This window comes from Miniopterus natalensis, chromosome 4 (assembly GCF_054644295.1).
Source record: "Miniopterus natalensis isolate mMinNat1 chromosome 4, mMinNat1.hap1, whole genome shotgun sequence".
Lineage (NCBI taxonomy): Eukaryota > Metazoa > Chordata > Mammalia > Chiroptera > Miniopteridae > Miniopterus > Miniopterus natalensis.
In genome coordinates this window covers 65,835,372-65,902,936 of record NC_142084.1, presented here as the reverse complement: position 1 = coordinate 65,902,936, position 67,565 = coordinate 65,835,372, and the positions used below count along the sequence as shown (strand labels likewise).

The window sequence follows — 67,565 nt, the reverse complement described above, 5'->3', positions numbered from 1 at the left end:
CCTCAGTTTCCCCAGCCAAACTCTTCCTCGGGAAGGCTCCTCCCTCTCAGCCGACTAAATACCGCCGGGCGGTGGGGCCCTGTCCCCCCCACGGTGGTCTTCACCACCCCAGCCGCCTCTTCCCGCAGTGGCCCGAGGGGCTGGAGAGCTCTAATACCAGTCCGGTCTGTGCCCCCCGCGTCACACGCGCACCCCAAGTCGATAAATTTGACCGGCGTTCCCGGGATGGTGATCCGGTTGCCAGCGACTGTGGCTGGGGAAGCCGCGCGGGTCACTCGCGTCCCGTTCGCTGGCGCACTTTCACCGCCAGGATGTCCGTGGCTTTGGACACGTTATGTCTGCCGCTGGGTGAGCCCCCTCCCCCCCCAGCTTTGCACCCCACATCCCGAAGGCCGTGGAGGGGTCTGTCTGCATGTTTTTACCCAAGGGTGACTAGACTGGAAACTGGTGTGTCTTCACTTCTGCGTGTTCATGAGCGTATTTCTGAGATGTCTGAGTCAATGTGTGTTTGTGTGAATGGGAGAGAAAGGGATTCTACACAAAAGTGACTTTTGTGTGTTCACGTGTCTTCCTGGGGCTGGATGCTGGGGTCGGCAGCTGGCTGTGTGTGTTTCTCTTTCTTTCAGTCTTTTATGTTTTCATCTTCTCCCTTCGACCATTTTTTGTCCTTCATATAATTTTATTTGCTGTATGCCTTTTTTATTTTTGTTTAATCCTCACCCAAGGATATTTTTTCTCTTGCTTTTACGGAGAGAATGGAAGAGAGAGAGAGAAACATCGATGTGAGAGAGACTTGTAGATTGGTTGCCTCCTGCACACGCCCCAACTGGTTCCAGGGATCAAGCCTGCAACCGAGGTCTGTGCCTCTTGGCTGGAATCCAACCTGGAACCCTTCAGTCCATGGGTCAAAGCTCTAACCACCGAAGCAAACCCGCTAGGGCACTGTGTATCTTTTTTTATACTGAATTTATTAGGGTGACATTGGTTAATAAAATGATGGGTTTCAGGTGTACAATTCTCTAATACATCTGCTGTATGTCCTTGAGTCGTGTATCTGGGTCTATCTATGTGTGGGGGGGTGGTCTGTGTTGTAGTTATATCTGTACAAATGTACGATTCCATGTTTTCCATGTTGTGCTCTTAGGGTGGATGGGCCTAACAGAGAGCCTGGCACCTGCTGGAGACAGCCCCCCTGGCCTTCTTGATTTCAGAATGGTGGTTTCAGGGACCCTGGACCTTGCTCAAACACATTCACACCAATATCTCCTAGATCAACCAGCTACAGAGCCATAGATATCACACACACAGACCCCGGACATAACCACACACACCAGCACGACCACACATCCATGAGCACCTGCATAATCTCACACACACAGATCACAGAAAAGGGCACATACACCTACACATGCACCCATGTACACCACAAACACCTATTCACACCATACATACACATGAGGCATGATATATACACACACCAAGGCAAACGCATCTGCATGCACATCCCTAAGCATACAGGTGCACACGCCAGGACACACCACATACACATACTTCCAAAAACATAATCACATACATGCAAAGGCATGGAGACTCATACACACCAAGAAAGACACACAAGAAGATTCACACTGACTCACAGCTATGTAGAATTACACATACACCAGGAAACATACATCTACATACATTCATACAACCACACTAGGAAACATACATGCTCAGAGACATATTCATGTAGCCGGTGACATAGACATAGATATCCGTAAGCACCTCCACATACACATTCACAGATGCAAAGACATACACACACAGCCACAATCATCCACACATACACCCATACATCAGGACACACACATGCAGACAAAGTGAGCCCTTCCACCCTTGTCCCTCATTACCCTAACCCCTTACCTACCTCATTCACAGGATCCCACCCATGAAAGGGTCCCCGGGACTCTGTCCTCCTCTGGCCTTCTGGCCAGACCATTCTCCCTACCCAGCTTTCCCACCCTCCCACCATGTCCAGATTGTGGAGACACAGAGAAGACAAACTGCCCAGAATGCCTTAGGTTAGTAAACCTCGAGCGACAGGTCCATGAGTAGGGTCTTCTCCACCCCCTGCAGTCAGCATCCCCACCGGGCTGAGGGAGAGCAGTTTGCTAGTGCCCCACATCCGGGGCTTCTTGTGCAGTGACAGCACCGTCAGACACACCCTGGCGGCTCCTCACACGGTTGAGGGCTCTGCACTCATTACCGCGGCCTCTTCACCTCCGTCTTCACCGTAAGGGGCTGGCCGCTTCACCCCCACAGGCAAGCGTTAGCCCTTTTTCTGGCAAAGTGGAAAACCCCACCCATGGGAAATCTTGCTGCTCGATGGCATAGGAGAAATTCTTTCCTTGAGGAAAAGGTAGGGCTCACCCCTTGCTGACACAGAATAGAAGGCATGCCAGCCTCTCTGCCTCAAGCAGGGAGCAAGGAGTCCGCCCCCATCCCCAGTGAACACGGGAGCCCCGTCCCTCACATGCATAAAGCAGGAAGCAGCCCTGCCCCTTTCTGGAGAGTTGGGAAAGATCCCCCTTTTCAAACACAGGGAACATCCTGCCTCCTTCTTCTGGCGAGAAGGGAAGTCCCACCATCCTCAGGCATTCTGGAGGACGTCTAGCCTTTCCCCTTGTTAACAGGAAGTCCCGCCCCTTTCAGCTGGGTGACAGGAAATCCTGCCTATCCCACCGCTTTCCCTCTGTCAGGTCTGGAACTCCCGCCCCAAGTCTGACATAAAATAGGGGGATGCCCCACCCCTTTCCTTGGTAAAATGGGGAGCCATGTCCCTTGCCTTAGTAAAATAGGAAATCCTGCCCATTTCTGGCACAGGGGTGGGAGAAGGCCCGTGTGTGTGTGTGTGTGTGTGTGCGTGTGTGTGTGTGTGTGTGTGTGTGTGTGTGTCCAACCTTTTACCCGGTTTAGTGGGAAACCACACCCTCCTTTCCATATGAAGTGGGAAATGCAACCTATCTGAGAAAAAGAGTTGGAGATTTTCTACTCTTACTGCCCCCTGCCCCCACCTCTTCCTGCACCCTCAGCAGTGACCCCCCCCACCCCCGCCTTGTAGATCAGCCTGGGAGAGATGACTCCTGTCCAGGGCCTGCAGCTGAGCTCACCAGCCTTCATGAGCAGCACCTACATGGCCATGGTCTACAAGCAACTAGGTGCCGTCGTGTTTGGTGGCATGGCCAGCTACTCCCAGACCAACATTGACAAAATGACAACAGGTCACCTGAGACCCCTCTTCCTGGCTGTGTGCCTGCTGGACCGGGCCTCCTTCAACTGCGAGAATGGCTACATTACCGACTACATCTGCACCAGACACCCTGAAGACATCCTCGATGCCAAGTGAGTGGGTAGCTGGGGAGGAAAACCCAGGAAGGGTCCCCTCCTCACACCAGCTGCAGCTGATGTCAGCCCTCCCTCTGCCCATCCCCCAGGAAATCCTTCTATCTTGAGCATGCCTCTTTCGGGATGTATGCCATGGTGTATCTGATGGTGAGTACTGGCAGGAGGCAGGCTACACACCCGGCAAGGTCAGAGAATGCTTCTTTGTCCCCTGCCCTCCGCACCCATACTTGGTGCCAGAAGTGCCAGGCACGGCTTCCATAAAGCTTGTGTGTGTGTCCCTGGAGTTGGGAGGGCAAGAATGGGGAGGGCCTATCTCCTCTTAAGGCTTATTCAGTGTCCCTGTCCCAGAATGGTAACTTCCAGAGCCCTGTTTCCTCCCCCCGCAGCTGGAGACAGTTCGTGCTGGGCTAGGTCCACGCCTAGGGCTAGGTTTCGCCAGGAGCAGGGGGAAGAGTAATCAGATCCAGCTGAGGTGTGGGTCTAAAGTCTGGGTGGTGAGGTGGCAGGCGGAGCTGAGGAGAAGGGAACCCTCTGGGAAGGAGCCGATGACCCACAGGCCCAGTGGACAAAGAGAGCATAGATTCCGGTGGTGGAATTGGATCACACACATGGGAGCCAGCCCAGAGCACCTGGGCACCATGGTGGACAGACACAATGACACAGACAGAGGCCCAGGCCACAGAGCATGTGACAGTCACACGGATGTTTTCACACCAGCAACCCAGCAACACTTCTTGAAAGACAACCCATTTGACTGCCCTTCCCCCAGCCTTTAAAAAAAAAAAGACCAAGTAACAAAGTCACTACAGCTTCTGTTCGATAAAAGAGCTGGGTCTTTGAAGCTGTAATGTAAGGTCTCTATCCCAGCTTCAACTGTGCATGACACTGGGTGAGATACTCAGCCTCCTCCTTGGGCCTCCATTTTTGCATCTGTGAAACGGGCATGCAAATAACACCCGCCTCCTAGGGTTGTGGTTTCATGAATTAACACAAGCTGATACACTCAAAGTACTTAGAACAAGATCTGGCCTGAATATGACTATTATCTTTAATAACAGGCAAAGCAGACTCCCTCTGTCCCCCAGGGTGGATTAGGGGCTGGGGTGTATGTCAGCCATGCCTCGAGGTGCACAGGTGGGGTAGCAGTGTGGCCCCCAACATGGCAGACAGATCACTCACAAGTAGGAGTCAGGCATTTCCCTGGGTTTGCAAACCTCATGAAAAAAGGGCAATTTCATGAGCAGAGTGTTCTGGGTCTCCCTGAATTCCTTTGCCTCGAGTGTTCCCCAAGTCCCCATACTTTGCTTCCCCGAGAAACGCACAACAGCCACTTTCTCATTCTTCCTGCTAGTTTCAAGGAAGTAAATTTAACCTGTTATTTTTAAATGGGGTTTTTTGCAGATGATGTATTTATATATAGAATTGTACACTTGAAACCTATATAATTTTATTAACCAATGTAACCCTAATAAATTGAATAAAAAATAAAAAAAATTTTTTTTTCTGTTTTCCATTTCAAAATCAGGAGCCCAAACCCTGTTCTTTGAGGGGCCCGTGCTGAGTCCAACCTAGCTAGATTGGAGATCCGATGCTGGCAGGAGGTGTGAGTTCCGGGCCACAGCGGGAGCCTATCCATAGAGTCTCACCTGACTGCTTGGGAAATCATCCAACATCTAACAATTCTCCCAACAATAGTGTGTAATTAATAGCATAAAGCTCTCTTACAATGATGGTGTCAGGGGTCACAGCCAATACCCTCTCTAGATGCTGAAATCCATTTCCATACAAAATTGGCAAGATGAATGCCCTGTCTCACACCATAGCTGCCCAGGATTAGGCAAGCAGGTGAGCACAAAACACAGCCCAGGGGCTCAGGCTGCCTGCCCTCCCCCCACTTCTATGTGCAACCTGGCTCCTGGGGATGGAAAACCCAGCTCTTATGGCCCACCATCCAGCTCCTTTTCTTCCTGGTTCTGTTCACTGGCTACATCCAGATTTTGGACTATTGGCACCACCCCTATGATATAGTCTTCGGATTCCTGCAAGGAGCCTTGATGGCTTTCTGGGTGGTAGGTAATGCCATGGGACGCCTGGCTAGCAGGGAGGATCTGCCTGCTGGGGAGCGGTGGGTACACCTGGCACTCTTCACCTCCCAGGATGGGAGTCCAGGAGAGCCAGACTGGGGAGGTGTCAGCCATGGGGTGCAGATGACACCAGCCTATCCCAGACCCCTCCGCACATCATCCTTGCAAGTTTCTATATCTCTGATCTTTTTACATCTCCAGCAATGCCAGGTCCCAGCAGCTCCAGGTGCTAGAAGGCCCCCTGCCCCCTGCTTTCTATTCTCTTCCCCTTGCCCTCCCTCTGGATTCCCACCCTCAAGGCCCTCAGGGAGCCCAGGGAGTGCCTTGTTGCAGAGAAAGGTAGAGGGCACCCACTGCAGGGCCTTACTCTCAAGAGAGCTATCCCTTCCCAGGTGAGCTAATCCAGGAAGCTCTGTCTCATTGAAGATCAGGCCACACTCCAAATCCGCCCTGCCTTGGTGGGGTGACACAGGAAACCTGTTTTTCTAGGGCTGAGACCCAAGTCAGCCCTTTCCAGCAAGGCCCCCTCCATTTCTGTTTTTATGACTCTTAATATATTAAGAATTAAGACATGCCAACACAGCATTTATGAATTTTTTATGTATATTAACATGGATTGGTGGATCTCCTACGTCAGTCTGGGCATCATGTCTCAGGGATCAATACTAACAACATTTGCATTAGGTGAGAACCTCAAAAGTCTAAATCAGGGTTTCTCTACCTCATCACTATTGACATTGACGGTTCTTGACTGCAAGAGCCATCCTGTGTACTGTAAGATGTTCAGCAGCATCCTTGGCCTCCATCTACCAGATGCCAGTAGCAGCTCCAAGTTTAATGACCAAAAATGTCTTCAAACATCGCCAAGTGTCCCCTATGGAGCAAAACAACTCCAGCTGAGAATTCCTGGGCTAGGGGGTTCCATTGACCACCCTCCCCCTCCCCTGCCCCAGGAAACCCTGCATTCCATAACCATCTGACTACTGAGGTCCTAGTATCACCAGAAAGGGACCAGGCCCAGAGTGGGTCTGCCTCAGGCCAGTCATTAGGGTGTGGGTTTTTGACTTCATGCAGGAAAGTGTACACAACACAAGTCCAGGTGATTTTGAGGGTACATTTATTAAAGCTGGGGACAGTGAAACAAAGGGCTTAGGGTAGAAGAAGCACAGGAGAGAGCGTAGGCAGTGCTCTGCTTTGGCTTCCTAGAAATTTTATAGGAAAGAAGTGAGGCAAGGTGGGGCTGCTATTAGCTCACTGAAAAGTCAGAGAAAAGGGGGCCCTGGAGACAGGCTCAGGGGGTAAGCCCAGGATGAGTTGCCGTTGCCTGTTGCTCCCCTGGTTGCAAGTCTCAAGGAGACCCTTGGAGTTTGGGGGGGGTGGGGAGTAAAGATGCACACCTGAGAGAGAAGAAAGTTGTGGGCATGCTCCAGAGAGAGCCCACCCTGCGTCTTTGTCTTGAGGGTTCTTACCAGTTTTCTAAAGGTGGGAATTTTAGGGGAGGTCTTACAGGAGGATCTCAATAGAGTATCAGCTTTATGCTGGCTTGCCAAAATGAGACTTATTCCCCTGACCATCCGTCCTTGGGTGTGGTTGGCAAAATGGCACTAATTGGATTTCTGTTATCTTATTTCCCTGAGTAGGGTGATTTAAGCTGTTTACTCTCTGGCTGGGGAGAAGTGTAAACCATTTACTCTTTTTTTCCTTTTTTTTATTTAATTTATTGGGGTGACATTGGTTAATAAAATTGTATAGGTTTCAGGTCTGCAATTCTATAACACTTTGTCTGTATATTGTATTGTGTGTTCACCAGCCCAAGTCCAGTCTCCTTCCATCACCATTTATTACTCTCTATACCTACTTTTACCTCCTCCCACTGCCTTTCCCTCTGGTAATCACCATACTGTTATCTGCGTCTATGAGGTGTTTTGTTTTTTTTCCCCTCACCCGAGGATATGTTTTTATTGATTTGAGGGAGAGAGAGAGAAGTGTCGATCACTTGCCTCCCCCACAGGCCCTGACAGGGGATCTAACTTGCAATCTAGCTATGTGCCCTGACCAGGATTCGAACCTGCAACCTTTTGGCATATGGGACAGTGCTCCAACTAACTGAGCCACCTGGCCAGGGCCCATTTACTCTTAAGTGTCCTTGGTTAGGGAAGATAGGATTTTGTGATTTACTAGATGGCTATAAACTGCTTGGCTGTTTAACTACCTGTCTCAGTTTCCCTTTTCCACTTGTCCTAGCTTACTAACCTGTCTCACTAGGATGCTGCACACATTTAAAGGGGATGGACATGGAAGCATAGATGAGACTGATGAATGTCAGAGGGATGGAGGAGGGCGGGTGGGTGGAGGGGGAGAGAGTAACCAAAGAATTTATGTGCGTATATACACAACCCAAGGACATGGACAATGGTGGGGAGAGGAACTGGGGAAGGGGAAGGGGAAGGAACGGGGTGGAACGGGTCATTGGGGAGAAAAAGGGACATCTGTAATATTTTAAACAATAATAAAATTAAAATTAATAAAATAAATAAATAAATAAATAAGAAAGAAAGAAAGAAAGAAAGAAAGAAAGAAAGAAAGAAAGAAAGAAAGAAAGAAAGAAAGAAAGAAAGAAAGAAAGAGAAAGAAAGAAAGAAAGAAAGAAAGAAAGAAAGAAAGAAAGAAAGAAAGAAAGAAAGAAAGAAAGAAAGAAAGAAAGAAAGAAAGAAAGAGCCTGATGCATCGGCAGTAGAGGGGGTGAGACAGACAGGGTTACCCATAAAGGAGAGTAAATTGACACATCACAGAATGTGACCCAACTGTTTCATATTCTGAGCGATTGGATTAGCATCCCCTCTTCCCAGAAAGAGTTAGTGGGAAAGTGCTTGGGAGAGGAGAATTTGAATGGAGAGGGTCAGAAGTATCCATTTCTTCACTCAGTACATTAATTTAATACACTTCATGGTGGTTGGTACTGAAGGCGCAATGATAAATTCTATGAAGTCACTGTCCTTGAGGGGAACACATTTCAAAGGGGAATGAAAGGCTGCTGACAACAATGAATGTGGGTAGTGCTATGGCTACGCAAAAGGCCATGGGAACCTAAACAAATTAGAAGCCGTTTTTGAAGTGATGGGGAACAAGCTTGTTGGCAGAGGCTTTTCACGATGGACCTTGAGCTGAGGAAGCATTCTGGCTTCCATTTCTTATTTTGAGAAGTTGGCTGTCTATTGTTACTTTGTACCTAATCTCTGTTTCCTCTCTTGATTTGTCATTGGTTCTACAGTTTCACAAAATTACTAGGTATGGATTTTATGTTAAAAAAAAAATAAAGGGGATGGAGCCCAGCTGGGCGTGGCTCAGCGGTTGAGCGTAGACCTAGGATCCAGGCGATCGCGGTTCTATTCCCGGTCAGGGCACATGCCTGGGTTGCGGGCTCTATCCCCAGTCGGGGGCGTGCAGGAGGCAGCCGATCAATCACTCTCTCATCATTGATGTTTCTCTCTCTCTCCTTCTCCCTCTCCTTTCCTCTCTCTGAAATCAATAAAGATATATTTTTTAAAATAAAAAAATAAATGGGATGGAGAGAGGAGGTTACTACCAGATACCGGGGGTCAACCTGATTTATACAGTGGTACCTCGGTTTTCAAAGTCTCCGTTGACGAACATTTTGGTTTAAGAACGCCGTAAACCAGGAAGGAAACGCCTCCGTTTTCCAACGTGCCTCAGAAGTCGAACATGCCACACGGCTTCCACTGAGGGCAAGATCCTGAGGCCTAACTGTTGGCTGTTGATCCCTCGGTTTTCAAATGTTTCAGAACTTGAACAGTCTTGCGGAACGGTTACATTCGAAAACCAAGGTACCACTGTACTCTCTGATCCGTCAGATATTTATTCTGGAGTGAGGTGGGAGTCTAATTCAAATTTTCCCCCAGTTAATTACCACAGGGATTCACTATTGACATTTGGGGGCAGATAAGTCTTTGGTGAGGGGAGGAGAGAGACTGTCCTGTGTACTGTAGATGTTTAGCACCATCCACCCACTAGATGCCAGTAGCACACACACAACCGCCATCCAGGCATGACAATCAAAAATGTCCCCAGATATTGCCAAGTGTCCCCTGGAGGACAGAATCACCCCTGGTTGAGAACCACTGGTTAAAACTAGAGGCTTCTGGTGAATGTGAAGTACCAGTCACACAGCCGAAGTGGCCGATTCAGCAGCCACCCCACAGTAGCTGAAAGCCCTGGGAGGTGAGGAGGAGGCTCCTGGGTGGCAGAGCGGGAGGCTGCCATCAAAAAAGGGTCTGGCCTTCACTTCAGGGGCAGCACAGGAAGTTTTGTCCTGCCCCTGATAATAATTGTAACACTAATAGCTACAATTTATTGTTTACTCTGTGTGAGGGCAAACTGGGGCCATCTTACTCACTGGGCCATCTCATCTGACCTTCCCAACTGGACTGGGGGGCTGGCATTCCTGACTAGCCTGTCTTGCAGATGAGAAAATTCACCCACAGAGAGGCAAAGCTGCCCAGGCATGGTCATATGGCCAACAAGAAATATGAAAGGTAGGGTAATAGCTTATTCTGAATTATAACACTGGAGCAGAGAGGTGCCAATCTGGAGAAAGCAAGGCAGTCCCCCAAAGCTCACCATCTCCCCCTCACCATGTGAATTCCAGCTATAAGTCTTACTCCTTGACGTTCCACCTCAGGCAAGGCTGGGGTGACCCCCACCTGCTACAAACCCAAAGCCCAACAGAAGTGTCCAGGGGCAGTGCATGGACCCCTGAAGCCTCCATCAGCTTCCACAAGCAACCCCAGTAAAACATGGAAGGAACACAGTGGTTTTACTGACTACACACCTCAAGTCCTCCAGGAACCTAGCGCCCTCCCCCTCTCCAAAACCAATCGCAACTCCGGAGCCACCAGCTTGGCCCCACTAGGAGCCCTCCCAGTAATTAGAGGTTTCTGGTGAATGGTACATAAATGGAATGGGGAGGGAGGGTGCGGACAGAGAAACGGAGGCAGGGCCTCCAGGGCCGGGTGGGGTGTGGGGGTGGAGAGCAGACGTCCCCGCTGCTTGTTTACCAGGCCTTTCCCTTCCCCCGCCCAATCTCTGCAAAACCCGAGTCGCCAGACCAGGCTGGGGGCAGGGAGGGGTGGGAGTAGATGGTGCTGATCGTGCCTGACAGGTGCCCCCACCAAGGCCGGGGCTGGGGACGCACGGGGCCCCGGCGAGCCGCGGCGTGTGTCCCGGGAGGTCTCCAGGTCGCAGGAGCAGCTCCCTCCACCCCCGCCCACTCCGTCCCTGCGCGGGAGCTGGGGGCGGAGCGGGCCCGTGACAGGCCGTGACGCGGGCCCCGCCCTTTCTTATAGAGGCCCCCGGGGGACTCAGGGACCGTGCTTCGGAGTCGCCGCCGCCGCCACCGCGTCCACCTCCCGCCCCTCCGCCGCAGCTCCCAGCATCAGCGCCACCGCGGCCGCGTCCACCAGCAGCGCCACAGCCATGCGGGAGATCGTGCACCTGCAGGCCGGCCAGTGCGGCAACCAGATTGGGGCCAAGGTGCGCGGGGGACGGGGCCCCGGGAGGCGGCCGGGAAGAGCGGGTCCCGGTCCTTGAACACCGCAGACCTCCCCGACCTTGGGCCTGTTGGCCGACAGGGTCTCCAGGAGCCGTGCTGGTGGACCCCAGGGCCCGTGGGGAAGGGGGCTAGGGGGGACAGGGCCAGGCTGGGAACAAAGAAACCAATGGGGGTGAGGCCCAGCCTTCTGTCTGCTGGCCACAGCTGGCTTCACAGCTGGGCCACTGTCCCCTGCACACACACAAAGAGTCCCATCCTCTCCCGGTGGCTGCAGCCAGGGTGCACTGACACCAGCAGTCTTGGCTGGAGTGGTGACTCTGCTTCACCCTGCCCCCACCTCTCCCTTCTTGCTGTTTCATCCCTGCCTCCCCACCATGCCTCTAGGTCCCCCATTCACCTTGCTGGGGGACAGGTGTCAGTGGGGGGAGGGGAGGGCCTGAGCCCAGAAGATGGAGGCCAGGGCAGACCTGGATCCCCTCTCCTTCTCTATTGGTTCTTACCACCACTACCACCTCCCCTCTAGTTCTGGGAGGTGATCAGTGATGAGCATGGCATCGACCCCACGGGCACATATCACGGGGACAGTGACCTGCAGCTGGAGAGAATCAACGTATACTACAATGAGGCCACAGGTAGGGTGCAGGGACACCTTCGGGAGTGGGGGTGAGGAGGGGCTGGGAGGGGACTGCATGCTGGTTCCTGGCGCTCACCCCAGCTAACTTCCATCTGCTTCCCTGCAGGAGGAAATTATGTACCCAGAGCCGTGCTGGTGGACCTGGAGCCAGGCACCATGGACTCCGTCCGCTCTGGCCCCTTCGGCCAGATCTTTCGGCCTGACAACTTTGTGTTTGGTGAGTCCCAGGCATGGATCACAGGCCTGGAAGCCCCCTTGTTCCTTTCACTTCCAAATGTTTAGTGAAAATTCTCCACCACAGGCTCCACAGCCCAGCGGGGGAGGTGGACAGGGCAGTCAGGGCTGTGTTGGCGACATGCAGGCCACTGTGGGAGCCCAGGGGAGGCATCTGATACAGTGGCAGGAGGTGGGGGTGGGTAAGGAAGGCTTCCTGCATGAAAATTCCAGCTCTGCCACTTCATGCATTTTACGAATACTTATTGAGCACCTACTGCATGCCACATCCTACTGTATTCCCTGGGGATACCCATGAGAGCAAAACAGACAAAGCTCTCTTCTCCCCTGGTGTTGACATCCTGGTGGAGGGAGGTGGGATGACAATATAAACAAGTAAAGCTCAGGCACTGATCCAGTCAGCTGGGTGACTTTGGACTGGCTCCTCAGTCTCTCTGTGCCTGACACCTTGTCTTTAAAATAGGGATTATAAAAAATCTACTTCACAGGGTTTGTGAGACCTAAAGCCATTAATATGTGTAAAGAATTTAGAACAATGCCTAGCACAGAGAAAAAGGTAAATAAGCATTTGTTGTTTTCATTATTGTTATTGTTATTAATGTCTACAGTCTAAAATATGATTAGGGCATTGAAAGCAGGAAAGATGTACCAGACAGAGGGAACAGCTGAAGGGGGGGGGGGGCAAGGATGGAAGCAGAGAGAAAACTAATAATAATAAAAATTGTAATAATTCCTGTTGTATATAATACTTTTTTATTATTATTCAACTACCTGGATGGCTGGGGTGGGCTCTTCCCATAACTGCCTGTGTGTCCCCTTCCCTTCCCTCTTCAGGCCAGTCTGGAGCTGGCAACAACTGGGCCAAGGGCCACTACACAGAGGGTGCAGAGCTGGTAGATGCCGTCCTGGACGTGGTCCGCAAGGAGGCGGAGAGCTGTGACTGCCTGCAGGGCTTCCAGCTGACCCACTCGCTGGGCGGGGGCACAGGATCGGGGATGGGCACCCTGCTCATCAGCAAGATCCGGGAGGAGTTTCCCGACCGCATCATGAACACCTTCAGCGTGGTGCCCTCGCCCAAGGTGTCCGACACGGTGGTGGAGCCCTACAACGCCACGCTGTCGGTGCACCAGCTGGTGGAGAACACGGACGAGACCTACTGCATCGACAACGAGGCGCTCTACGACATCTGCTTCCGCACGCTCAAGCTGACCACGCCCACCTACGGCGACCTCAACCACCTGGTGTCGGCCACCATGAGCGGCGTCACCACCTGCCTGCGCTTCCCGGGCCAGCTCAACGCCGACCTGCGCAAGCTGGCGGTGAACATGGTGCCCTTCCCGCGCCTGCACTTCTTCATGCCCGGCTTCGCGCCGCTCACCAGCCGCGGCAGCCAGCAGTACCGCGCGCTCACCGTGCCCGAGCTCACGCAGCAGATGTTCGACGCCAAGAACATGATGGCCGCCTGCGACCCGCGCCACGGCCGCTACCTCACCGTGGCCGCCGTCTTCCGGGGCCGCATGTCCATGAAGGAGGTGGACGAGCAGATGCTGAGCGTGCAGAGCAAGAACAGCAGCTACTTCGTGGAGTGGATCCCCAACAACGTGAAGACGGCCGTGTGCGACATCCCGCCGCGCGGCCTCAAGATGGCCGCCACCTTCATCGGCAACAGCACGGCCATCCAGGAGCTGTTCAAGCGCATCTCCGAGCAGTTCACCGCCATGTTCCGGCGCAAGGCCTTCCTGCACTGGTACACGGGCGAGGGCATGGACGAGATGGAGTTCACCGAGGCCGAGAGCAACATGAACGACCTGGTGTCCGAGTACCAGCAGTACCAGGACGCCACGGCCGAGGAGGGCGAGTTCGAGGAAGAGGCGGAGGAGGAGGTGGCCTGAGCCGCTTCGCGACTGCCCCGCCCCGCTAGGCTGCTTGCCTTTGACCCCTAAGAGCCCCTCTCGGGCCCCTGAGAACCCCGCATCACCGCCAAGCATGACTCAACTCTGACCCTGCATCTTCACTTCACCCCTGATCTCAGCTGACCCTTGACCCCTGAGCCCCACCTTGGCCGACATTGAACTCTGTGAACCCGGTTTCACCCTGACCTCTCCTTGACCTTTGACCTTACCCACCAACCCAATGCAGCCCCCAGACCGATAAGCCCCAGTCTACTTCTGGCCCCCTCCTTCTGAGCCTCCCTTCACCTCTGACCTTGCCTCACCTTTGACCCCACAAGCCCACCTGCCCTTTGACCCCACCTTCTCTCTGGCTCCCCTAAGCCCAACGTGTCATTGCTGAACTCACTCCTCTCAGCTTCAACTGACCTTGGCTTTTCAGGGGTGGTGGAGGGCTGCTGTGGTGGGGAGAAGCAGCCCTGGAGCATGTGGACAAGAGAAGCTGTGCCCCCAACCCTCCCCACCTCCTCCCCTCTGCCTCACCCTCGATAAATAAATTAATTGTTGTCCTGCCATGTTTCTGCTGAGTGCATTTTCCATCTCCCTGTGGGAAGGCCAACAAGCAAGGGTTCCCCCCTACAGGATGGAGGTGGGCGCTGAAGGGACATCTAATCTGGGGGAGGGAGAGAAGGAGGGAGGGAGGGGGCAGAAATTCTGCAGTCTGACAGAACAGGCTATGCCGTTAACTGTGTGGTATTGAGTAAGCCGCTTGCCCTCTCTGATCCTCCATTTGCTCACCTGTAAAATGGAGGATCATAAAATGGGATCATATGTTTCCCCCCATGGTCCCCACACACCCGCCCCAGGAATGTTTCTGAGGATTTGAGGAGATCCCATGAACACAGTGCCTGTCACAGGTAGTGCTTGGCGATGGAGCTGCTGCCTTTCTCTGTGGGGCATCTAGCAAGTGTGGAAAGCAGAGGGGGGATCTCTAGGGAAGGGCGCTGGGGAGATGGCAGCCTGGAGCTAGCATCCGAGGGACAGTCCTGTCAGAATGAGAGTCACTAACACGGATGGAGCTCTTCAATGTCCAGATATGCCTCATCTCATGTAAACCTCACACTAGCGCTGTAAGATCTGAGCTTTTATCTTCTTTCCAATCAAGATTTATAAGCTAGCTGACAAAGTGTTTCAGTGAGCTTTTCCTATATAACTAGCCCCAAAAGTTTAGGGGCTGAAAACAACAACAGTCATATATTTTTGTTCCCAAATATGTAATTTGGGCAGGGCAGCTTGTCTCTGTTCCCCATGCATCAGCTAAAGAATCTCAACCAAGGGATTTATTTTCAAGGTGGCTCACTCACATGGCTGCCAAGTTGATGCCAACTTTTGTCTGGGGATGCAGTGGGGCAGATTGAAGGAGGGCGTCAGTACCTCTCCATACTCTGCTTGGACTTCCTCACAGCATGGTGGTCCTCTGGACTCCTAATCAAGCCCAACACAAAGTCATGTCCAGGTTCAAGGGGGTGGGATATAGACTCTACCTCTGGAGTATAAAGAGGCAAGATTTCATAAGAGCATGTGGGGTGGAAGATACGGCTGTAGTAACCTTTGGAAATTACAATTTGGTCCCATGACTATAAAGCAGTGAGCTAGAGTTCAAAGTCTGACAGTTTAAGTCTAGAGCTCTGATTCTACTTTATCATCTAGCCTTCAGTGTAGGGACCATTCTAGGCATATTAAGCAGACAGGGGTTTCATACAAGGATTACAACACCGTTGGAGGGACTGAGAGAGTGGGCTGTAAGCAAGTGCTTCTTAAACTCAGTGTGTAAAAGAACCACCAGGAACACTTTGCTAGCACACAGTTTCCTAGGCCCCGCCCTAGAGTTTCTAATTCGTTAGGTCTGAGGGGTGGGACCCAACACCTTGCATTTTTAACCGGTTCCCAGGTGATACTGATGATGCTGCCTATGAGACCACGTTTTGAGCAGCCTTGGAATAGGCTGGAACAGCACAAAGCTGACCACCAGGGATCTACTTCCTCTGCTTAGTGAGAAAGGTGGAGAGTCAGTAGGCTGCCATCAGAACTACTAAATTCAAGAACACTCCCAAGCCCTAGCTGGCTCAACGCAGGCCCTTGTTGAGGGGTGTGCAGGAGGCAACCAATCAATGTGTTTCTGACATCGATGTTTTTCTCTCTCTCTCCCTTCCACTCCCAAGACCCACAGAGCTGAAAATAGGTCCATTGGAGTGCTGAACAAAACTCAACTAAAATGAATATAAAGTAAAATTAATTAAAATAAATATCCAGCAGGATTCATGCACACACACACATGGGGAGGAGGGGGTTCTACGTCACTTCTACCTTCTTCCAAATCTCTCAAGCATTTCTAGTTGTAGAATCACTTCTGCATTCAAAACCAGAGCTGCAAAGAAGTCTAGGAAATGTAGTTCTTTCCAGCTTCTGCAATACAAAGGAAGGCAAACCAGGAGGGGGAGAAAGAGGAAAGGAGGGATACTGAGAACCAATCAACTATTCCCACCATACTCTATGCTGGACCATTGGACCCAGACAGGCCCCAGCCCCTACTGGGTCCCACCACAGGCAGGAGGCACGAAAAGCGTGAGAAAGGCAGCCTGGGTGTCCAGCCTACAGCAACCTTCATCCGAGCAGGCCCAGCACAACACCGTGGCAGAGCAGACCGTGGACTAGGCAGTGAACTTGGCTGTCTTTGTCATCTCAGACCTAAAGTGGCCACAAAAGAACTCCCTGTTCTGCCCCTAAAACATCCCTTTTCCCAATGAGAAGTACCATCCTATTGTTCAAACCCCAAATCTAGGATTCATCCTTGATTCATTGTTTCCTAAACCCAGCACACTCTTCCTATGTTTTGCTGAGTCCAGTTGTCTCTGTCTTCAACGTGTATCCTGAATCTGACCTCTCCTATCCCCCTGTCTATACTCTGATCTAAGCCACCATTACTGTTCTCCCAGACAACCCCTAATCACTTCCCTGGGTTCTCTGTTGCCACCCCTGCCCGCCCTCCCTGCAGTGTATCCTCCTTCCACAACAGCCAGATGAGCTTTTACATACAAATAAGAACCTGCTCCTCTCCTGCTCAAAACTGTCCCATGACTCCCATCTCACTCAGATTGAAGCCCAGACTCTCACCTTGGTATTCATCCCCTGCTGACTACATTCTCATCACTCTCCCTCTCGCTCACTGAGCTGAAACCACAGTGACCTTCTTCACGTGCTCAATCGTATCAAGCTTGATTCAACCTCAGGGCCTTTGCACATACTGTTTCTTCCACTTTTCCCCAAATGTGTGAATGGCTAGCTCCTTTTCACCTACCTGTTTCAGCTCAGATGATACTTCCTTTGAGCAGCCTCCCTAGCAACTCTAAATCAGCATCCAGTAACTGTCCGTCACTTATCTATTTATATACCTGTTTCTTTTGTCTGTCCCCTTACCTCACCACTGGAATGTAAGATTCATGAGGACAGGAATCTCGTCTGCCTTGGTCACCACATGCCTAGAACAGCTAATGCAGCACAGGCCCTCAGTAATTATTTGTCGAATGGATGAGCAAGTGAATGAATGACTTCATGCCACACTGGGAGGTAAGTAAGTGTACTGTTTTCCTCATATTAAAGTGAGAAAACAAAGACACAGAGAGTGTGGGAATGGCTTCTAAGATGGCCCCAATGATCTCTATTTTCCCCATTCATGCCCTTGCATGATCTCCTCCCCTTGAGTGTGGGCTGGACCTGGCAATGGCTTCTAACCAACAAGTTATGGCAAAGGTGAGGAAATGTCACTTCTGAGATGATTACAAAAGGCTGCGACTTCTGTCTTTATGAACTCCATTGCTTTCTCAGCTTGCTCCGGTTGGTAAAGCAAGCAGCATGTTGGGAAGGTTTACATGGCAAAGAACTGAGGGAAGCCTCTGGCCAAGGGCCAGCAAGGAACTGAGGCCCTCAGTCCAACAGTCCACAATGAATTAAATCCTGCCAGCAGTCCCATAGTGAATTTTAAAAGAGCTCCTTCTCCAGTCAAGCCTTCAGATGAGGCCATAGCCCAACAGACACTCCTAATTATAGTTGAGACACTCTGCAGTAGAGGACCCAGCTAAGCTGTGCCCAGAGTCCTGGTCCCCACAGAAACTGTCAGATCATAAATGTGTGTTCTTTTAAGCTACTTACTTAGGAACATTTGATACACAGCAATAGTAACTAGTACAGAGAGATCAAATGACTTGCCTAAGGTCATACAGGCACTAAAGAACTGAATCAGGTCTTGAACCCAGGTCTCTCTGACTCTAAAATCATCCTCTTAACCACTTACCTCACCTGTCTTTCATAATAACAGAACATATCAAAAGCTCGATTCAGGCTTGCAAGTGTGTTTATGGATCCTTGTGTTTCAACATGACATCTGTGTGTCTGTCTCTTTCTGAATCTGCAGCTCTGCTTGAGTGTGTCCAACTGTGTCTCTCTCCATGCATGTGCCTATGTCTAGCTGTGAATCTGACTTGTGGCTGAGGTGTGACCATGTCTGTCCCTTTGTTACTGCTCTAGCTATGCCTGTGCTCTATGCATTTCTGTTTGTCGTCGGAGTCCATTTCTCTGATATCTTGCTTGCAGTGACAGCTGTGATCTCTGCATGTGTGTCCTTCTCTGTCTGGAACTGTTTATGGTTGTGTCTCTGTGTCATCTCTCCTTATTTATCACCTGGCTGGGTGAGGACTGCTCCTTGTGTGTGCTATCCCTCTGTGCTTGGCCGTTTGTGTCCATGACTGTGGCCTGCCTGTATAACTTGGTGTCTCTGTGACTGTTCTGGCCTGTTTGTCTGTATCAGTCACTTCCTGTCTGCGCCTGTGCTGTCTGTCTGTCTGTGCCTGTGTTCTGACTGCTGTTGGTCGTCCACCTCCCCAGTGCCATGTGTCCACTCTCCAGCTCAGCTCCCTCTGGTGGCCCAACAAGGAATGGCTAGAGCAGATGGACCAAAGGAAAGAAGTTGAGGGAAGAGGAAGCATTTTAGGCAAACTGAATCTTGGGCTGCACAGAGAGGGGAAGGTTTGAGTGTGATAATAGGAACCACACCTGGCCTGGCTGGCAAGATGGGACTTGGGGTCTGGCTTCTGAACCACCCATTGCCCACCCATCCTAAGAAAGGGCTAGGAGGCAGAATACCTGGTTTTCTCTAAATGGGTGGGGGCAGGGGCGTCTCACGGGGACTGAGACGTCACCCATTAAACTTCCTCTCTCAGCCACACAGGAAGCTGAGCCGGCTCAGGGCCCAGCCCCAAGCAAGCACAGGCCCCCAGAAGCCCTGGGGGAAAGGGCCCCACCGGGCGGCCCTGCAGGGACCATGGAATCCAGAGCTGAGTAAGAGCATCCCCTCCCCCATCCTCTGGACCAAGATTCCCAGACCTGGCCTGGGCTGGGGCCAAGGGGAGGGGGGCTGGGGCAGGCTGGGAGGAGTCCAGAGCTCCGCCCGCAAGTGGTCGAATCAAAGCTGGACTCAGCGGGCTTAGAATACCAGCTCCATTCTCAGACACACTCAGGCCACTCTCAGCCCCCCTCTCTTCTTTCTTTCCTCCACCACCCCCACCCCTGAGCCTCTGTGTGACTAAGTTTGTAACTCTGGGTGTGCACCTTACCTCTTGGTATATCTGAGTGATGGAGAGCATGGTTTCTGGGGGTCAGCAGGGTGAGGGAGGACTGTGTGAATCCCTTTGTGTGAGTGCTTCTGTGGGGCTTGTATCAACATGGGGGGGGCCTCCAGGTGAGGGACGGTGAGTCTGCAGTCAGACCTCACCCTCTTCCTCTGTTGCCCTCCGAGCCTCGCGATTTCTCTCTCTAAGACAAGCCTCTGCACCCTCTGTGTAGTGGGCGGAAGCAGGGGACAAGGGAGGAAGGCAGAGGCTGCAGGGCTCACAGAAGTGCTAGGGCATGCTGCTCTTCTTTCTCTGGTGAGAAATTTGAGTCTCACATACAGAGATGCACATGCAAGGCCTCTTGCTCTCAAGACTGCAGAGATGCACACACATCTGCCCAGTCACACTCACAGCCACACAAGGAAACATGGACTTATTCACCCTCACACTGGCTTGGCTTGATCACACTCTCACAGTCCTACCTGACACATACACTGGACAGCCTCATACTTTCAGGCCGACACAAGCTAGAAACACAAATGCACCCATACCCCCATGCTCACACAAGTCATGCACACACACACCTGCTCACACAAGTCATGTACATACACACACAGTCACACTCTCTCACCCTGCTTCATACTCCCAGGCATGCACACATAATCAACATCATTGCATGTACAGCCTCATACAACCTACGCAATCACTGCCACAAACCCTTGGCGGTCATGCACACACAGTCGCACAAGTCACACAGGCACACATAATCACACATGTGCAGACACAACCACACACAGAGAAGCAAGTCCACAGATCCACTAAGCCCTTTCCTGTCCCACAGAGGGGGTCCTCCTGCCGTGTTCGATTGGTTCTTCGAAGCAGCCTGTCCTGCCTCCCTACAGGAGGGTGAGTGGGGGAGGGCATCGGGTGAGGGGAGTGGAGATGGAAGGTGGGCCTGGGGCCCTGAACATAGAGGCCTGTTCTCCCTGCAGATCCTCCCATCCTGCGGCAGTTCCCCCCAGACTTCAGGGACCAGGTATGAGGGCTGGTTCCTTGATCCCCTGGGACTAGGGTCATTCCCCTTGGGGGAGGTTGAGGGGCTCAACATGTGTGACCAAGCAGTGTGTGCTTTTCTCCACCCCCAGGAAGCTATGCAGATGGTGCCTAAATTCTGCTTCCCTTTTGATGTGGAAAAGTACGGAAGAAAGCAGACATCCAGAGACCTAGGGACCCAGGGACTCAGACACCCAGGGACCCAGGGAATCAGGGACCCTAACAACTAGGTCCCAGACTGGTGGACACAGTACTAGGAGCACTGTTGGGGGGTGAGGGAGCTGGAACACCCCAGGTCTCTGAGAGCATTTTCCACCTCCAGGGAGCCTCCCAGTCCTGCGGTACAGCATTTCACCTTTGCCCTCACAGACCTGACTGGCACCCGTAGGTTTGGTTTCTGCCGCCTAAGGGCTGGTGCCCACAGTTGTCTTTGCATTCTCAGGTGTGGAATATGGTGGGGGCAGAGGATGGTAGGGTGAGAGGGCCTCGACCTAGGGGCACTTCATGGAACCCGTGTCCTCTCTCTACAGCCACCTTCCCTGGTTTGAGGTGTTCTACAAGCTGCTGAACACAGTGGGAGACCTCCTGGCCCAAGACCAAGTGAGCCAGCCCCACTCTCATTCTGCAGGAACCCCAGCCCCACCCCACCAAGCCCCCAGCCCTGTTCAGGCCAGACCTGAGCCCCTTGGTTCCTCTCAGAACACCCAGCTTGAGCCAAGGCCTTCAGAATCCTGAACCCACGTTTTGACTCAGACAACTCACCCCCACCCAGGTTTCCGAGGTCGAGGAATTTCTAAATCTGCTGCAGAATACCCTGCCAGAGACCCAGGCTTCCCTGGAGCTGGTGAGTAGTCCCTAATCCCTGGATGTCAGGCCCCAGGTGAGTGGGGAGGCAGCGGCCCAGCCCTGAGGGCCACACGGCTATCTCTCCCTCTGCACCGCAGGGCGGCGGAGTGACGATCTCCAGTGCCCCCCACATCCTGCCCCCAGCCCCCGGGAACATCATGCCGGTGAGCAGGGCTGGGGACCCTGGAAAGTTGGGCTCCCAGGTGAAGCCGACCTCTGATTGATCGGAGGTCCCCCCGCCAATTCCCCCCACCAGCTTTCCTGTTTCGTGGCCCCCGACTCCGGCCGCCTGCCATCCATTCCTGAGAACGTGAGTGGACTCCTGGGAGGGGGCGCTGGGGGCGGGAGGAGGTCCCGAAACCCGCAAGGACTGCAGATCCTGTCGTCCCTCGCGCCCAGCCCTCCTCTCCGTCCCTCAGAGAAACCTAACAGAGCTGGTGGTGGCGGTGACGGACGAGAACATCGTGGGGCTGTTCGCGGCGCTGCTGGCCGAGCGAAGGGTCCTGCTGACCGCCAGCAAGCTGAGCACCGTGAGGCTGGGCCAGCCGGGCCGGGAGGGGCCGAAGCCCGGCTTCGCCCCTGGGGGCGGGGCGACGGGGGCGGATTCCTACTCTAACCTCACCGGGCGACCCCCGAGGGCAAAGTCCTGGCTCTGCCCCTTTGAAGGTCAGGGTTGGCTGAACCCTGGCTCCACTCTCGTGGGGGGTCTGAGGGACTAGCGCCGTAGCTCTGGTTCGGGAGCTCCCCTTTGGGAGTGCCGAGCCCAGACTCCACCCGCCGTGGGGCAGAACAGGGCTGGCTCCGCCCCTCTGGAGGGTGCGACCTGCGAGCTCCACCCCTGGGGGGCACTGACAGGGTGGGTAGAGGGTGGAGGCTGAACACTGACTCCACCCCTAGGGCAGGACCAAGGAATATAAAATTTAGCCCCGCCTCTTTAGGGCGGGGTCGCTGGGACTGAGTCGTGGCTCCACCCCTAGGGCGGGGCTAGAGGGGCTCAGCGCTTGCTCCGCCTTCTGGGGGTGGAGCCAGCGGGCCAAGTCGCAGCTCTACCCCTAGCAAGAGGGATCCTGCAGGGTTGCCTGTTAGATCCGAACCCTAGAGGCAGGGAGTAGGACGTGCTGAGTCCTGGCTCCACCTGCTCCAGCCTCTGTAATTTGCGGAATTCTAGGTCTCCCGTGATTGCTAAAGGGGTGTGAATGTTCACCTCTTACCTAGTAGCTCGTGGGTAAGGTGAGGTGGGTGGGAAATGGAGCGAGGAGAGCCACCACCCCAGAGAGGGTTCTTGAAGCTGGGGGTCCAGGCCCTGAATTCACGGTACCCACCCGTCCCCAGCTGACCTCGTGCGTCTACGCGTCCTGTGCCCTCCTGTACCCCATGCGATGGGAGCACGTGCTGATCCCCACCCTGCCGCCGCACCTGCTGGACTACTGCTGGTGAGGAGCGGGATCTGGGAAGGGGCAGGGCCTGGGGGCCTGGGGACCAGGGCCGGCGCCTGCATGACCCTGCTCCCCTCTGCCGTCCGTCCGCAGCGCTCCCATGCCCTACCTCATCGGAGTCCACGCCAGCCTCACCGAGGTGAGTGGGAGCGGCCATGGACTGCGTGGACTGGCGGAGTTCTCCTCCCTCTGCATCCCCAGATACCGTCCCCCGCCAGGGATCCCCAGACTCTGAGCGGCGGTCCCCCTACCACCCTCCAACGCAGAGACTGCTGGAGAAAGGCCTGGAGGACGTCGTGATGATGAACGTGGACACCAATATCTTAGAGACACCCTTTGACGACGTGGAGGCGCTGCCTCCAAACGTGGTCAGTGTCACCCGTCGCACCCTCCGGCCTGGTCGGGGAGGTGGAGGCCCCAGACCTGCTGACTCAGCGCCATTCCCTTGTCCTCCAGGTGTCCCTGCTAAAGTTGCGGCTAAGGAAGGTCGCGCTGGCTCCAGGAGAAGGGGTGTCTCGTCTCTTCCTCAAAGCCCAGGCCCTGCTCTTTGGGGGTTACCGTGATGCTCTGGTCTGCAACCCGGTGAGCAAAGGGGACGCTACGGGAGAGGCCTTGTGGGCCCTGAAGAATAACATTGATACCTATCGTTTATAGAGTGCTTACTCTGTGCCTCTGTTTGCTCATCTGTGAAATGGGATCCAGATAGTACCCACCCAAAAGGTGGTGTGAGTCAATAAATAGGCATATGCAAAATGCTTGGATAGTGCCTGGCACACCGTGAGTACTCAAATGCTAGATTCTATCACTATCTCATTTAATGCTCACGACAGTATTATGAGATAGATGCCATTATTGTCCCATTTCACATATGAGGAAACTGAGGCTTGGAGAAGTCCTACAGTGAGTGAGTGTTAAAGCCAGGACTTTGATGGGCTTTTTCAGTTTCTCACTATTCTATAAAAACTTGAGAGAAGGGAAAATTCTATCATTTAAGCATCTCATGTTCCTATTGGCTGTGCCTTTACAACACATCTGGAATCTGCCCATTTCTCCTCCTCTCCTGTCTCCACCTTGATCTGGTCCCCATTATTGCTCACCTGGATCAGCGTGCTCACCTCCCTGATGAGTCCCCTCTCCCGGGCTCCCCCCCTCACCTCGCCCCCCCCCCCCATAGTCTGCCTTCCTGGAAGGGGCCAGAGGTCACCTGTGAGCATCCAAGTCAGGCCTCCTCCTGCCTCTGCCCACAGCCCTCCAGGGCTACCAACTCCATCCGGTAGCCAAATCCTCCCCGTGGCTCACGAGGCCCTGCACAAGATCAGGCATACAGCAGGTGCTCAATCGACATTTGCTACATAGATACATGTTAGAGTGAGGGAGGCAGCTGGAGTTCAGGAGAGCCTCGGGGAGCTCAGGACGCAGATCTTTCCTCCAGGGCCAGCCTGTGACCTTCAGTGAAGAAGCCTTCCTGGCCCAGAAGCCCGGGGCTCCCTTGCAGGCCTTCCACCAGCGGGCTGTGCACCTGCAGCTGTTCAAACAGGTGCTCCGGAGCCCTAAGGGCGGGGTTGGGGCAGGAGGGGCGGGGCTGGGACGCAGCGCCCGGCCTTGTGGGCGGGGCTAGAGTCGGTTTGGCCGGATCTCCCACTCTAGGTCGGGAGGCAGGACTGAACCCGGTTTCTTAAAGATGAGAGCCCCCGTCCTGATTTCCTAAGGGACAAAACCTACTCCTTGGACCCTGGGGAGATAAAGATTGGACCAAATTCCTAGATCTGGGGTGGGAGTACTTGCCGGCCTTGGGAAGGGGCGTGTCTTGAGTGCGCTCCGCCTTGGCGGGGAAAGAGGAGGGGGGGAAACTCCTGCGCACCTGGGAGGGGGCTGCGGCGGGCTCCGGCTCTGGGCTCCTGGAAGAAGGTGGGCTGGACTCCACAGGGTCCTTCAGCGTGGGCATGGGTTCTAGGGTCCCTGAAGGTGGAGTCGACCTCTTCCAGGGTCACTGAGAGGTGGGTCGGTCTGAAAGGGCCCCTGTGAGGGGCGGGGTCTGGCCCAAGAGGACAGGTCCTAGCCTGGGGGGCGGGGAGACTGCCGGACCTGTTTCCAGAGGTGGGCTCGAGACCTCCTGGGTCCTGGGGGAGGGGGGGCCTAGAGGAGTCAGGAGTGACTTTTACTTCTTGAGGGCGAGAGGACTCCTACTCCTCTCGCATTCAGATGTGTTGGTGGCAGCCCTGCGTCTGACTCGCTGACCCTTTCCCTCATCCCCAGTTCATTGAAGGCCGGCTGGAGAAGCTTAACGCAGGAGAGGGCTTCTCAGATCCCTTTGAGCAGGAGATCACCTGCAGCGGGGCCTCCTCAGGTGAGCCCTGAACCTAGCCCCGAGTCCCCACCCCACCTGCAGCACCCCAGCCTGGGCATGCCTGCCATGACCATGCTCTCTCCTCACTCCAGGCAACCTTCGCTCCTACCAGCTCTGGGCAGACAACCTAAAGGTATTAATACTTGTTTAGTTTATTATTGGATTAATTTAATCCCACAACCGTTCCCAAGTAGGGTCATCATTTTGCTCATTTATAGAGGTGAAGAAATTGAGGCTCAGAAAGGGAGAAGGGCTTGTCTGGGGTCACACATCCTGGGGTGAGGTGGAGTCTGGGGTAACCCCAGATGCCCAAGCCTCTCTCTGTCATTGTCTTCCCAGAAAGGTGGTGGTGCCCTCCTGCATTCCGTCAAGGCCAAGACCCAACCAGCTGTCAGAAACATGTATCGCTCGGTGAGGCTGGGCTAGATAGGCCATTTACTGGGGTGACAGAGGACATTTTAATTCTACATTTAAAATGCGAACATTTTTATCAACTGAATCAGCAGTTAGACCATTAACAATTTTTCCCACTTTTATTTTCCATTCACCATTCTCATTTTTGTCAGGATAATTTCTCTCCTATTTAAAATTGACAACCAAGATTGGTTGGTTGTTTTTTCTCCTCAGACAAAGCAAACTCCACTTCTATTCTTGTGGTTTTTTTTTCCCAAGCCTGTTTCCTGAGGCCAAATTTGCAGCTCCAAATTGTCCATTCAATTTTATTTTTCCTTCGGCTTTTAAACATGGACACATTTTTACTATGTCCTGTTTTTTCCACCCCCTACTTCATTTGGGAGTTATTTCCCCAGGAATATTCCTTTTGTATTAGTCAAAGGGGAGAGAGTTTATATTGACTCCTTAAGTGTTGCATGGGAAATTATGAATATATTTGTGAGACACAAACATGAACAGATAGATAGCAAGACAAAGTTGTCCTAGGAAACAGAGGGCTGAGTTCTCAAATGTCCAGTGCAAATCACCTCAAATCTAATTCTCTTTTGGCTCCTCCATAGGCCAAGAGTGGTTTGAAGGGAATGCAGAGCTTCCTGACGTACAAGGTAAGGCTAATGGCCAATGGCCAATGGCCGGGGGTAGTGGGAAAGGGGCTCCTGGTTCACCCAAACTCTTCCTAGGACAGGGATTCTGGACTGCAGAGGGGGGGCTCCCTCAGGGCTTTATCCCTCACCAGCCGCTCAGATCACCTGCAGCAGCGCCTGCCTATCACCCAGCACTTTGGACAGGTAAGATGCCCCACCTCCTCCTGGACACACATACACATCTGGAACTATCACCAAGTCCTCCTCCCATCCTCAACCTCCATCTAGGCAGCTCGCCTCCCTCCTCGTGTGCCTCAGTATCTGGTGCCCTCTTCACTCTCACCCTCCTTCACACAGTTCCCCCCCCCACTCTAACTCCTGGGGCCCCGCCCCTCCAAACCTGTCCTTTGCAGAACCGGCCCCTTCGGCCCAGCAGGAGACTCCGGCACCAGGAAGAGAAACCTTCTGAGTCCCTGGGAGAGGAGTAAGGCTCAAAGGCAGAGGAGGGGCAATGTTGGAAGTGGGAGGCCAGGACTAATGGGGAAGATGGTACCCAAATTTCAAACATGCCAGAGCCACCAGACTGGAGCTGGGGGTTTGGGGCAGATATCTGAGGCTACCTATCCTCATGCAGGACACCCACTCTGGGCCCTGAGGATGCCCAGGATTCATGGGCAGAGGAAGCTCTGGATAGCAGCTTCCTGGGGTCTGGGGAAGAACTGGATTTGTTGAGTGAGATTCTAGACAGTCTGAGCACGGGAGCCACAAGGACAGGCAGCCTACGGCCCAGCCAGAGCTTAGACTGCTGCCACAGAGGGGACTTGGACAGCTGCCTCAGTCTGGTGAGCCCTCCAGCCCTCTCCCACTTGCCCATCCAACTTGCCATCTCCTCCCCCTCTAAAGTCCAGCAACCTGCTAATCTCCCCAACCCCATCCAGCCCAACTTACCAGGAAGACCAAGGTGGCAGCCAGATGAGGAGGACCCCCCAGAGCCCGAGCTCCAGTCCCTGCCTGCCCTCCTGCCATCTCTGCAAACCCCCCAGCTTCCAGATACCATGAGCTCCTCAAAGAACCTCACTCCCCAGCCACCCTCAGAGGCCAGCCAAGAAATCACTTCTTCATCCCAATCTTTAACAGCTTCTGCAGACGCAAGCAGCAGAGGGGACCTCAAATCCTCTTTCACAGAGCCCCATCATCAAACCCAACATCTCCCCCATCTCCATGAGGCAGCCAGAGATCCCAGAGCTGAGAAGAGCCCCTGCTCCCACCTCTCCACAGTGCCCACCCAGCCCATCCCTCCAGAGAGCCCTCAACCTCTGGTACCCACAAAGCCCAACTCAGATATCACCTGGACATCTCAGCCCCTTGACTCTTCCTCGGATCCTGGTTCTCCAGAGAACCCCAGAACCCAGGCTTCTGAGGGCCTTAGAGCGGAGCATGCTCACCTTCAGCCCCCCAAGGGGCCAGGAACCCCCAGATCCCCTGCCACACCTGCTAGCAACTGGCAGGAGCCCCAGGCCAGGAGCCGCCCCAGAGTTGCTGAGCTTAAAAAGTGTTTTGAAGGTTAAGGATCAGGCATCTGGAGAAGATGCCATTCTCTCAATAAAGTCTCAAGAGCCCAAAGCTGGTTTTTCCTGGTGAGTTTACCTAGGGGCTCTCTTTTTGTTCAGAAACCCACCCCATCCACCACCTTCCCCACTGGGGCAGCCTCCAGCTGGCTCTTAGGGGTAGTGAAAAGCCCTCCCTTCCAGGAAACCCTCCCAGCCTCTAGGATCCTCACAACCTTACAATTCATCCCTCTACAACTTATGATCCCTGCATTTATCTCCTCCATCTAGGTTAATTTCTGCCTCCACCAGCTCAAAAAAAGGTTTTATTATATCTCACTACCAATTTTACACATATATATAAAAAGTGAGCAGCCCCACCCTCCCTTGCCCTCAGGGGCAGAGTCTTTGAAGCACCTTTTCCCCTTCTATTCTTAAACCCTGGGTTGTATGGGTTTGAAGACCCAGAGAGGGGTTAGCCTTCCCCCAAGGTCACACAGTAAGGGAGGGAGATGGATTGAGGAAGGGGACCTAGATGGGCAGGCAGCCCTGCACTGTCTCCTTGGAGTCCTGGGGAGCCTGGACCTCGGTTGCATGGGAGAACTGAAAGGAAAGGAGAGTGGAGTTGTCGGTCCTGTGGGGGGTTGATGCAGCAAGCAGGAAGGCGGGTCCCTAGCACCGGCACCCCCAATTGCAGGCAGAGTCATGCAGAGGCGACATGCTTCGCAGAGCCCGCCCGGCTGGTGCCCCATGGCCCCCAAGTCCAACTGAGCCATTAGAGGCTAGTGTCTCAGTGGTGGATGCTGTGTGGGAGCAGGTGCTAGGCAGTCCTGGGCAGTGATGGAGGCTGTAGCAGTCCCCAGCATTCAGATGAGCCGCTCCTCGGGAGGCAGCTTGAGGTTGGGGGGTGGTGGCGCACGGGCACCCACCTGCTCCTCACTGCTGGGCCGGTAGGTGCCTTCCGTCTGCCGCTTCTCCCGCAGTTTCCGTACCAACAGCACCAGCCCCACAGCCAGAAGCAGGGCGGCAAGGAGGGAGAAGACCACAATGATAGCAGTGGTGGCCTCTTTAGACTGCAAGACAGGACAGGTGTGACTTCCCTGAATCTGGGGATCGTGTCCAGCCCCACCTTAGAAGCATCCATGGTTCCTAATCCCCCCACCCACACCTGCCTCTACCTTGATCCCCATATATCACATTTGGGGCTCCCAGTCCCCCATACCTCCCATATCTGGAGTCCCCCTCCCAAGCACCTGCCACATCTGGGCTCCTAGCTATTTCCTTTCCTCCTTCTGAGGGGCCTATGGGGATCCTGACCCCCTACACTTGCCACCATCTACCCCTTTCCTGAGGTTCTGGGTCTCTCCAATTGTTCTGTTGGTATTCTGACCTCTCGCACTTAGGTTTCTCCAATGCCAACCTCCATCCTGACCTGCCACCTCTGGGGATCTGGGACCCTCCACCTGCTACATGTGGACTCCTAAATAACATCCCTGCTGCCCTCCTGCCGTATATATACCCCCAACTCACCAGGGCCCCATTGAAGTCAGGGTGTGGGGTGGTAGTGGTGCTATTCCCATATTCAGTGGGGTCTGGTGCTGTGGAAGGTGATAGAGAGGATACATGAAGTTCCATCTATCCCTCCCATCTTGGCACATCTGCACCTTCCTTGGGGATTCCCCCTGCCCCCACCCCATTAGAACTCTGCTCTTCTGACTGTGGGTGCTCTGAACATAGGAGCCAGCCCAGCTGTATTGCTCCTCTGGCCAGTGGAGCCCAGCAGTGAGTAATCAGCCCACAGTAGTCTGCAGTTTACACCGAGTGGGGGCTATGATAATGGATGGTGTCTGGAAGCCCAGCTGTCTCCTCCCCTCCCCTCCCCCACCTACCTGGCCTTTCCTTGGCCCTTAAAGATCTGGACAGATCCTGCTTTTTCCTGGAGTATCTATTTCATTCCACCGCCACCCCCACCCCCACCCCCACCCCCACCCCAGGCTCTTGAAACTGGAAGAACTGAATGGCTGGGTCCACCCATATGGCCATGCTGGTGGTCATCCTGGACTCAGTGCCCCAGGCATGCCTCCTCCAGGCTCCCAGACAGCCCAAAACACCTCAACCACAGAGACTCAGATATGCAGGCCTCCTCTCCCGCCAGCTTATAATTCCACCCCAATCAGGAACTCAGGAATTCTAGACCAACTCTGTCCAAGGAAGGACTTAGGAATTCAAAATCCCCAACCCTGACCTTGTAGTCTGCTGCCCCCAAGGCAACCCATGCCTGCTCCCCAGTTCTTGACCTCTCCGTGTCCCAGGTCCCCAGCGCCCCTGCCGGTACCTACTTTGACCCCAGGCCCGGCCCCAGCGGGCCGGCAGGAGCGGCAGGCCGAGCGCCAGGAGCAGCCCCAGACCGGGGCTCGCCATGGGCCAGAGGACTGGCTGGTGGCACCAGGGACAGGGCTTCTTGCACGCGCTGCTCCTACCGCATCTCGGGCCCGAGGTACTTGCGACTTGGCACCTGCGGGTGGGAGACAGAGAAAGGCCGGGGCGTGGGGGAGGAGGCTGGACCCGGGCGAAGGCCTAGGGGAGGGGCGACCCGCGTCGGGGCACCCCGGAGTCCAGCCCCGCCCCGCCGCCAGAGGTCAGAGATTAAAAATTAACTCGGGGAGGTGCATTCCTGGGCTCGGGAAAGGGAAAGGGATGTGGAAAGGGGGCGGCAGGCCAACCAGCGCGACTTGCCTCCCTACCTGGCCCGGGAGTCTTTGCTCTCGCTCAGGTTCCCGGTCTGGTTCCCTCGCTCGAACCCTCCGTCCGTCCCTCGGTCGCTCGGCCGGACTACACCAGCTCCTCCCGCTCACGTGACCCGGAAAGTTTAGTCACTCACCTGGGAGGGGAGCGCACTTCCGGCTTGTGCACCTGAACAGAGATGGGGCGGAGCCAGGCGGGAGGTGCGGCCGCGCCTGGAGCGCACCTGTAACGGGAACCCAATCCTATAATTGGGAGAAGTGAAAAGGAGCAGAAGCGCGCAGGTGCTAGAGGAAGCTCCCACACGCATTGCGGGCAGGTCCGTAGGACCGCACACACGGGGCATGGAGACGCCGAGGTACGAGGCACTCCTGTCTGGGGCAGACCCCGATGGGGAGTCCCTAATGAAAAAAGACCTGCGCGGAACACATCTGCATGGGGGCAAACCTATAGAGAAGACGTCTACAAGGACATGTAAGAAGCACGCCTGTGGGAGACATCTGCGTTGAATCACATCTGTTTGGAGTATAGCTGAATAGAAGTATACACGTGTGGAAAACAACTGTATAGAACAGCTGCGTGATAACAAACACCTGACAGGCACTCTGGTGTACGGTTTTGAAAACGCAGATGCATAGCTCACCTATGAAATGAACAACACTCGAATAAGGAATTTCGGTGTGGAAATGTATTGGCAATACCTGTATGAGAACACCTGCACCTAAGTACACCTGCATGGGGCTAAGTTATACGGAAACAGATCCATGTTGGTGTATGCTTAACTCGAAAACACCTGGGGGGGGGGCTGTATAACGCATTCCTGGGTGGATTTCTGTTGAGAAGCATACCTGTAAGGTGAAGGAAATAGACTTGTATGAGGAACATCTGCACAGAATTGAGCTCAAATGAGAGAAAGACCTGAGAACATCTGTACGTGGCACATCTGGGGAGGCAGCAGGTCAGCAGCTCACCTGTCGAGTGTATTGAGGCCCACCTGTCAGGGACATATCTGAGAAAACGTCTGTCTGGGGTAAAACATCTGTAACCCCCATGATGAGGGGCACCTGCAAGAACCACCTGTAAATAAAAACATTATAATATACTTGTTTGTTTGGGACGCACCTGTTTAAGTACATCTGTTTGGGCAGAAGCTGAGTGGGAACCAAGTGTCCTCATGGCTGTATCTTCGGATAAAGAATGACGTTAATAAGACGACCTCCTCCTGGGGACTCTAGGGTGAAGAGGATGATGAAGGGTACATACAGAGTGACGGGTAAGGATCCCAGGTCCGGATACATTCCTACTTTGCCCTCACTGGGCACGTGGACTGGGGAGAGCGCCCTAACCTGTCTCCTCATCCGGAAAGGAGGAAAGCCGGTCCCACCTACCTTATAGGGCTGGCGAGGACGAAACGAGAGGTGAGTAAAAGGCCTGGCATGTGCAACACACTGAGTCCGTGTTAGCTGTTATTATTACTATTCGCGGTCTCGTGATCGGGCGCCCCGCCCCCTAATGATGAATAGAGAAACTGCACCCGAAACTAGTGGGAGGGATGTTCCGCAGATGCCGCGAGCACTACAAGCTGGGGCCCCGCCTCCTGTGCTCGGCTACCGGGCGCTTGTCCTCGGCCGCGCTTGGGACACTGAGACCCCACAGGCTGGTCTGGAGCGAGCAGTCAGCCCCGCGTCTGGACGGGGCCGCGGCTCGGTTTAGGCTACAGGGCGAGCGCGGGGAGGCGGAGCCCGAGGCTGCCGGGGGTGGGAGCGCAAGGAGGGACCCGCGGGCGCCGCTCGGGCGGCTCTGGCCAATGGGAAACAGACTTTGCAGCCGCGCCGAGCGTTGATCTTCCGTTTCCCGGTCTGAGTGGGGCAGAGAAAGAAGGCGAGCGGGCGGGATGTAGGGCCTGAGGAGGAGCGCGGGGTCTCGCCCTTCCGTTCCCGTGGCCTAGCGGGGAATGTGAAGCGAGCGGGCGGGCAGACGGAGGGCCAGATGGCGTTGGGTTGGTTCTTGAGTACGTCTGGGAAAAACGAGAATTTTTGTTCCTAAAGAGGATTATTAGGGGAGGGAGGTCAGTGGAAAGAGATTACGAAACGCAATCCCTGATTGGGCAGAGGGTAAACTGAGGCACGCAGAGGCGGAACACTGAAAACAGAACTGAGACCATTGATCTATCTACTCCCTCTTCCCAGAATGAACCCCGATGTTCCCTAGGCTGTTCCATACCGGAGCATCCCTGACATCCCTCCCCACGCCCCCAGCTCCGCCCCCAGCACCCCCCACGCACCCCCGCCCCTAGGGTGGGGGGAGGCGACGCAAGTTCTGACGCGGGCGGCGACGGCTAGCAGTCACTGCCTGCAGCAAGTGCCCGAGCCAGGCCGGCAGCGCGGAGGCAGCGGTAGCGGTGGCCCCGGCGCAGGGCCCGGGGGGAGGGGGGGAGGGGGTGCCGCGAAGCCCTGGCTGAGGTCGCCGCCGCCGGGCCTCCCCTCCCCCCCGGAGCGCGCCATGCGTGGGGGTCCGGGCGACGCCGAGCGGCGGCAGCGCTGGGGTCGCCTCTTCGAGGAGCTGGACAGTAACAAGGACGGCCGCGTGGACGTGCAGGAGTTGCGCCAGGGATTGGCCCGGCTGGGCGGGGGCGACCCGGAGCGCGGCGCCCAACAGGTACTCCCATAGGGCCCCCGCCTGGCGAGCTGCGCTCGCGCCTTGCGGGTGCCGGGTAACCCGAGACCCTGAATGGAGCGCCGGGAGGCGCCAAGAACTGCCTGCGCCCTGGACTCCTGCACCTGTGCCCAGCCTGGGCGTCCCAGTTCCCTTCCCCGAGCCCACCTGTGTCTGGGCCTAACAAGTTCGCTCCAAACAGGGCCACGGCGGCCTCGAGCCTGCTGTTTGGCTGGGGTCCCCACCCTCGTCCCCTGGACGCATGGGATGTCTGCCTGAGAATAGAGTCTGGTCCACTTTCCTGCCCACTGCCCCGAACACACTCTCCTGTGAACTCTTTGCACAGCTCAAGACATGCCCCGCTCCCACCCCCAGGAGACACATTCTGTCCCACCCCCCCCTCCTCTGGGCAACCACTGCCCTCCCCCCTTGCTGCCCTAGTCTCTTTGTTTACATTCCTGCCCTTTCCCAGACCTGGCTCAGTGCCCCAGGCTGCCCCAGCCAGGGACCCAATCCTGGCTGAGGCCACCTTCATCTGGGGATGCATCTATAAAAGCATGAACTTGCCCCTGGGCCCATGCAGGTGTCCCTCACACCTGTAGCCCCAGATGCTACTGGGGTGGCTCTACAGCATGCTGGCACCTCCTGTCCAACCTCCCACTTTCCAGGTGGGAACACGAAGGCCCCACAGCTGCTCAGCGTGGATTTGTCTTTGCCCCACATTGCCCAGAGCTGTCTCTAAGGGGAACTACTGAAACTGCCATAGGGACGGGTTTTTTGTAAGAGACAACTGGGAGGACAGGCTTTCAGAGACAAGAGCCCAATGCTACCTCCCAGTTCCCAGCTCTGTAACCTTGAACGAGTTACTTGACCTTGGAGAGCCTCAGTTTGCTGTCCAGGAAAACTGGACAACCACTATCCACCTCACAGCCCTTCTGTACTCTTGGACATCTTGCTGAGAAGCAAGCTGATGGAGGGAGGGGGTGAATTCCCCTGTCCCTGTCCTCTAGGCACTGGTGGTAGCCCTGGATTCCTGGAATGTAAGCTTGTTATGCCTTTTCCAAATGGAGGAGCAGCCTCCTGGAGCTCCCTCTGTCCCTTCCCCCATGCCAGGGCCTCTCCCCAGAGGGTGGTGCTGACCCAAATGGCGGTCTGGACCTGGAAGAGTTTAGCCAATACCTGCAGGAGCGGGAACAGCGCCTGCTGCTGCTTTTCCACAGCCTGGACCGGAATCAGGATGGTAAGGCCCAGGGATGGGGCTGTGGGGGCCCCAGAGATGCCAATGGGGATAGAACTGGTGATGCCAGGAGGAGGGGTAAGGCCAATTCTCCCTGATGACTCACAGGCTATTTTGGGAACCCTCCTCACCCCCAGATAGGTGGTTTGGGGCCTAGACAGCCATCCCACCTCCTTTCCTTCCTGGAGTGGGACCCCTATAATTTACCCTTAGATTTTTCAAAGTGACAAAGATCCCCCCTGTTGCTCCTGGATTCCCTATGGGACTGAGACCCTCCTCCCCAAAGCATCTTCTAGGTCTCCAATATCACCTCTTAATACTCCATGGTGTAGGGAGCCCCATATTTACCCCTATATTCACACTTTCATTTATTCATGGAACAGAGGACCCCCCAACATTTCCCAACCCTGCCACAAACTTCACTCTGGGTTTCTGGATCCCCTGGTCTTGCTAAACCACTCCCATTTCAAGCTGTCCTACTCCTCAGTCTCAGCCCCCGCCCCCCCAGGCACACATATCTGTCCCCGTCTTGGTTCCCAGGTCACATTGATGTCTCTGAAATCCAGCAGAGTTTCCAAGCTCTGGGCATTTCTATCTCTCTGGAGCAGGCAGAGAAAATTCTACATAGGTGAGTAGCTGCAATCCAAAATCTCAGGTAACTCTGCTCCCTGGTACCCCTTGGCCACCTCAAGCCTCTGGGCCCCAGACCAAGTACCAGGGTGGGTGGATCTGAGAAGTTGAGCTTTGGAGTCAGGTCCATCTTGGCCCAGTCGCTTTACCTCTCTGAGCCTCAGTTTCCCCACTGTAAAATGGTCAGCTCTCAGTGCAGACGAGCTTGATCTACCCCAAATCCAACCAGAACCTCACTCCAACCCACCCCCAGCCTCAGGCACTGATTCTGTCCCACCCCCATCCCCAGCATGGACCGTGATGGCACTATGACTATCGACTGGCAGGAATGGCGTGACCACTTCCTATTGCACTCACTGGAGAATATGGAAGATGTGCTCTATTTCTGGAAGCATTCCACGGTGAGGTGGGGTGGCTTTCCCAGCCTAGTGGCAGGGTCCTCTTCCTCCTCCCCTGGGGGCCTAGCTCTGGTCTCCCCAGGACATGGAGAGGCTGGGTCAGAATGCTGTAGAAGGAGGAGCCACTGGGAGTAGCTAAGGAATGAGACTCTGCTCCTCTTTTCCTCCATTCAGAACTCGAGGGACTGAGGACCCATTTTAGGAGGTCTCTGCAATCTGATTGGAGCCCTTGAGACTTTCTGAAGGGCCTCTGGGAGCAGTCTGTGGGGGTTGGGAGTGCAGGGAAGAAAGGGCTCACCAGATGGGGCACCTCGCCTCCCACCCTCAACCCATGCAGCTCCCCTTCTAGTTTTTCACTGCCTCAATTAAGGATTCTGCTGCTGAAAAGACAAGTTAAGAAGCCACTATTTTCAGAGGGTCCAGTGGGATCCACTGGAATTTGAGAGGGGTGCTCTAGATTGCCATTTCCTGGGGGAGAATTCTTGAACAATGTTTCTGGTAGGAACTGATGACTTTTGGAGGGGATCCATTTGTGGGATATGGTGAGATGTTCTTGAGAGGTCCAGAGATTCATGGAGGGGCTTAATTGGGAAGTCTGTAAGAGGACTCTAGAGAAGGGATGATCCCTGTGGAGGAAATCCCTGTGGGGTTTGGTGAGGCCATGGCAGGGATCTGGATACCTTATATGGGAGGTCCCCTATAGGATCATGTATGGCCCTAGAAGGATCTTCTGGAATCCTTATGTGGGAGACCCTTGAGTGGGATCCTTTAGAGGGATCCTATTGGCTCTGGAGGGGTCTTTATGTGGTAAATCCTTCAATGGGGTTTTTTTCAAGGTCCCCAAGGAAGGACATTAGTATCTTACATGGGCGACGACTGACTTGGATGTTTTGGTGGGATCTGGCAGGGATCACCTGGGCAGTCGAAGTAAGATTCATTGATGGACTGTCTGGGTGTCTGGGGATTCTTGGAGACATCCCCATTTAGAGCTGTGATACGTCTCTTCACCCCTGCATCCTCAGGTCCTGGACATTGGTGAGTGCCTGACTGTCCCTGATGAGTTTTCAGAGCAGGAGAAGCTGACCGGCATGTGGTGGAAGCAGCTGGTATCTGGTGCAGTGGCAGGTGCCGTGTCAAGGACAGGCACAGCCCCTCTGGACCGCCTCAAGGTCTTCATGCAGGTGAGGGGCCCTGGAGTGACTCACCCTCTCCCCCAGGCCTGGGCCCCTGGAGGAGACTCCAGAATTACCTTTTCTCCCTGCCCAGGTCCATGCCTCCAAGACCAACCAGCTGAACATCCTTGGAGGCCTACGGAACATGATCCAAGAGGGGGGAGTGCGCTCTCTGTGGCGTGGCAATGGGATCAACGTGCTCAAGATTGCACCTGAGTCAGCTATCAAATTCATGGCCTATGAGCAGGTGGGGGCAGGTGTGCGGAGGCATGAGCTAGGATTTGCAGGATTGGCTTGGGGGAGGGAGATATCTGCAGGTCCCTAAGAGTAGGCATCTGTTCCCCTACATGATGCCCACAGTAGGAGGACAGTAGAGGGGAGGTCCAAGTGCACAGAAAGCTCAACCCCTGAGGTTCTGCCCACCGCTCTGTCTCCCACCCTCAGATCAAGCGGGCCATTCGGGGACAGCAGGAGACACTGCGTGTGCAGGAGCGCTTTGTGGCTGGATCCTTGGCTGGTGCCACAGCCCAAACCATCATTTACCCCATGGAGGTAAGAAGGGGGGAACCCAGTGCAGGGTAGGGGGCCTCCAATAATCATTTCCCTTCATGGTGTGATTATAACTTTGGCTCTCCCTGATTCAGACTGTAGCTCATTACAGCAGTGCTGTTTCAAGTGTAACCTCTCTGGGAACTACAATTTGAGATGTGACTTCTGGGAATGGTGGTGTTGTTATAACTGTTTAGACAGCCATTGCAGGGGCAGCCACTTATGGATATACCTCTTTCAAGGACATTGATTTCCACAGTGCTTGTTCCCAAGGGAATCATTTCTAGATAAAACTGTTTTCAGAGAAATCATTTCAGGTTTCATGTTGTGTAGTGCGTCAGTTAGGATTCTGAGTGATGGAAAAGTCAAATCACATAAGTGAAGTCTAGAGGCGAGCAGTTCAGTGCTGGTATGTGGCTTCAAGTGTTAGAGACGCAGGTTCCTTCCCACTGTCTTGTTCCACCACCTCAGCATGTAGCATCCACCTCGTGGACAAAAATGACTTCTTGTGCTCCGGTCATCCCATCCACATTCCAGCTGAGAAGGAAGAATAGACAAAGAAAAGAACCTCTCCCTGCCTTTAAGGATGCTTTTTGAAAGTCATGCATACCTCTTCTCCTTCTGCTTCTGTTTCATTGGCTAGGACTTAATCACATGGCCCCACGCCTAGGGAAGCTGAGAAAGGTAATCTTTATTTCTAAAGGCTATGGGCCATAATATCCTGAAAAGTATGGTTTCTATTATTAAGGGAGAAAGGACCAAGATATTGGAAAACTGTTAGCAGTGGCTGCCACATGCAGCCATTTTTAAGTATAGAGATTAGAGGTAGCAGAAGATTCTAGAGAAAGTGGGTTTTTTAAATTCACTTATTCTCAGGGTATCTCCTTCCAGGAGTAGCTATTTCTAGGTATTTTCATTCCTGGATGTAGTGATTCCAGAGGTAGCTTTCCAGGGATAACCGGGTTCTCCCCAGGTACTAAAGACACGGTTGACCCTTCGCCGGACGGGCCAGTACAAGGGGCTGTTGGACTGCGCGTGGCGGATCATGGAGCGAGAAGGGCCCCGCGCCTTCTACCATGGCTACCTGCCCAACGTGCTGGGCATCATTCCCTACGCGGGCATCGACCTGGCCGTCTACGAGGTCTGTGGGCAGCCCGCCCCCTCTCCTTTCTTCTTCCCTCTGGGATCTGCCCATGGGCCACCCCCTTCCTGTAGGGCTGACTCAGTTGACCTCCAGAACTAGGGGAGACAATCCGGGGGTAGAGAAGCACCATGAACCTGGGGATCCTGGGGAACCCTTTCAGGCATTAGATATCCTTACTCTTTCACTTACCACTGCAGTTCAGCCCTCCGGGGTCTCAGGACACATGATATTCGGGACCCATTTCAGCTCACAGAATCATGAGAACAGGTGAAGATGAGCTTCAAAGGTGCTCGTTTTACCCCAAGGCTTGTATTGGACCCAGCCTATATCTCTAGGCCAATGTCTTCTTCAGGGCCTGCCCATTTCAGCATCTGTGTCACCATAAAATCCATACCCTGTGACCAGCATCTTGGTACCTTTATCAGGAAAGGCAAGAACAGGGAGTTTTGCTGTTTCTTTTCCAGGGGCCGCGTCCATTGCTTTTACCTTCTCCTGGTGGAATCACCAGGTTCTCCCCAATTAGCACAGCCTCAGATGTTCCCAGGCATCCCCCAAAATCTTTGTATCTAGGGTAGAGTCAGCTTCACAGGCGGACAACCATGGGCCTCAACTCAGAAGGGCTCCTCATTTGGTTCAAAGCTCTGCTGTTGCCATCTTGAAATTCCTAATAATTATTTGAACAAGGAACCTCGCATATTTTTATTTTACACTGGGCTGCTCAAATTACATAGCTGGTCCTGATCTAAAATCTTCCATACCTGCCATCCATACCTGCCCTCCCAGCACCCAGCATCTATGCAGCCAAATAGGACATGGCCATCACTCATTCATTCATTCATTCATTCATTCATTCATTCATTCATTCACTTAAGCACACATATTTGCTGGGCACTGGGCTGGCTGCCTTATCAAATGAGAACAGCACAGCCCTTTCCCTCCTGAACACCACTTCAACAAACTAGGAAGCCAGTCAACCAGCAAATAAGTACTTTTAGATCCTGATGCACTCTCAGAAGATAATAAAACAGGATATGTAATCAAAAGTACAGTGGACTGGAGGGCAGGTCTAGGAATGTCTCTGAGAAGTGATCTTGGAGTAGCAATGAGTTGAACATATATTGGGAGGGATATATGTGTGAACAAGGCAGAAGGCACAGTGAATGCCAAGGTCTGGAAGCAGGAAATGAACTGGACCTGTTGGCAGAGTACAAGTCTTGAATGGCTGGAGGGAACTGAAGAGTCAGCAAGGACTCAATTAGAAAGAGTTTGGGTTTATCCCTAGTGCAACTAGAAGCCTTTGAGAGTCGTAAGCAGAAGTAAGACTCAAACTTGTTTCATCCATTCTTCACCAAAAAAGGGACTTTGGAGATCTAAGTAATTTGAGAAACTCTATGTCCTCTTGAAGTTTCAAAATCTGTTAGTCCTTTAAAGGCTCTGAGAAGTCCTGCAGAAAAGTAAAAATTTTTTTTTAGCCCAGTGTTGGCCACACTTATCTAGTCATCAGAACCTCTTTTTAATAGAACATCTCTTACAAACTTGTTAAACACCTATTTGGCAAATACTGCTCCAGACCCAAGAGAAGGCTATCTATACTTGTGAAGGCGATAATGGTAAAACACTTGCTTCTCACTTGCCCATTCCATACCAGGCCAGACATCACTAATCCATCACAGCGCTGAAGTCTGAAATGGGTCTTACTGGGCTAAAATCAAGGTGTGGGCAGGGCTATGGTCCTTCTGAGGCATCCAGGGGAGAATCTGTTTCCTTACCTTGTCCAGTATCTAGTGACCGCCTGCATTCCCTAGCCTGTAGGCCCTTCCTCCCTCTTCAAAGTCAGCAGCATAGCATCTTCCAACCTCTCTCTCTATCTTTCTGGCCTCTGCTTCTGTCATAACATCTCCTCTGACTTTCATAAGGACTCTTGTGATTACATTGAACCAACCTGGATACTCTAGGATCATCTCCCATCTCGAGGTCCTTAACTTAATCCCATCTGCCACATAAGGCTCTATATTCATATGTTCCAGGGACTAGGGCATGGACAGTAGGGGGGCCATCATTCCATATTCCATAAAGGGTAGAGGTGAGGGCTGAATGTGAGGGTGCAGGTAAAATGCTTGTGCTGCACCTAAGGGTACAAAGTGCTGAGCTAGTACCAGCTGTCATAGGATACAGAAGCTAGCCAGCGAGGTCTGTGAAGCAAGGGTCCTGGTGTCACCCACCTCCAACCCACCCTATTCCCCTCTTTACTTCTGCCAGACCCTGAAGAACCGGTGGCTCCAGCAGTATAGCCACGACTCGGCTGACCCAGGCATCCTCGTGCTCCTGGCCTGTGGCACCATCTCCAGCACCTGTGGCCAGATAGCCAGTTATCCCCTGGCCCTGGTCCGGACCCGTATGCAGGCCCAAGGTGAGGCCTGCCTGGGTGGGAGGATGGGGCAGAGAAGGTCTCACAATTTGGGTCTCACCTCCCCTTCCCTAGCTCCTCCTCCTGGGTAGGTAGAATCCCAGGTTGGAGTCCTCCTGGATTTGGATGGCTTTGACCAATTCCCAACCTTTCTCGGGCCTCAGTGTACCCATTTGTAACATTGGAATGGGACCCCTTTGCCCTAACTAGGAGAACAGATGAAACGAGTGCAAGAAGGGCCCAAGCAATCTTAGCTGGAAGGCCGCTTAATAGACTTCAGCATATTTGGGCTGGTAACTTGAGATCTAATTTGCAAGGCTGGGTTAGTGAGGGGAAGGTAAGGAACCAGGTTAAGGAGAGGCAGGGCCAGGCTGGTTATCGTTTTGTGTTTCTCTGTCTTTTTCTTTCATGGATTCTTTCCTTGATTCTCCCCTATTATCCCTGAATCTATTTTGAGAATTTCCTAGGGAATTTTAGCGTTTGTGTTCCATGGTTTTCACTGGGGGATTGTTGGTGCATAAGACAGATATAGACCCCCACCCTCAAAGGGCTCACAGGCAGGAGAGGAAGAAAGATGCCGAGTAAGTCATTCCATTATTGAGTATGGATTTAGAGTTGATAAAGGGGAAAGGAGCCTGACTTAGACTGGGGTGCCCAGGAGGGCCCCCTGAAGAGCTGACTTTAGAATGGAGTTTGCAAGGATGAGTAAGAGTTAGCTAGGAGAAGAGGATGGGAATTGAGTTCTAGGAAGAGGACACTTCTATGCCCTCTCCCATTACACACACTCATACCTGCTCTGTTTTGAAGAGTCCCCAAACTTGGGCCCTCCAGATTGAAGTGAAAAGGTGAACAGTCCATTCCAAGGCCAGTAGAAGTCCTGACTCTGAGTGGTAGGTCCTGCTGTTAGTCTAACCTTCCTTTTTCCTGCTGCAACTGCCTCCTGGCCCAGCCCTGAGGGGTGGGAGGGGGAAGGCAGAAGGGGACCTTTGGCCTGACCTTGCCCTCTACCCCTCCCAGCCTCCATCGAGGGCGCCCCCCAGCTCTCCATGCTGGGTCTGCTCCGTCACATCCTGTCCCAGGAGGGCATACCGGGCCTCTACCGGGGCATTGCCCCCAACTTCATGAAGGTTATCCCAGCTGTGAGCATCTCCTATGTGGTCTACGAGAACATGAAGCAGGCCCTCGGGGTTACGTCAAGGTGAGGGACCCAGAGCCACCCTCACTGAGATCTCTCACCTCAATCATGACGTCCCCTACACCTCAGCCACTGGAGACCGATGGCCCAGCCAATGGATCCCAGGTGCCCCCCACTCAAACCACAGAATCCCCATACTTCATCTACTGGGTCCTGCATCCCACATCCCAGGTACTGGGTCCCATGTTTCCCTGTCTCCCCACTCCCCTACACACACACACACACTGGGTCCTAGATCTCCATGTCTTAACCACTGGATCCCCCACAACTCAGCTAATGAATCCTGAAACCCCAACCATAGGAGCACATATCCCCAGCTCACTCAGGCACCAGATCCAATGTCTTCATACAGCACTAGATCCCAGATCCCCAACCCCACCTGCAGATCCCAGACCTCCATGCTTCAATCCTTGGATTTCCAAGCTTGGACACTGGATCCTGGATATCAAGAAACCTCAGCCACCGGCTCCTGACAGTGCAATGCCCAGACCCTGGGGCCCCCACTACTGGATCCCAGATCCCCTCATCCCAGCCACTGGATTCCTGAATTCCTTTACCTCAACCTTGGGTCCCAGATCCCTCTTCTTCATCTGCCAGATCCCTACATTTCAACCACTACACCTTCAACCCCCAACTCACCAGATTCCAGATCCACAAGCCCTGACACATTGGATCCTAGCTCCTAAAGCCACAATCATGAAAGCCCAATGGTAGAGTGAGTGAGTCTGGCAACAGCAGCTGTTGGCTCCCCAATCCCCTCACTTCAGGCCCTGGATACTAAAACCACCCACAGGAAACAGACCCTGACATGTCCAAGCCCTGGATCCCAACCCCTTAGCCCCTGGATTCTGACCTGAATCCTCCCAGACACTGACTCCCAAATGCTTACATCTCATGTCTAGATCCCAGTAGGCAGATCACAGCAACCTGGACCCCACATGTCCCCTGACCCAGACACACAAGACCCCAAAGACCTCCCCCACCACAACACAAACCTGGGAGCCTGTGGGAACCCCACATCCTGGCTCCAGAAAACTGGTGGGACTTGTTCAATGTCCTGATATGGCTAGATGCCCCTCATGCATTGCACAGGCACTGGATCCCCCCACTTCCCCAGCATGACCATACTTCTGGGCCCTGTGGGAACATGGCTCCCTCCAACTCTCCCCCCAACTTTCTGCAGTGTCTTCCACTCCCCACCTTATGAGCTGAAAACTCCCAGAGCCTGGGTCCCCTGGAGGATCCAGCTGCTCTTTCTTGGGGGCTGACAATGAGACAATCTGAGGTGGGGGACACATTAGGGGTACCTCCCCCTGCCCCAGCACTACCAGCCTCTCAGACTTCAGAGCTGGAAGCCAGGAGCAAGTCTACACAGATCATCCTTCCCTAAACCCAAGCATCCAATTATGCAAAACAAACCCAATCCCCAGGACTCACTCCAGGTCTATTTTTCTATGGAGAGGAGCAGACATTCCCTCACCACCCCCATCTTTGTGAAGAAACCAAGCCCCAACACCCCCATATACATTCTGCACTTTATAGTTGGATTCTGAACTTAGGATAACTAGGGGACCCCTTCTTCTACTCTTTCCAAGTCCTTGAAGAACCCCATTAAGATTACAGAAGAACTAGGATGTTTGTGGGAAGTAGAGGACCTCCCCGAGGCTTCCACCTCTCCCCACCTGTACCATGCCCCGCTTCCCTGCTTGTATGTGTTATTTCAAAGAAAAAAAAAAGGAATACATTTTCTAAGCTCTTTTCATTGTGGTTTTTACTGAAAGGGGTGGGTGGATGTGGGACACCCTCAAACCACCCACAGGGAAGGGACATGGACCATCTTTCATCACTCACCAAGAAATGACTCCTTTGAGCCTCAGCTTCCACATCGGTAAAGTGGGGCAAGGAGAAGTCCACGTGCAGGAGCCCTTCTAATTTTTTTGATATTGTTTCTAATTACACAAATGTACTTGTTTCCTGGGGCTGTTGTAACAAGTTACCACAAATGGGGCTTAAATCAACAAATTTTAGATTGATGTATTTTCATTGTGGTAAAATACAGATAGCAAAATTTCCCATTTTAATCATTTTTTTAAAAAATACAGAATGCTTCATGAATCTGTGTGTCATCCTTATACAGGGGTCATGGTAATCTCTATCAGTCGCCCAATTTTAGTATATGTCCTGCCTAAGCAAGCACACTGTTTCAATCGTTTTTAAGTGTACAGTTCAGAGGTATTAAATACATTCACATTATCGTGTGGCCATCCCCACCACCCGTCTCTAGAGCTTTCTTATCTTTCCAAACTGAAACTCTGGCCCCATTAAATACTAACTCCCCCTCCCCCAGCGCTTGGCTCCCACCATCTACTTTCTGCCTCTGGATTTGACTCCTCTAGGGACCGCCTCTGAGTGAAATCACACAGTATTTGTCCTTGCTGGGTTATCTATTTAACTGTCAATCCTCAACTGAGGATATTTTTTCCCACTGATTTTCAGAGAGAGTGGAAGGGAGGGAGGGGAAGAGAAAGAAACATGGATGTAAGAGAGACACATCCATTGGTTGCCTCCCTGGGATGGAACCTGCAACCCAGATACTTGCCCCTGACTAGGAATCGAACCGGTGACCCTCCGGTGCATGCTCTAACCCCTGAGCAACACTGGCCAGGTCTGTCTGGGTTATTTCGCTGAGCATAATATCCTCGGGATTTATCTACATTGTAGCATGTGTCAGAATTTACTTCCTTTTGAAGGCTGAGTAATAGTCCATTGTCTGGATGGTCCACATTGTGTTTATCCATTCATCTATCAGTGGACACTTGGATTGTTCCCACCTTTTGATTTTTATGAATAAAAACAACAGAAATTTATGGAGGGGGTCAATGGTGGGGGGGGGAGACATCTGTAATACTTCCAACAATAAAGAAATTTTTAAAAAATCAACAACCCAGAAATTTATTCCCTCACAGTTGTAGAGGGCAGAAGTCTGAAATTAAGGCGTTGGCATGCTCATGCTCCCCCTGAAGGCTCCAGAGAGGATCCTTCTTTGCCTCTTCCAGCTTCTGGTGGTTGCCAGCAATCCTTGGCGTTCCTTGGCTTGTAGATCCATCATGCCATTTTCTGCCTGTCTTTACATGTCCAAACTCTTTGCTGTGTGGACGGTGACAGTCACCCTCCAAGGCGTCACCCAAAGCTTTCTGCCTCAAGTATTCGCATTCTTGTATAATCCCCTCCCTCGTAGTACAAGGTGAGTTTGTTCAGCCCTGAGGATACAGCAGAAGTGATGGTATGTTACTTCCAAGATCAGATTATAGGAGACACCGCAGCTACCCTCTAGTTTGCATTTCAAGCTGCTGGGGGGGGGGGCGGATAATTCATTATGTAGCAGTAGCTTCCTGATACATATGGACACCTACAGATACGATTTTTCACGCACTTGAATAAGGGATCAAGCCTTGCTAGCTATTTTGTTTTTTACTTCCTTTGAACTATGTCCTTAGCATCAATTCCCAGGAGTGGGTCAAAGGATATTGCTATCTCAGGGTCATGCCACCAGAAAAATTGTTATGTAATATACACAGCCGCCAACAAGGAGTTGGCATTACCAATTTTACTACCATCATGCTCGCATCAAGTGCTAGCATTTTGAATTTATTTAATTGGGCCAGTTAACATCCATTTTCTTGTCTGCACTCTTATATCCCATGACACTATGGCTGGGATGTGGTTGCATATCAGGCTCTGCAACTGACATGCAGTGTGACACCAGACAGGCTTTTCTCTTTCTAAGCCTCAGTTTCCCCACCTACAAAATAAAGGGGGTTTCCACTGAGATCTCTCAAAGGAAAACAGCTTACATTTATTGAGCAAGCACTATGTACCCTAGCTTTGTGCTAAGCCCCGTTCTAAAAAAAAATGTTTTTATTGATTTTAGAGAGGAAGGGAGAGGAGAGAGAAACATCATTCGGCTGCCCCCTACTGGGGATCGAGCCCACTACCCGAATGTGCCCTGGCTGGGAATTGAACCAGCAACCTCTCGGTGCATGGGACGACACTTAACCAACTGAGCCACACTGGCCAGGGCTCTGTGCTAAGCCCTTTAATGTGTTACTAGTATACTCTGGGCCAGATTGAGTTCTGGACATGGGATACATAAGTGAAAGAAAAAAATGTCTGTTCTCATTGACCCTACATTCCAGCGGGGAGAAAAGAACAATGAATAGCATAAGTGAGTGAATGGATACATAGCAGCGTGGAAAGCAAGGGTGTTATGGAGAAAAATGAAGGCGGGAAGGAGGATAAGAAATGCTAAAGGGAAAAAAATTAAAAAATAAAAAGATACTAAAGGGTAGAATTTAAATGTTAAATAGGGCAGTCAGAGAAGACCTCAAGGAGGTTACATTTGAATACAGATATAAGAGTGGTGAGGAAAAGAGCCTTGAGGCTGTCTAGGGAAACCGCATCCCGGGCAGAAGAAACAGCCAGTGCAAAGGTCCTGGGGCAGGACTGCCTGGTGTATTGGAGGGACAGGGAGGAGGCCCATGTGGCTGGAGCGGAGTGAGTGAGGGGGAGAGAGGGAGGAGGTGAGCAGAGGGAGGGGAGAGGGGCAGGTTGTGCCGGGCTCTGTGGGCAGGGCTTGGGCTTTTACCCTGAGGGAGGGCCGTGGGCAGAGCAGGGACAGGGCCTGACTCAGGTGCTCTGATGGCTGGTCTGGGAAGGGGGTGGGGGAGCGGTGACTAGGATGGTGGTGACTTCGAGTCCATGAAGACCCTTGTTGGATCCTACTGACAACACTATCAGGTAGAGTTCATCATTACTTCCAATTTCCAGATGGGGAAACTGAAGCTCAGAGAAGGCAGGCAGGTACTCCCAAGTCACACAGCAACAAGTGTACAAGATGAGATTCAAACTCAGGTCTTTCTGACTCCAAACCTATTCCTGTCTTCTTTGGTCACCAACTATGTCTTTCTCCCCCAAGCTCCGGAGCTGTCTCATTCTCTCTCGCTCTTGTCTCCTGTTGCCATGACAGTAAAGCACAGTGTACTGGTTTCCTGTGGCTGCTGTAACAAATAACACCAAACCCAGTGGCTTAAAACAACACAAATGTGTTATATTGGAGGGCAGAGAAGCTTGACATCGATCTCTCTGGGCTAAAATCAAGCTGTTGGCAGGGCTGGCTCCTTCTGGAGCCTCCAGGGAAGAATCTGTTTTCTGGCATTTTCCAGCTTCTAAAGGTCACCTACATTCCATAGCGGGTGGCTCCTTCCTCCATCCTCAAAGCAAGCAATGGCCTTGAAGCCTTTCTCACATCGTATCACTCCAGCACCAACTGTTCTGGCTCCCTCTTCCCTGTTTAAGGACCCATGAGAGTGCATTGAACCCATTTGGTTGATCCAGAATGATCTGTCCATCTCCCCATCAGCTGGTTAGTAACCTAAATTCCATCTGCAAACTTAACCCCACCTTTCTCATGTAACATAACACACTCACAGGTTTAGAGGGATTAGAATGTGGAGCTTTTGGGGGGGAGACCCTCACTCTGCCCACCATATCCAGCTAGGTCACAAGGGACTCTGTGACCTCATTTTTACATGGGACCCAAGTTTACAAGGCAAATTTACAACCTCCCACATGGTTGCTGGTTGTCAAACCTCTTGCCAGGCATCTGAACCTCAATGTCCTGACTCTCTAGCTTCCATGGGAGCCAAACCTGAGGAAGCCCAGAACCCTTGCTCGAGGACCCAGACCCTGTTTAAGAGGGTCAAGGCCTTACTCACCAAAGCTTCACCCCCACCCCTACCCCCATCCCCACCCCCACCTGTCTTCTGGAACCCAGGCTGTACACACGTGTATGGATATGTGTTTGGGCACGTGCGTAAAAACGACCTGGAGCACCTCCCATCACAGCAGGTGAGATACGGGTCACCCAGTATCTCAAGCCAGAACTTCAGGGAGAGAAAGCCATGCTGTCCACTCCCTCTACATGGTCCACTTCCCTCCAAGCAGGCCTAGAATTTCACCTTGAAGCAGTGAGGACTGGGGTGGGCCTGTCACCAGGAGGGGGGTCTGGGTGTCTGGGGAAGCAGCCCCAGCCTGGCTAAGAATGGGCAGCAAGCTGGGTCTGCCCTGCAGGTGCTCGACACAGGAGAGCAGCTGATGATGCCCATGGATGTCCTGGAAGTGGATAGTGAGGGAGCCTTGTGGAAGTTTCTGCTCTCTGGAGCCATGGCTGGGGCAGTGTCTCGCACTGGCACGGCCCCTCTGGACCGTGCCAAGGTGTATATGCAGGTGTGTGCGGGGAGGGGGCCATGGCGCTGAAGCCATTGAGGTGGGGATGGACAGAAGAGGGGCTGATGAAGTTCAGGGTGGGGGTGGGGGTACAACTGGAAGCAGGTAGGAGGGTGGGGTTGGGACATGGGCTGGAGTGAGAAGGGGGCCGAACGGAGATGGAGTGGGGGTTTGAGTTGGGAATGATGATGGAGCTGATGTGTGTAGGACATGGAGCTGAACTGGGGAAGGAGTTGAGGGAGCGGTACCAGGGACAGGGTTGAGGTTGGGGATCAGGGAATTGGGGATGGGAGTCTTTGGATGGCTTTGAAGACAAAGTAGGACTGGAGAGGGGAGGAAGATGGATAAGATGGAAATGTGTTGGGTTTGGGTCTGCACTGAGTCAGAGAATCTAGGACTAGCCAGGGAAGGAGTTGGAGAAGAAAGGGGAATGGGGTTGTGTAGGTGGGGACAGGATGGGCTTGAATTCCAAGATAGGATGGAGGTGAAGATAGGGTGGAGGACTTCTCACAGGTCCCGGGGCCTCCCTACCCCCAGGTCTACTCCTCCAAGACGAACTTCATGAATCTGCTGGGGGGGCTACGGAGCATGGTCCAAGAGGGGGGCCTCCGCTCCCTGTGGCGGGGCAATGGCATCAACATACTCAAGATCGCCCCTGAGTACGCCATCAAATTCTCCGTCTTTGAACAGGTGGGGGATGGTCTGCTTTCCCAAGTCCCACCCTCAAGTCCTCCCCTCTCCTATACCGCCCCCCCATCAAAGCTCAGATCATTATCCAAGACAGACAGACGTTCACCCTCCAGGTCCCAGACCTCTCCCTCAGCATGGGTTTCAGATAGGAAGGTGGTCAGTCATTTGCTGTTGCTCCTCTCTCCTGCCCCAGTGTAAGAATTACTTCTGTGGAGTGCATGGGTTCCCGCCCTTTCAGGAGCGTCTCCTTGCTGGCTCCCTGGCTGTGGCCACCTCCCAGACACTCATCAACCCCATGGAGGTAAGAGAATAGTTGACCCATAGAAAACAAAAATTAGTTGCCAGCTGATATTGTTTCCCCCTCCCCTGTCCCTCTCTTCTTTTCCTTCTTTTTCTCCATGTAAGATAGGTATCAGACTTTTATTCCAGATGGCTACCCAGTTACCTCAACACTATTTACTGAATGGGTCCCATCTTTTCTTACCCAGTGATCAGAAACGCCGCCTTGTAATTTACAAAATTCCTGTATATATTTGGGTTTATTTCTGGCCTTTCTCTTCTTGTTGTTCTGGTGTCTGTTCATGCACTACTATCTTTTAATTTTTTAAATGAATAGACTTTATTTTGTAGAGCAATTTTAGGTTGACAGAAAACTTGAGCAGAAAGTACAAAGAATTCTCATATACTTCTCCTCACGTATACAAAGTTTCTACTCTTATTCACATCTTGCATTTGGGTGGGACATTTGTTACAATCGATGAGCCAATATGGATACATTATTTTTAACTAAACTCCATAGTTGACATTAGGGTTTATTCTTGGTGGTGTACATTCTATGGGTTTCACAAACATATATAATGACCTGTGTCCACCATTACGGCATCATACAGAATCCTTCCACTGCCCTAAAAAGCTACTCTACCTATTTACCCCACCTCCTTCCCCCAGAATCCCTGGCAAGCACTGATCCTTTTACTGTGTATATAGTTCTGCCTCAGTCTTTAATTTCTGAGGTGTGGTATTATGTTTTATCATTCCCCATCCTTCTCTCCTTTATTACTTTTTCAGGCTATTATTCTCTGTTGATTTTTTTCTAGATAAAATTTAGATGCAACTTGTTCGATTCAAAAGACAAAATCATCTATTGGTTTTTGTTTTTAACTGGGATGGTGTTCAATTCATAAATGGGCTAGAGACTGCTGCCATTTATATGATGTTGAATCTACGTATCCAGGAACATTTGTTCAAGTCTCCTTTTAAGTTCTTTAATGGTCTTTCACAATTTTTTAATATAATTCTTGCCCTCATCTGATTTTCTTCCAAAGTATATTCGTTTTCATTGGCTGTGTAACAAATTACCACAGACTCAATTAGGTTAAAATGATAGATATATTTTTTTAATCTCATTGTTTCTGTGAGTCACGTCTGGGCACTGGCTAGTTAGGTCATCTGTGCAGGGTTTCATCAGGTGGAAATCAAGGAGTCAGCTGGGCTACCTACCAGTGAACCCATCTGCCAAGATTCCTGGTTATTGGCAGGATACAGTTGCTTATGGTTGTAGGACTGATGTTCTCAGCTCCTAGAAGTCAACCAGTCACTCTTCCTGCCTTGTGGTCCTTGCCACAAGTTTGCTCGTTTCAGACCAACAGAGAGTGTCTCTGATGCTTCGTCTTTCTACTTCTGTCTCTGGCAATAGACCTCTTTTAAAAGGCTTGCATGATTAGGTCAGGCCCATGCAGGACAATTTCTCCTGATTCACTTAAAGTCAACTGCTTAGGGGTCTTTATTACATCTGCAAAATCCTGTCACCTTTGTCGTTATCATGAAACCTGATCAGGGGAGTGACATTCCATCATGTTCACAGGTCTAGCCCATATACAAGGAGAGGAGTTATATCAGGGGAGGCATGAATCTTGGGGATCACCTTAGAATTTTGCCTACCACACCTGGTGGTCTGTCTTTTGTGCAACTGTAGAGTTGCCAATATTTTGATATTGAGGCATTTCATAAAAATTCCTATTTCTGGCTCTTTCAGAAAGTTGGCAGATCTGGCCACCTGGAGCCTGAACTCCCATGGTGCTACATTTGGCTGGTCCTAAGTGGAAGCTGCCACATACCCCACTTGGCTCATATCACTTCCCTTCCCCTCTAGGCTTCTGTCAGCACTTGAACTTCTAAACCCAGGGTTGAGAGCACACACAAGCCAAGGGGATGGGACAGGGAGCTCTGGGTTTGAGATCCAGCTTTGCACATTCCTAAGCAATTTCCTCATTTGTAGATGGGGACAATGGCCACTGCTGAGAGTCATTGAAAGGATTAAATCAAATAAGCTGCCTCACTCCTCCCCCTCCCCAGGTGCTGAAGACACGGCTGACCCTGCGCCGAACAGGCCAATACAAGGGGCTGCTGGACTGTGCCAGGCAGATCCTGGAGCAGGAGGGCACCCGCGCCCTTTACCGTGGCTACCTGCCCAACATGCTTGGCATCATCCCTTATGCATGTACTGACCTGGCCGTCTATGAGGTATGGGTCTCTCATAGCAGATGGCAGGGGTGAACCCAGGCCCTAGCAAGCTTTCTTCTGTCCCCCTTTCTCTTGCAGATACTCAGGTGCTTCTGGCTGAAGTCAGGCAGGGACATGGCGGACCCTAGTGGCCTGGTCAATCTGTCTTCAGTGACGCTGTCCACAACCTGTGGTCAGATGGCCAGTTACCCACTGACTTTGGTGCGCACCAGGATGCAGGCTCAAGGTCAGTCTGGCCCTAGTGGCCACTGTGTATGGCCCTCCCCCCTTGCTCCTCCACCAAACCTCTGAACTTTCTTCTATCTCCAAACTCTCCACATCTGATCCTGGCCACCTTCACTGACCCCCAAGCCCACCAAGAATTTACTCACCCCAAAATCTGATCCCAGCACTAAAATTAATACTATAAATCACTAAAATGAACATCCATCTTCCAAATGATTCCCACAAACTCTCCTCAAATGTGACCCAGGCCCCCATACCGACCTCAAGACATATACCCCCCAAATGACCTCCTAACTTCTCCAAATCAGATCCAGCCCTCAATTGACTCCAAAAGTTAAAATGGTTCCTAAATTCACCAAATCTGACCCTTAGATGTGCCAAAACATAACCACTTCCCCTGCAACCCTGGAAACTCCCCAAATGTGTCTCCCTCAAATGGACCCTCAGCCCCTAAACCAATACTTAAACATCCAAATGCTTCCTTAGCCAACCACCTTCACCTTGAAAATGTCCCCAAACTGTTCCTTAGCACCCTCTCCAAAATCTCTAACAGATCTTAGAAGCTCCCTCCCAAATAGGCTCCAATGTTTTCTAAGATGTTCCTGAAAATGAAACCTCAAAATTCCTGCCCAAAATGTTGATCTTGCTCTCCCAAACTGACCAATTTTCTCTGAAAGTCTTCCAAACTCCTTTCCAACTGATTCCCCAAACCCCTGCCCCTGGTTTCACCCCCCCAACATTCCAGCCCCCCAGGAGGCCAGCTCATCTCTGAGGCCCTGAGCTTGTCCCTGTCCCCGCAGACACTGTGGAGGGTTCAAACCCCACCATGCGTGGAGTCTTTCGGCGGATCCTGGCCCAGCAGGGCTGGCCGGGGCTATACCGAGGTATGACCCCCACGTTACTGAAGGTGCTGCCAGCAGGTGGCATCAGCTACGTGGTGTACGAAGCCATGAAGAAGACCTTGGGCGTATAGGCAATGAGCTAAGCCGCACACCCTGGGCAGAAATGAGCAGGAGGCTCCAGTATCCCCGGGCCCCAAAGGGCCCTATAGGCTCAGGCCCCAGGGAACTTTTTTTCAGGAAAAGCAGGCTGGGAGCCTGGGTCAGAAGATGCTCTCCAGGATGCAGCCTGAAACTATTATGGACTCCAGTTTGGCTCATAGTGGTCTGTCCTGGTTCCAGGGCAAAATGGTGAACATGAAGTCAAACCAGGAATAAAGTGATGGTTTCTGCTCCACATGTCTGGGATACCTGGGTCCAGAAGGGGAGCTGGGGACCTGGATACTTGGGTCCGAGAGAGGACCTGAGTATCTGCACTCCCTGGGTCACCAGGGGGAGAGGGGGGCTGGGTACCTTGGGCCCCTCGGTCCTGAATGGGAAGCATAGATGATGCTTCCATCCAGGTAAGAACTTGAGGACCTGGCATTGGATCTTGAAGCTTGGAACCCAAGACCTTATGTGAAGCAGGTGTAGTGTGTGGAATTAGGGTCTGGGATCCCTCAGTCCTGGGAGGGAACCAATGGCCCCAAACCGTTTAGTTCAGGAGGGGAGCTGGTTCATGAGTCCTGGAAAAGAAGGGGCTCTAGAGCCCTGGGTGGAGAAAGGAAAAGGGGGTACGGAAGATCCCGGGGCTTCCTCCTGCTCTCAGGCCACTTCAACTACGGAAGCGCCCAATTTCCTAGACCTCAAGCAGGCCACGTGCCTGGCCTATCCAGCCAGGCTCCAGGGGCGCTAACCCTGACATCAGGCCTGAATTCCGGCAGCCGGTCGCCATTGCACACCTAAACTGCCACTCACTCCCACTCCCGCTAATCCTCTCTCGCCCTCTGGTGGCCGGCTCCGCCCCAATGCAGCTGCGATTCCACTGGCTCCCACCAAAACTGGGCACCTTTACTTCATTGCCATTTGTCCGGAGCGGTGTCAGTCACCTAACACTTGCCCCTGTCTCTCAGCCATTGGCTTAGAAGTCAAGGCTAGAAAAGGATTCTGGTTAACATGGAAAGCCAGTCCAACCCCAAGCGCATCACCCAGAACTCGTCAGGGATTGGATTAAATGGACTGCCAATCTTTACAAGAACCGCCTTCCGCGTGCACTCATTAGCTTGCGTTCAAAGAAGCCATTTGCTAGGCTCCTCCTTCCTGTCGCTTTACTCTTCGGAGCGGTCAATCGGTTCTGAAGCCGCCCCGCGATTCTGGAACTCCCACTTCATTGGGCCTCCCGCCTTCTCGGATCGCCTGGAGTTGCCAACCCAGCGCTGGCAACCAGTTGCTCATTGCCTCCAAGAGCTGTCAGTCACAGCGCCTCCCGCCCATTGCCTCCCGCAGCACTCAGATTGGTCTTTTGGTTACAGAACCCGCGATTGGTGTTCGGGGAGCGGCGGCCGCCTCCTATTGGCTCGATCGTGCCGTCCGTCACGGCGGCGGGAGGGGGCGTTCCTCTCCCCCCCCCCCGTCGTCTTCCCAGCCGCTGGGTTCCCAGAGTGCTCCGCGGCCGTGTGGAGCGAGGCCTTGTTCCCGCGTTGAGCCGCCGCCGCTGCTGCCGCCGCCTCCTCCTCCTCCTCAGCTTCAGCCGCCGCGCCTGGCCCGGCCCCGCCGCGCCATGTCGGACTACAGCACGGGAGGACCCCCGCCCGGGCCGCCGCCGACCGCCGGCGGGGGCGGGGGGTCGGGGGGCGCCGGGGGAGGCCCTCCACCGGGCCCGCCAGGCGCTGGGGACCGGGGCGGCGGGGGACCGGGCGGAGGGTCGGCCGGGGGCCCTTCGCAGCCCCCAGGCGGGGGCGGCCCGGGAATTCGCAAGGACGCCTTCGCCGACGCGGTGCAGCGGGCCCGCCAGGTGAGGAGGCCGCGGGCCTGAGGGGCGCGCGCTCTTGGGCGGGGGAGGGGGCGGGGTCACGTGCGCGCGCGCTCAGGGTCGCGAGTGAGGGGGCACCGAGGCCGCGGCGGGGTCACGTGGGGCAGTAGGCTGTGGCCCTGGGGGGCCCCCCCCCCGGCGCCTCGAGTGGGGTCCCCCACGGGTGACCCCCCTGCAGGGGGAACGGACGTCCGGGGATTCCTAAGAGCGGTCCTTAGGTGTACAGGGGCCCCCCGAGTTCGACTCCTCACTTTGGGGATCCCCCTACCCCTCCTTAGGCCGCGCGAAGGCATGCTCTACTGTCCTGGAAGGAAAGAGTCCACTTTCCTGGGATCGGTCTTACTTGGCCCCCACTTCCCCAATCGGGGCACAGAGCTGGTTTCCCCCAACCAAGTCCCGTTTCAGTCTGCTCCTTAGGAAGAAGGGACTCTGGGGGAAACAAGTCCTCTTTAGTATGGAAAGGGGACCCTTTTGCCGCCAGAGTGGCTAAGTACTTTAGTAAAATGGGGAGGGTGGGAATAGGAGTTGGCTCTTTTTGATGCTTCCAGTGCCTTGAAAGCGTTGTCTCTCTCTTTTTGAGAAAGAGGGGAGGGTCCCAACCAGTTTTTTGATTCTTTATGACAACATGGAAGTGCCATATGCTGGTGAGACTGACATCCCCAGAGCCTGGAGGGGAGGCCCATAGAATGAGAGGACTTAGCTGCCCTTTCAGGAAGCAGACCTCAGTCCTGGGTAGTTCCAGTGCCTCCAGGGCAGGGTGGGAGGTCCCGTTAGGTAAACACCCTGCTCTGCCCAGTGTGATCTGTGGCTCCCTCACCTCCAGTTGGGATTAGGGTTCTAATGTGCACTTGATCTGCATGCCCACTGAATTGTCTTGTATTGATTGAGAAGCAGCTATAACTGGGGGAGTTCGTTCTGTGTGCTGTCAGTTGGGGTGGGTTAAGGCCCCATCTGGGCAGCCCAAAAGCTTTGGTTCAAAGTGTTAAAAAAAATGAGAGAGGTGAAAAGATAGATACTTAGTTTTTGGTTTGTATTTCTTTGGAAAACTTGTAATAATTCCACAAACAGATTCTGGTGTTAAGTTTGTTGGATAGGGGTTTATTTGAAGTTGCTGTTCATGTGGCTAAATTGTAACATGTGTTCCAAAAGGGTCTTTTGTTTTCCTCAAATGAAGATTTCAGATGCCTTGAAGCAAAAACTTCCCTGAGATTTGTTTTACATATGTAAAGGTTTCTGTGGGTGAGGGAGATAATACTCTGCAGCATCCCAGTTAGAGAACCCAGTTACTTTGTGGAGATGACCTCAGGACCCTCTGTGACACAGCTTCTTCTGTTCCTTTTACCCCTAGATCAAGTTAGTCTGGCCACAAACAATTTAGGATGAAATCCCATTGAGAAAGGAAGTTTTGAAATTCCTGGATAACTCCTGAACTTTGATGCCTTAGATGAAAATTCCTTCTAGAATGTCTTAACCATCAGGCGCTTCCCTAAAGTAGGGGGAACCTGACTCCCAGGCCAAACAGCAAGACGAGAGAGCAGGAGAGATTCTCAGAAGTTGATCTGAGCCCCATGGAGGTTGCTTTTGGGTGCTAATTTTTCTCTGCTTACAACTTCATTTCTAGATTGCAGCCAAAATTGGAGGCGATGCTGCTACAACAGTGAATAACAGCACTCCTGATTTTGGTTTTGGGGGCCAAAAGAGGCAATTGGAAGATGGAGGTAACTACCTGTTAGGGGGAAGGGCTGGGGTGGAGAGTGAGGTGCCTTTGTTTGAATGTGGTTCAGAGGGGCGGGCGGGGGGGGGGGGGGGGCCTGCGTTCAGTCTTTTAAAACCTCAGCAATCCCAGCTTTGTTCATTCTTTTTGTTGGGCCGCCATCCTGAGGTATCAGGTGGCTGAGAGGAGAGCAGGTTGACTGTGACTGGGTCCAAGTTGTAAGTTCTCAAGATTGTTTCTTCCCTTTTGGTAGGCTGGGGAAATGCTGATACTGTTATTGAGGGCCCACATTAAGTCAGGTTTGGCTGGCCCTGGAGCATGTTGTATTACCCACAGTAGCCAAAATGATCAGTTGGGTAGCCAGCTATTTCTTTCACCCAGAACCCCGCCGCCCAAGGCAGGTCTCATCCTGAGCTGGAAGGACTCAGATGCCGTCATCATTGTTCCCCCATTATAAAGGGCTTTTTTTACCCTTAGTGCTGGTGGCAGGATTGGTGAAGTCTGGCCTCACTTAAGAGTTGGTCTCCGGTACTCTCCTGTCTCGGCTCTGATGTTGAGGGGTAGCAGAAGGGACTGTTTGCCAGGATGTGTGGCACCAGCATCAGATTTAAGGCAGCTGTGGGTGGGTGGGTGCTGCATCTGACATCCTCTTTCTTTCACAGACCAACCGGAGAGCAAGAAACTGGCTTCTCAGGGAGACTGTAAGTCCATTGGGTGATGCAGGCAGAGGGCAGCTTCGGGATCTTAGGAGGTGGTTAGGAGTTGGGAGCTAGGAGTGCCAAGCACCTGTCCTTTATGGAGGCTCTAGGTGTTCATCACCTGGAGTTCATGAACTTTGGGGTTCCCATAGTCCCCAGAAATTGAGGCAGAAATACCTGGTGCCTGTGCTGTTGTGAGGAGGGTCCATTGTGCTCTAGTGCTCAGGACGGTTTCGACTGTAATAGTGCTAGTTGTCCCCATGGAGGCAGGAGCACCTGGGCCCAGTGGTAGTCTGGGTTCCAGAGAGGACCCAGGCCGATCTCTCCTTTGGATTTTCTCTCTGCAGCCATCAGTTCTCAACTTGGACCCATCCATCCTCCCCCCAGGTAAGTTGTGATTTGGAGAACAGGTTGTGTCCTTGTCTGTCAGCTGTCTCTGGCCTTTCTTACTGACTTGAGGGAGAATGCTGGGGGCCCTGCATCATCTGGGGCTGGTTCACCAGAGAGGTAGAAGGCACTACCCTCATCCCTGTTCTTGTCTTCAAGGCTGGAGGGAGGAGAGGGTTATGGCACTTCACTGTAATGACAAAATGGTGGTCTCTGCACCCTGGTGCTTCCTTTGTTGGGGAGGGGACACTCCAGAAGCACAGATGTCTGTTTTTCTAGAAAAGGCTGGGGTTTTTAATCCATGCTCTGCAAATGCTTGTTCCCTGGGAGCTGATGGAGCCTGGGGAGGGGGAGGTCTTTCCTACTTTTTTGCACCCCCCTATGACTTCAGTGAATCTGACATAGAAGCCTTTGTGAAGGACCACATTATTATTATTATTTTTATTATTTTTATTTATTTATTTTTTTTAATGGGCCAAAAATTTTGTAAAATACAATAAAGTGATTTGCTAGGATAATGAAATAAAGGTGCAAAGTTATTTTCTTTCAAAGTCAAAAGTGTCCAGGTGTGCATTCTGTCTCTGAGTCAGAGACAGCACTGGTCCAGGGGCTGCACTGCCCCAGAACAAGCCTCTCATGGCCCAGGTGGGAGAACTGAGGCTTCAAGAAGTGGAGGGGGCCTCAGCCTCGTGCTGTTAGATTCTGCATAGGTTTATGGGGTCTTGGTTCCATCGTAGGAAGCAGGGTCAGAAACCAGAAACGTTGGGGGACCTTTTTTCCGGTGAGACCCTCTGCTTCTTTCCCATTTGAGACATTCATTGTCTCTTTGCAGGACTTCAATGACAGAGGAATACAGGGTCCCAGACGGCATGGTAGGACTGAGTAAGTATGGGTCACTGTGATCTGGGGTGCCCATTATACCCACTGCACCACGCCAGGATAATGTCCTGGAAGCTCCTGCCAGCCCAGAAGCCTTTGGTCTGAAAGAGTCTCTCCTATTCTGCTCTTATCTGTTCTTTCTGGACTGGAAGAACAGTGGAGCTCTTGACATGCCTGTTGCCCCCTTTGAACATTAATATGGCCCTCCACCACCTCATTTACTCAGTGCTGGCTCCTCCCATCAACTCTGCTTTTCTTTCTTTAAAATTCCATTTTAAAATAACTTCTTTTCTTCTCTCTTCTCCACCTAGTCATTGGCAGAGGTGGCGAACAGATTAACAAAATCCAGCAGGATTCAGGCTGCAAAGTCCAGATCTCTCCAGGTATGAGTGAGCCAGATTCCTGCTAGAATGAATGCTGGGCTGGGGCTGAGCTCTTTGCACTTTAGTAATCCCCTCACTTTTAACTTGACTAATAGATATGAAATGTGTTTATTTTATTTATTGAGTGCCTTCTATGTACCAGGCACAGTGTAGTATTTCCACTATACAGCACCTCAAGGTGTAGCTGTCACTTTTGTTTTCTTTCATTTTATAGGTAGGGGGAGGGCTGAAGGGGAAGATCTAGAGTTGAACACAGATAGCCTCGTTCCAGATGTGCTGTGAACCATTATGTTAAGTCGCCACCTAAACAAAACACCTAGTGGAAACCAGATGGGAATATGGGAGGCAGCAAGGCTCATTAGAAAGAAAAACTATGTGGGCCAGCCTGGTTTGAGTCCTAATTCTGCCTGCTTCTCTGTAGTAGTCTGCTTTTGGGGGGTTTCTGAGGCCTTTCTCTAGCAGAGTGGAGTTTGTTGACTAGAGGCTGTGCATGTGATTGTTAGTGGCAGCGGGAGTGGCCCAGGGTTTGGACCTTCCAGTACCTGCCTCTCCTTCTACCTCATCTTTTTCTCTAAAAGGTCTGCCTTCTTTCTTAGACTTTAAGCTTCCTGACCTTGCATAGCATAGTCTCCCAGGTAAATTGATTGGTCAGGCTGCTGAATGGTAACAGAAATGGCTCGTGATTGTTCTGGAAGTTTCCTTGTCGCCACTAAAGACTTTTCCAGGGTCTGCAGGCCTGGGAAGGCACTGACCCTATCTCTTTTTCTCTCCAGACAGTGGTGGCCTCCCTGAGCGCAGTGTGTCCTTGACAGGAGCCCCAGAATCTGTCCAGTAAGTGCCTGACTGGGCCTGTCATTGTGATGGGAGTGGGCAGAAGTTCTCTTGATTCCATTGAAAGTTGGGAGTGACTCCCATACCACGTCCTTATACCCCCGCCCCAGGGACCATAGTACTCTCTTCCTCGTCATCTGTTAATCGCATGTGTTGGAGTCACCTTTGCTTTTGAGCTGGGGTCTGGGGCTCGCTATGCCAGTACTCTTTCAAGTGACGCCACCCCATTCTTTCCCTTCCTAGGAAAGCAAAGATGATGCTGGATGACATTGTCTCTCGAGGTCGTGGGGGCCCCCCAGGACAGTTCCATGACAACGCCAATGGGGGCCAGAATGGCACAGTGCAGGAGATTATGATCCCCGCAGGGAAGGCTGGCCTGGTCATCGGCAAAGGCGGGGAGACCATTAAACAGCTACAGGTGAGGGAGTGGAGCGGAGGACAGAAGGTTCCTTCCATCCCAAGAAAGTTTCCTTCCTGTGTCTGGTCTGCACACCACTCCCCACCCCCAGCTGCTTTGCCAGTCTTTTATCCTTTTTGATCATGGACCCCGGCCCCAAGTGCACTAGTCCCAAGAAAGTTGTTTGAACGTCCTGCACTGACAGTCGACATTGGTTTTAAAGGAACGAGCTGGAGTAAAGATGATTTTAATTCAAGATGGTTCCCAGAATACAAATGTTGACAAGCCTCTTCGGATCATTGGGGATCCTTACAAAGTGCAGGTGAGTGCACCCTGCTGGTGGTGGTGGTGGTGGTGGTGGTGGGTTCCAGAGAAGTGAAAGAGAGCTGGTGGGCTGTCTGGAGATTTGAATGAAAGTGGAGAGGTTTTTAAAAGCACTGACTTTGAAGTCAGCCCAGTGTTCATGTTGTATTGAACTCTCCCTCCCAGTGGTTTGTACATGAGCAAGTGGCCTAATTCTGATCCTCCATTTCCTCATCTGGAAAATGGAGGTGTTGGCCGTGCCTGCCTCTCAGGGTAGCAGATACAGAGTTTAGCACCTGCGTGTCAGTCCTTAGCTTAGGCCTGTGATCTCTTGGTTTATGGGAGGCTGGGGGTACAGTGGGGCAGCAGGGCTTGCCATGTGTAACATGCCCTGTGTCTTTATAGCAAGCCTGTGAGATGGTGATGGACATCCTCCGGGAGCGTGACCAGGGTGGCTTTGGGGACCGGAATGAGTATGGATCCCGGATTGGTGGGGGCATTGATGTGAGTACAGGCCTCCCCCAGAAATGGAGGGCCATGGGGTTGGGGTGAGGGGCTCATATCCAGTAGGCAGTAAAGGCAGCAGAGCTGCAGGAACAGAACTTGGCTGACCCTCTTACCTCCCTCCCTCAGGTGCCAGTGCCTAGGCATTCTGTTGGTGTGGTCATTGGCCGGAGCGGAGAGATGATCAAGAAGATCCAGAATGATGCTGGTGTGCGGATCCAGTTTAAACAAGGTCAGGACCGAGTCGTGTGGATGTGTAGGCCAGTGCTATTCTCTTAAGATCACTCTAAGTGTCCACTGTAGGCAGCTTGGCACCATGGTTAGCCTGCTGAGCCTTTTCGTGGTGCCTCTTTATGCCTGAATCTTGTCTGTCTCCTCGGTGAGACAGCCCCGTGAGAGAGCTGATCATGGCAGACTTTTCGTTTTCCTCTCCTATCAAATCTACCTCATCCTTCTCCCACCAGTGGCCCATCTCAGCGAGGCAGCCTGGATAACTTGGGTACCCTGGGCTGGATCAGATTACTGCCTCAACTCTGGGCTTCTGCCAAGCCTGTGAGAGTCTGTGGGGAGGAGGGACCCCTCTGCTGATTTTCAGAGATTTGTTCTTAGTTCTATAAAATGCATGTTAGTTCTGGGGGTTCCAACTGCAGAAAGAAGCCTCAGCCGCCTCCCTGCCAAGCTGGTCGGTTTTCTTCTCTGGGGACGTGGGGCCTGCCTGCCTCCTTCCTCACTCCTGAGTACGTGGAGTGTGGCAAGCGGCACTGAGTCTGAGATGTCTCAGACACCTAGCTTGGCACATTGCTGCCCTGAGGAGGCAGTGGTTTGGAGTTGTGCTTCTCTTTTAAATCCATGTCTCCGCTCTCTGGGTGCTGGCCTCAGATGATGGGACAGGTCCCGAGAAGATAGCTCACATAATGGGGCCCCCAGACCGATGCGAGCATGCGGCGCGGATTATCAATGATCTCCTCCAGAGCCTTAGGGTAGGTGGCATGGGGTAGGTGAGGAGCTTATGGGGGCAGGGGATGGGCCTGGCTTCCTGCATTCATTCTCCATTTCCTCCTTGTCTCATAGAGTGGTCCCCCAGGCCCTCCAGGGGGTCCTGGCATGCCCCCAGGGGGCCGTGGCCGAGGAAGGGGCCAGGGCAACTGGGGCCCACCTGGTGGGGAGATGACCTTTTCCATCCCCACACACAAGTGTGGGCTAGTCATCGGCCGAGGTGAGTAGCCCTCTCCCTGCCCCTTGTCCTTCACCCACTCTTTCTTCCTACCCTCCATTCACTGCCTGTGTCCCCTGCAGGTGGTGAGAACGTGAAAGCCATAAACCAGCAGACAGGCGCCTTTGTAGAGATCTCCCGGCAACTTCCGCCCAACGGGGACCCCAACTTCAAACTGTTTATTATCCGGGGCTCACCCCAGCAGATTGACCACGCCAAGCAGCTCATTGAAGAAAAGATCGAGGTGGGCTCATGGAGGGCTCTGGGGGCCTAGGCCTGGCTCCTGGCTCCTACCCACTGACCTTGTCACACATTCTCCTTTTTCCAGGGTCCCCTCTGCCCAGTTGGACCAGGCCCAGGGGGACCAGGCCCTGCTGGTCCCATGGGGCCCTTTAATCCCGGGCCCTTCAATCAGGGGCCACCAGGGGCTCCCCCTCAGTGAGTATTCCTCTCATCTGCCTGGGCTTTGGGGCTTTGGGACATAGATGGGGGTCAAAATGCTGGCAAGAAGACTAATAGGCCCTGTTTCCATTTCCATTTACTACCAAGAGGTCCATCCTCATCTTTAAGAAACAGTGATTATTCGGTCCCCAAACATGATTCATTTCAGCTCTATTTCAGACACCATCTTTTACACGATGCTATAGGTGTTGACCTTGGCCTCCACCCCATATGTAAATTCATGCATGTTGATTTTGGGGGGTCTTTGTTTCACAGGCTGGTTCTCATGCATTGTTAGTTGTCTCACATCTTTCCCTGGGCCTCCTTACTACTAGTCATCCCTGCCCCTGCAGAGGAGCAGCCCCCACTCATGTGTTCTCCATCTTTCTCCTGCAGTGCTGGGGGCCCCCCTCCTCACCAGTACCCACCCCAGGGCTGGGGCAATACCTACCCCCAGTGGCAACCACCTGCTCCTCATGACCCAAGTAAGTAAGGCACCCATTTGAGGGGCAGCACAGGGTCTGGGCACAGGACTGGCTTTCCCTGTCACCCCTCAGCCTGCATTGCTCTCCTCTTGCAGATAAAGCCGCCGCGGCCGCTGCAGACCCTAATGCAGCCTGGGCCGCCTACTACTCACACTACTACCAGCAGCCCCCAGGCCCTGTGCCCGGCCCCGCACCTGCACCCGCAGCCCCACCTGCCCAGGGCGAGCCCCCTCAGCCCCCACCTGCTGGCCAGTCAGATTACACTAAGGCCTGGGAAGAGTATTACAAAAAAATCGGTGAGTGTGTGGGCTGCTGCTGGGTTCATCAGTCAGAGGGGCAGAGGAGGGCAGCTGTGTCCCCTTGCTGTCCTCTGACCTTGGTGCCCGCTTCCTGCAGGCCAGCAGCCCCAGCAACCTGGAGCTCCCCCACAACAGGACTACACGAAGGCCTGGGAGGAGTACTACAAGAAGCAGGGTGAGTTGTACAAAAAAATAGTCGCGGAGGTGTAAGTACAGCATAGGGAACCTAGTCAGTACGATTTTTGTATGGTGGTCATGTCCTAAGGAATTTCAGTGGCGAATCACTGTTGTACACCTGAAACTAATACAATATTGTATGTCAGTTGTACTTCAACATAATTCTTTTTAAAAAACAGGCTGAGCTAATGGGGCCTGAGGCGAGGCAGGGGCCAGGCCTACTCTTGGCTAGCCACACTCACCCTCTCCTCCCCAACAGCTCAAGTGGCCACTGGAGGAGGTCCAGGAGCGCCGCCAGGCTCCCAGCCAGACTATAGCGCCGCCTGGGCTGAATACTACCGACAGCAAGCCGCTTACTACGGACAGACCCCAGGTCCTGGCGGCCCCCAGCCTCCACCCACACAGCAGGGACAGCAGCAGGCAAGTGGGAATTGCCACCCTCCTCCTCCTCCTTTTTCCTTCCAACCCCCAGCCACCGTCCATCCTGCCTTAGTGGGTAGCGCCGGAAATCCCTTCCCCTGCGGGGTGTGTCCTTGATGCCTGCAGCGGGGGCCGTGTGGCTGGAGGTCTCCGGGAGTCCCCATGAGCCAGGGGAAGTGTGCGCTGGGTCCAGAGGTTAAAGAAGAGGCCTCCCTCCGCCGGCTCGCTTGTTCCTGTGTAATGCTGTCGTGATGCTGGGGGAGAGTGCGAGACAGATAAAAGGTGGAACTGTTGAACTGGTGGGTAGTCCTGGGGGTGGGGGCAGCCCGGCCACTGCAACTTTGGTCACCATCCTGGCTGCTAACTCAAAATCTGGCCACTTGGGAAAAAAATGGATATTTTTTCCCCTCTCTGCATTACTTTTTTGGCTTTTGTTCTTTTGTTTTTAAACCCACGATCTTCTCCCTGACGGTGTCCAAGTGACTGTGCAGGCAGCCCCAGCCTGGGGTGGCCCCGGCTCCAGCAGGGATGCAGGGAGCCTGCAAAGGGGACCGGCCCCGGAGCATCTGCTCCGCCTGGGCTCGGCCTCTGCTCTCACGCCCATGTCTGTGTCCCGGTCTTGTCTGTGAAGTGGGCATGATGATCGCTGCCACCTTCCAACCTACCTCACAGGGGTGTTGTGGGGACACCGTGATCTCTGAGATTGTTCATGTTCTGATGCGCCGGGAGCCACCGCCTTCTCCCCTGCAGACCCTGACTTCGCTTCTCTTTCTTCTGCGGCCCCTGCTTCTCTCCTTCTTGCCTTTGTGTCACTCTTTCCTCCTCCTCCATCATCAAGGAGCCAGTCTGACTTCAGCCGAGTCCCCAGAGCACTTGACTAGACAGTTACAGGCACATCCTGCTAGCCACTGGCTTGGGAGAGGGGCTTCCTGGCCCCCTCCTTACTATCCCCGTTTCCCGCCCCTGCCTCCCCCCTCCCTGTAGTGACCAATTCCTATCTCTTCCCTCTCCGCAGGCTCAATGAATCGAATGAATGTGAACTTCTTCATCTGTGAAAATTCTTTTATTATTATTTGTTTTGTTTGGGGGCTTAGTTTTTGGTTTTTGGTTTTGTTTTTTTTTCCATTTGTTAGGTGAGAGAGTGATGGCTGCTATGGGAGGTGTGGGGCAGCCCTCTCTATGAGTGGCTTGGAGGTTAGTGCCCGGCTCTCACTCTCTCGCTCGTTCTGTCTCACATCCTTTTTTTCTTTCAAAATTGGGATCCTTCATGTTGAGCCAGCCATAGAAGATAGCGAGAATTAAATCTCTGCCAAATTTTTTTCTAATAAAAAACACAAAAAGTGAAACAAAACCTATAAAGTTAAATAGATATATATATATAAATCTCTATATCCCACCCCCAGCCTTCCTAAAACTGCTTCTTTCAAGGGAAAGCAATTTATTTTCTCCCTGATACCCGTGGCCCTCTTCCTGTTTTTAAAATAAACTTTTGAAAAGGAAAAAAAGACACTCTTGCTATTTCTTTTTTTTAGTTAGAGTTGGAACATTCCTTGGACCAGGTGTTGATATTGCAGGGAAACCTGCCCCCCCCCCCCCCACACACACACACCCTGCCCCGCATCAGTCGACCCCCCTCAGCCTCTCTGCTCCTCTCGCTCCTCCCTCTTCCCTAGCTCGCTTCTCGCAGCCCCTTCCCTTCTGCCTCTCCTCTCCCAGGACTGGTCTGTCACGTTTCATCTGTTCAAGAGGACATTGAAACTGAAAACAAATTGAGAACAAAAAAAAATTGTATGGCAGTTTTTACTTTTTATCGCTCGTTTTTAACTTCACAAATAAATGATAACAAAACCTCCCCATGTCTGCTGGGTGCCGTCTCTCTCTCTTTCTCTCTCTCTCTCTCTCTCTCTGTGTCCCCCACCTGCCCCCGTAGAGTTTTGAAGCAGATGTTTGTTCTTTATAGATGTTGTAAAGCCTGATAAGGGTGATTGGAAATTATAAGCTTTGTGTTGTGTTTTTTCTTTGTTTTTTCTCTTTTTTAAGAAAACAAATATAAAATAGTTTCAGCAGGCACGTTGTACTTTCCTATAACTTTTCTTCTCCCCACCCCACCCCCTTTTTTTTTTTTTTTTGGTTAAATAAAGTGCTTTTTGTCTAAAACTGTGTGCTGGCCGCAATTGTGTTTGTAGAGGAGCAAGGCTTGGCTGATGAGAATGGGGTATAAACCCCACTGCCCTCTGAATTTGCTTTGGGGGAGAGAAGCAGGCCATACCCCTGTGGTGCAGTCTATCCTCACCCTGTTCTTCCTCTGGGAACTTGGGGAGCAAAGCACCCAGTATGATCCCCAGGGACAAGCGTTACCATGGATGCAGCCTGCCACCACAGCAAACCCATGGCCCTGCTTCACTGGAGTCAGCCTCTCATTAGAAAGTCCTGAGGTGAAAACCTACTCTGTCCATGGAAATAGCACCAGTTCCAGTGCTTGGTGGCAGGCCATGGCCTTCCAAGGATGAGGACAGGAGATGGAAAAGTGAACTGAGGGGCCACTTGAACTGTCTGGCCCAGGGACAGTTGTTTTGAGGCACACTAGCAGGAGTGTTCCATTTGGATTTACTGTTGAATACTAACACTGGAAATCAGGTTTCACATTCATGCCCTGGCTAGTTTGGCTCGGTGGTTAGCATCGGCCTGCAGACTTAGGGTTGTGGGTTTGATTTCAAGGGCATGTACCTTGGTTGCAGGTTGAGGAGGCAACCAGTCGATCAGTCTCGCATCGATGGACGTTGCTCTTCCATTTTGTAAAGATCAATGGAGAGAATATCCTTGGGTGAAGGTTAAAAAAAATCAGGTTTCACGTTCAGAATCTAGATGCCTAGGCCCAGAGGCTTAAATGGCAGCACCAAGCAGGAACCAGCAACAGTGCTGCCTCTGGGTGGGGCCATTCACAGACCTGTGACCTTCCACATTTGTTTGGAACCTCTCCCTGTGGGAGCATTCATTGGTGGCCCCCAGGGAGCCCACTTTGTGGCACCATGAGCCAGAAGAGGGATGCTGTTGCTTTGGGGTCACATGGACAGGTTAGGTTAGAATCCTGGGTTCCTCTCACAGACACTACCTAGCAGGTACTGCACACCCTCTGAGCCCTTAGCTAGTTCTGGGGTGAGGGGACAGCCCCCTACCATCTCACTAGACTTTCAATGACAGCAGCACTTAGCAAAAAGTTTTCTGGAAGTTCTGTCAAGATCTAGAGGAGGGGGAGCAAAAGGGGTCAGTTATTAGTCACAGCTGCATTATTGCCCTCCACCCCAACAACAAGAGGAAAACAAGTTCACAGATCTGTTTACTTTTTTTTTTATCATTTTTTATTTATTTTTAACTTAAATATTTATTGATTGGAGAGAAAGGAAGAGAGAGCGACATCAATTTGTTGTTCCACCCACCTATGCATTCATTTGTTGAATGTATGTTCCCTGATTGGGAATTGTCCCCCCAACCTTGGTGTGTGTATCAGGCTGATGCTCTAACCACCTGAGCTACCTGGCCAAGGCAGGCCCTCTTTTTTATTAATTGCCAGTAAAAAGAATCAGGAGGGACAATCCCATGACTAGTGAGGGAAATGGGTCAAGAAGGCTGGGATAAGACAGGATTTCATGTTACGGCTGGCCACACAAGCTGTACAGAGATGCTGTCCCTCCAAGCAGGCCATAAGGAAGGAGGTGTGGGGAACTGCTCACCCACCAGGCCTCCCATCTCATCCTTGGTCACAGCTAGTTCTATAGGCATTGCTGTCGCTCCCTCTAGCCTCATCTCATGTTCCTACCGTCAGTTGGTGATGGGACCATCACCATAGTTCCCTATCTTCATAACAGGAATTGTGTGGGTCACTGAAAATTATCCCTACTTTCCACCTTAAAAATTTATATGGCTTTGAATTGAGCTGTGGTTAGCTAGTTGTCATAATCTCATGTTTTGTAGATATGTTCTAAAAATGTATTTACTTTTTCAG

At 52.6% G+C, this 67,565-nt stretch overlaps 5 protein-coding genes and 1 non-coding gene across 10 annotated transcripts; 4 read left to right on the top strand and 2 right to left on the bottom strand.

Annotated features, from left to right (window-relative positions):
- Nucleotides 1-11,608: 11,608 nt before the first annotated feature.
- On the top strand, nt 11,609-13,815 carry TUBB4A (tubulin beta 4A class IVa). Its single transcript, XM_016197916.2, has 3 exons — nt 11,609-11,672; nt 11,781-11,891; nt 12,743-13,815. The coding sequence occupies exons 2-3, from the start codon at nt 11,831-11,833 to the stop codon at nt 13,798-13,800; spliced, it is 1,119 nt and encodes a 372-aa protein (XP_016053402.1). The 5' UTR covers nt 11,609-11,672; nt 11,781-11,830; the 3' UTR covers nt 13,801-13,815.
- A 5,359-nt stretch (nt 13,816-19,174) lies between these two features.
- On the top strand, nt 19,175-27,750 carry DENND1C (DENN domain containing 1C). Of its 2 annotated transcripts, none has more exons than XM_016197988.2 (23): nt 19,175-19,191; nt 20,305-20,369; nt 20,456-20,499; nt 20,609-20,658; nt 20,839-20,958; nt 21,047-21,116; nt 21,289-21,360; nt 21,461-21,526; nt 21,619-21,672; nt 21,782-21,892; nt 22,695-22,795; nt 22,892-22,937; nt 23,065-23,166; nt 23,255-23,380; nt 24,231-24,335; nt 25,055-25,145; nt 25,238-25,278; nt 25,485-25,556; nt 26,159-26,203; nt 26,279-26,386; nt 26,596-26,666; nt 26,817-27,024; nt 27,121-27,750. In XM_016197988.2, the coding sequence occupies exons 1-23, from the start codon at nt 19,175-19,177 to the stop codon at nt 27,748-27,750; spliced, it is 2,415 nt and encodes an 804-aa protein (XP_016053474.2). The 2 variants fall into 2 exon arrangements, with proteins under 2 accessions (XP_016053474.2, XP_087672134.1); XM_087816008.1 differs by having other exon boundaries at nt 26,279-26,387; nt 26,543-26,666.
- A 327-nt stretch (nt 27,751-28,077) lies between these two features.
- On the bottom strand, nt 28,078-30,197 carry CRB3 (crumbs cell polarity complex component 3). Its single transcript, XM_016197987.1, has 4 exons — nt 30,069-30,197; nt 29,260-29,327; nt 28,659-28,802; nt 28,078-28,332 (listed from the first exon to the last, which is right to left on the bottom strand). Exons 1-4 carry the CDS (start codon nt 30,148-30,150, stop codon nt 28,261-28,263), a joined length of 366 nt encoding a protein of 121 aa, XP_016053473.1. The 5' UTR covers nt 30,151-30,197; the 3' UTR covers nt 28,078-28,260.
- Nucleotides 30,198-32,935: 2,738 nt separating this feature from the next.
- Nucleotides 32,936-52,554, top strand: SLC25A23 (solute carrier family 25 member 23). Of its 4 annotated transcripts, XM_087816692.1 has the most exons (14): nt 32,936-33,129; nt 34,240-34,366; nt 34,904-34,991; nt 35,283-35,394; nt 36,414-36,572; nt 36,658-36,810; nt 37,008-37,115; nt 38,086-38,253; nt 47,988-48,143; nt 48,681-48,833; nt 49,027-49,134; nt 51,189-51,356; nt 51,435-51,582; nt 52,382-52,554. In XM_087816692.1, exons 1-14 carry the CDS (start codon nt 32,974-32,976, stop codon nt 52,552-52,554), a joined length of 1,977 nt encoding a protein of 658 aa, XP_087672818.1. In that variant the 5' UTR covers nt 32,936-32,973. The 4 variants fall into 4 exon arrangements, with proteins under 4 accessions (XP_087672818.1, XP_016053401.2, XP_087672819.1 ...); XM_016197915.2 differs by lacking the exons at nt 47,988-48,143; nt 48,681-48,833; nt 49,027-49,134; ... (1 more) ...; nt 51,435-51,582; nt 52,382-52,554 and adding exons at nt 40,516-40,666; nt 41,681-43,616; XM_087816693.1 differs by lacking the exons at nt 32,936-33,129; nt 34,240-34,366; nt 34,904-34,991; ... (3 more) ...; nt 37,008-37,115; nt 38,086-38,253 and adding an exon at nt 47,553-47,765.
- LOC148093329 (U6 spliceosomal RNA) lies at nt 43,951-44,055 on the bottom strand. The gene has a single exon (XR_015714523.1). It is a non-coding gene; the product is annotated as a U6 spliceosomal RNA (small nuclear RNA).
- Nucleotides 52,555-54,099: 1,545 nt separating the features above from the next.
- Nucleotides 54,100-64,666, top strand: KHSRP (KH-type splicing regulatory protein). The gene is made up of 19 exons (XM_087816691.1): nt 54,100-54,413; nt 56,053-56,149; nt 56,808-56,846; nt 57,191-57,230; nt 58,063-58,112; nt 58,421-58,492; nt 59,266-59,323; nt 59,567-59,741; nt 59,944-60,042; nt 60,429-60,527; nt 60,657-60,759; nt 61,407-61,507; nt 61,599-61,743; nt 61,824-61,984; nt 62,069-62,178; nt 62,578-62,666; nt 62,762-62,962; nt 63,063-63,140; nt 63,402-64,666. The coding sequence occupies exons 1-19, from the start codon at nt 54,180-54,182 to the stop codon at nt 63,677-63,679; spliced, it is 2,229 nt and encodes a 742-aa protein (XP_087672817.1). The 5' UTR covers nt 54,100-54,179; the 3' UTR covers nt 63,680-64,666.
- The last annotated feature ends 2,899 nt before the right edge of the window (nt 64,667-67,565 follow it).

Excerpts from the sequence above, each read along its gene's own strand:
- TUBB4A (XM_016197916.2), top strand. The coding sequence starts at position 11,831 with ATGGACTCCGTCCGCTCTGGCCCCTTCGGCCAGATCTTTCGGCCTGAC. Across the intron at positions 11,892-12,742 it reads GCCTGACAACTTTGTGTTTG|GCCAGTCTGGAGCTGGCAAC; the intron begins GTGAGTCCCAGG and ends TTCCCTCTTCAG.
- DENND1C (XM_087816008.1), top strand. Across the intron at positions 22,796-22,891 it reads CACCTGCTGGACTACTGCTG|CGCTCCCATGCCCTACCTCA; the intron begins GTGAGGAGCGGG and ends GTCCGTCCGCAG. Across the intron at positions 22,938-23,064 it reads TCCACGCCAGCCTCACCGAG|AGACTGCTGGAGAAAGGCCT; the intron begins GTGAGTGGGAGC and ends CCTCCAACGCAG.
- CRB3 (XM_016197987.1), bottom strand. The coding sequence starts at position 30,150 with ATGGCGAGCCCCGGTCTGGGGCTGCTCCTGGCGCTCGGCCTGCCGCTC. Across the intron at positions 29,328-30,068 it reads GGGCCGGGCCTGGGGTCAAA|CACCAGACCCCACTGAATAT; the intron begins GTAGGTACCGGC and ends CACCTTCCACAG. Across the intron at positions 28,803-29,259 it reads CTGACTTCAATGGGGCCCTG|TCTAAAGAGGCCACCACTGC; the intron begins GTGAGTTGGGGG and ends CCTGTCTTGCAG.
- SLC25A23 (XM_087816692.1), top strand. The coding sequence starts at position 32,974 with ATGCGTGGGGGTCCGGGCGACGCCGAGCGGCGGCAGCGCTGGGGTCGC. Across the intron at positions 36,811-37,007 it reads AATTCATGGCCTATGAGCAG|ATCAAGCGGGCCATTCGGGG; the intron begins GTGGGGGCAGGT and ends TCCCACCCTCAG. Across the intron at positions 51,583-52,381 it reads CACCAGGATGCAGGCTCAAG|ACACTGTGGAGGGTTCAAAC; the intron begins GTCAGTCTGGCC and ends CTGTCCCCGCAG.
- KHSRP (XM_087816691.1), top strand. The coding sequence starts at position 54,180 with ATGTCGGACTACAGCACGGGAGGACCCCCGCCCGGGCCGCCGCCGACC. Across the intron at positions 56,150-56,807 it reads GAGGCAATTGGAAGATGGAG|ACCAACCGGAGAGCAAGAAA; the intron begins GTAACTACCTGT and ends TTTCTTTCACAG. Across the intron at positions 61,508-61,598 it reads ATCTCCTCCAGAGCCTTAGG|AGTGGTCCCCCAGGCCCTCC; the intron begins GTAGGTGGCATG and ends CTTGTCTCATAG.